The sequence below is a fragment of the Vigna umbellata genome, chromosome 9, assembly GCF_029865625.1.
Source record: "Vigna umbellata cultivar VRB3 chromosome 9, Vumbellata_1.0, whole genome shotgun sequence".
NCBI classification, from domain to species: Eukaryota; Viridiplantae; Streptophyta; class Magnoliopsida; order Fabales; family Fabaceae; genus Vigna; species Vigna umbellata.
Genome location: NC_142173.1, coordinates 27,950,586 through 28,021,369, shown reverse-complemented (window position 1 = coordinate 28,021,369; position 70,784 = coordinate 27,950,586). Strand labels below are relative to the sequence as shown.

At 33.9% G+C, this 70,784-nt stretch overlaps 7 protein-coding genes across 8 annotated transcripts in view; 4 read left to right on the top strand and 3 right to left on the bottom strand.

Moving 5' to 3' along the window:
* Positions 1-10,955: 10,955 nt before the first annotated feature.
* LOC148193135 (uncharacterized) lies at positions 10,956-12,293 on the top strand. The gene is made up of 3 exons (XM_088099363.1): positions 10,956-11,273; positions 11,398-11,539; positions 11,602-12,293. Exons 1-3 carry the CDS (start codon positions 10,956-10,958, stop codon positions 12,291-12,293), a joined length of 1,152 nt encoding a protein of 383 aa, XP_087955489.1.
* A 9,077-nt stretch (positions 12,294-21,370) lies between these two features.
* On the top strand, positions 21,371-24,681 carry LOC124842127 (heat stress transcription factor B-3-like). Its single transcript, XM_047318548.2, has 2 exons — positions 21,371-21,765; positions 24,286-24,681. Exons 1-2 carry the CDS (start codon positions 21,541-21,543, stop codon positions 24,679-24,681), a joined length of 621 nt encoding a protein of 206 aa, XP_047174504.1. The 5' UTR covers positions 21,371-21,540.
* A 3,393-nt stretch (positions 24,682-28,074) lies between these two features.
* On the top strand, positions 28,075-29,576 carry LOC148193134 (coniferyl alcohol acyltransferase-like). The gene has a single exon (XM_088099644.1). It carries the CDS (start codon positions 28,200-28,202, stop codon positions 29,547-29,549), a length of 1,350 nt encoding a protein of 449 aa, XP_087955770.1. The 5' UTR covers positions 28,075-28,199; the 3' UTR covers positions 29,550-29,576.
* A 540-nt stretch (positions 29,577-30,116) lies between these two features.
* Positions 30,117-44,388, bottom strand: LOC148193133 (uncharacterized). The gene is made up of 18 exons (XM_088098966.1): positions 43,781-44,388; positions 42,522-43,062; positions 41,671-41,922; positions 37,880-37,971; positions 37,316-37,526; positions 36,640-36,821; positions 36,311-36,532; positions 35,810-35,979; positions 34,829-34,922; positions 34,659-34,715; positions 33,794-33,928; positions 32,892-32,963; positions 32,690-32,803; positions 32,280-32,441; positions 32,069-32,197; positions 31,824-31,925; positions 30,970-31,043; positions 30,117-30,881 (listed from the first exon to the last, which is right to left on the bottom strand). Exons 1-18 carry the CDS (start codon positions 44,264-44,266, stop codon positions 30,572-30,574), a joined length of 3,405 nt encoding a protein of 1,134 aa, XP_087955092.1. The 5' UTR covers positions 44,267-44,388; the 3' UTR covers positions 30,117-30,571.
* Positions 44,389-55,342: 10,954 nt separating this feature from the next.
* Positions 55,343-57,044, top strand: LOC148193132 (uncharacterized). Its single transcript, XM_088099161.1, has one exon. The coding sequence runs from the start codon at positions 55,483-55,485 to the stop codon at positions 56,836-56,838; it is 1,356 nt and encodes a 451-aa protein (XP_087955287.1). The 5' UTR covers positions 55,343-55,482; the 3' UTR covers positions 56,839-57,044.
* Positions 57,045-61,221: 4,177 nt separating this feature from the next.
* Positions 61,222-70,784, bottom strand: part of LOC148193131 (villin-2-like) — an 11,037-nt gene continuing 1,474 nt past the window's right edge. The window contains exons 4-20 of one of the 2 annotated variants that reach the window (XM_088098470.1): positions 70,251-70,410; positions 70,016-70,166; positions 69,828-69,928; positions 69,587-69,745; positions 66,495-66,563; positions 66,353-66,421; positions 66,123-66,260; positions 65,892-66,020; positions 64,769-64,916; positions 64,654-64,664; positions 64,394-64,534; positions 64,182-64,307; positions 63,815-63,877; positions 63,375-63,479; positions 62,794-63,055; positions 61,997-62,208; positions 61,222-61,791 (exon numbers count right to left, since the gene is read on the bottom strand). In XM_088098470.1, the coding sequence (XP_087954596.1) occupies positions 61,678-61,791; positions 61,997-62,208; positions 62,794-63,055; positions 63,375-63,479; positions 63,815-63,877; positions 64,182-64,307; positions 64,394-64,534; positions 64,654-64,664; positions 64,769-64,916; positions 65,892-66,020; positions 66,123-66,260; positions 66,353-66,421; positions 66,495-66,563; positions 69,587-69,745; positions 69,828-69,908 (1,827 nt within the window). In that variant the 5' untranslated portion in view covers positions 69,909-69,928; positions 70,016-70,166; positions 70,251-70,410 and the 3' untranslated portion in view covers positions 61,222-61,677. Of the gene's footprint in view, positions 61,792-61,996; positions 62,221-62,793; positions 63,056-63,374; positions 63,480-63,814; positions 63,878-64,181; positions 64,308-64,393; positions 64,535-64,653; positions 64,665-64,768; positions 64,917-65,891; positions 66,021-66,122; positions 66,261-66,352; positions 66,422-66,494; positions 66,564-69,586; positions 69,746-69,827; positions 69,929-70,015; positions 70,167-70,250; positions 70,411-70,784 lie in introns of both variants that reach the window. The other variant, XM_088098469.1, reaches the window with a different exon arrangement.
* LOC148193130 (villin-3-like) overlaps positions 69,940-70,784 on the bottom strand; it is a 3,723-nt gene continuing 2,878 nt past the window's right edge. Inside the window, exons 8-10 of the mRNA XM_088099362.1 lie at positions 70,251-70,410; positions 70,016-70,166; positions 69,940-69,968 (exon numbers count right to left, since the gene is read on the bottom strand). Coding sequence (XP_087955488.1) covers positions 69,940-69,968; positions 70,016-70,166; positions 70,251-70,410 — 340 coding nt within the window. The remainder of the gene's footprint in view (positions 69,969-70,015; positions 70,167-70,250; positions 70,411-70,784) is intronic.

The following is a 70,784-nucleotide window of genomic DNA, read 5'->3' as shown; positions in this document are numbered from 1 at the left end:
ACTATAAAGATGTTCATATATTTCACTAATATTAACCACAAATTAGAAAATGGTATTATAAAGGTATTCAGTTAAAAAATCAAAATGTTAATTTATATAATTAAAGAAACAAATAAATTAATTTCAGTTATAATTGAACATCATTATAGTCTTGAAAAAAATAAAAAAATGTCAACTTTCATATTTAAAATTACAGTAAACAGTTACAATGAAAAAATTACTAAAATATATTGTTTGTGCATTACGAGTTGGTCCATCTCCAACACAATGTTTACCTAGTTAACCCACTGATAAGTGAATTAAACTAATTTAACTTAGATTTATAAAAACTATTTTTTTTTTCAGTCTAATCATAAACACACAGTGAATTAAGTTAGATGATTAGTTTATACTTATTTTGACACCTAGTTTAGATGAAGAAAATAAATTTTCCAAGCTCCATATATTTTATTATTATTTCTTTTAGTTTTAAAACTGTAATCATTTTTTCTAACACAAAATAGAAGATGAGAGAGTAATATCAATTTCTCTAATAAACGACAATAAGTAAAAGACATAGAAAAGACAGCCAATAATTCAATCCTAAGTCACCTTATCCAAAGACTAGGATCAATCCTCAGCAACCTATACAAATTTACGCTCTAACGAAATTATTATAAACATTATTACATGTATTTAACTCAATATACTTAGAGTTATCTAAGTATTCGTTTTGAATCTTCAAATAAATAATTAAGTAAAACCTTGTTTAGCCAAACCTCTTTAAACTCTAAATAGATCAGAATAAGAAATACGTACAACAGTAATCACAAGGCTATAACGTGTTAAAAGAATATAAATGAATACATTGAGTATGTTGTAATGAGTCATTATCGATACATAAATTAACTAGTGAAAAAATGTGAAGAAATTTTTGTTTTGAATAAATATATTTTTAGTTTAATTATTTAAATTTTGGATCACATTTAAAAATTTATGTTCATTACATTAAAATTAATTAATGATTGCTATCTTGATGACAGATACATATGCATATATTACGCTATATATCATAAATTATACAAATTAGACTGAGCACCTTCTATATTAGAAAACATTTTTTTCTACCAGTATTTTTATTATTATAAATGTCAATATTTTAGAAGTTTTCTATCTTGTATATGTAGTGTTTATGAGAAAAAGGTTACTCTAAAATAAACTTACAAGATTGAATAAAAATCATTAGAAGAAACATATCATTTCCTCATGATATATATATATATATATATATATATATATATTATATATATATATATATATATATATTATATATATATATATATATATATATATATATATATATAATATATAATTTGTTACACATCATTTATTAGATTGTGTTACCAATGAGGAGCATTGGTATCTTGAAAGCTACGGTAAAGTTTTGATGATGATAAAAGCTGAAGAATTGAAGACTCTAAATGCATCTTTGTTAAACGCATTTTGTAGAAACAAATGTATAGGATAAAATGTAATGATGTAAAAACTCTTAGAAGTTTTTGTATATAGTGAGTCATTGCACAAATAATCGATTATCAAGAGGTATAATCGATTATCACAAGCCAGTTTAGAAGAGAGTTGCTTGCGCAAATAATCGATTATTACACAGAATAATCGATTATCACTGTTTCATTTAATTCTGTCCAAGTCTCTGGAATAATCGATTATTGCTCAGGATAATCGATTATCACCATTTTGAAAACCCCATAACGGACACAAATAATCGATTATCACTTATGATAATCGATTATCAGTGGCAGTTGGGAGATGTCTTTTCAGTTTTTGACCTGCACGAAACTAGGCTTATAAATAGAGGTCTTAACAGCTCTTAGAAAACTTTTCAATTGAGAGTATTAGAGCTTTGTGCCTAAGGGAAGCTCTCTGTGAGTGAAAAGGATCTATGCCATTTTGAGAATACAGTTTGTCTGAGGAAGTTCTCAAAGTGATAGAGTGCTCTTGCCTGGTCTTGTGAATAGGAGAAGCTCGCGCTTTGTGTGTCAAAGGTCGGAGCGGTTCTCTTCAAGTTGGCTGAGCAGGTTCTTCCGTTCGTTTGTCGAAGGAAGGTGTTTTCTATTCTTTTCTTATTTTGATTATCTTGTAATCTGCAACTATATTTTTAGTGAAAAAGGTTAATCATTATTTATAGTGATTAACGACTGGACGTAGAATCTTTTGATTCGAACCAGGATAAAAATTCTGTGTTGATTTTCTTAATCCCTATTTTAACTTGTGTTGTGATCAACACGCTTTCCGATATTTTATTCCGCTGCGCGACTCTATAACGGTACCGATTGTTCCTACAATTGGTATCAGAGCTTGCTTTGATAGTTTTTCAAATTTTTCGAAAATGGGCGGTCATAACCAAGTTTATGCTGAGGGTGCCTCTATTGATAGACCTCCTTTGTTTACGGGGAAAATTATGCGTTTTGGAAAATAAGAATGCAAATATTTTTGGAGTCTATTGACAGGGGTATTTGGGAAGTTGTTATGAATGGACCAATTGTTCCCACTATTTTAATAAATGATATGCAGGTAGAAAAACCATTTTTACAGTGGACTATGGATGAAATAGAATGGCACAATATGATGTTAGGGCTAGGAACATAATTTTATCTGCACTAACCCTTGATGATTTTTTCAAAGTTTCTGTTTATGAAAGTGCTCAGGAAATGTGGGAATTTTTAAGAGTTACTCATGATAAAGTCACAAATGTTGTTAAGTTGACGTTGTCTGATTCAAGCTCCTCAAGCTCAACAATTCAAATGAGCAAGAAAATCTATGCTTGATGGCCAACGATAAATCATCTGAAAGCAAAATCTTGAAGGAAAAGAAGGACTATCAAGGTTCCTCTTCAAGCTTCAAATGTTATGGATGTGGTGAAAGAGGCCATGTGAAAGCCTATTGTTCAAGCAACAAAAGAAGTAAAGAAAGAAAAGAAAAGAAAATTCACAAGAAGAAGAAGGTTCACATTGCTTGGGAGGATAATGCATCAACCACCTCTAGTTCAAGTAATTCTGTTGAAGAAACAAACTTATGTTTGACAACTAATGTTGATGACACTGCAAGCCAAGTAAGTTGTTCTAATTCTGAATCTAGTGAATTTGATTTGCAAAAAGCTTTTCTTGAATTGCTTGATGAATCTGAAAAATTGAATGCTGCTCATAAAAATTTGAAAAAGGAATTTAAAGAATTGCGAATTAAATATGAGAAGGCATTAGATGAGGAAGTAAGTTTGAGAAATAAAATTTGCAACTTGGAAATGAAAGAGTCTTCAAATGTTGAACATCCTGTTGAATGTCTTTCGTGTAAGAGTCATATGCTTGATATTGATATTCTTGAAAATCTTCTTGAAGTTGCAACTAGAAATAATAATGTTGAAATGCCTATAACTGTTAGAAAGGTTTATAAAAACAAAAGTGTTTTTAAAAGTAAGAACAAAATTAAAAGAACCCGTAGGGTATGAGTTGAAAAAGGAAGTATGTCTTATAGAAATCCAAATGTTGTCACATTCTTTTATTGTATGAAAAAGGGGCACACTTCTAACAAATGTAGAATTAAACATTTTGATGTTCCAAATGGAAAATATGCTTGGATTCCTGTTATAAAGTAAATTGTCTCTAACCTCAAATGACCCAAATGAGATTATGGGGACCAAAACTCTATTGTTTGGTTTTGCAGGTTAATTTTTCAAAAGGAAAAGAAGACTCTATGATATCCTGGTATTTTTTAAAGAGCTTTGAAATAATTTATGAATGTTAGACGTGTCTTAAGTTGAAAATTTGGCCCAAATTTGTGTTTTTCAGAAATTAACGTAAATAATCGATTACCAAGGGTAACAATCGATTATCTCGTCCTCAAAAAATTTGGATTTTGACAATTTGGCTCGCACATAATCGATTATTTAAAGTAATAATCGATTATCTTAAGTCACCGCGTAAAAAAAAAACTTTTTTTAAATATTTTTTAGAGCCTGTTTTTAAAAGGGGATTATTACATTCAGGGGAAGATATATGAGTTTGTTAGATATCTTGTTTTTATCTCTATTATGGATTAATTAATACTGTTTGTACTTCTTAATTAGAGTTGAATTTCTGTTTCTCTTATATTCCATGAGGTATTTTGTTCTTTCATGTTATGAAATTTCAATTTTATTTTTGTTTTGAAATGCATCAATTCTTTTGTTGAGGGGGAGTTTTCCACTTTTTTACTTTTTGCTTATGATCAAAAAGGGGGAGAAAACTTCTAATTTAAGTAGTGCAGTTATTACTAACATGTTTGTAAGTATGAAATCTGTGCAGGAAATTAGAAATGCTTTTAACAAGAAGATATTTTTGATCATCATCAAAAAGGGGGAGATTGTTACCAATGAGGAGCATTGGTATCTTGAAAGCTACTGTAAAGTTTTGATGATGATAAAAGCTGAAGAATTGAAGACTCTAAATGCATCTTTGTTAAACGCATTTTGTAGAAACAAATGTATAGGATAAAATGTAATGATGTAAAAACTCTTAGAAGTTTTGTATGTAGTGAGTCATTGCACAAATAATCGATTATCAAGAGGTATAATCGATTATCACGAGCCAGTTTAGAAGAGAGTTGCTTGCGCAAATAATCGATTATTACACAGAATAATCGATTATCACTGTTTCATTTAATTCTGTCCAAGTCTCTGGAATAATCGATTATTGCTCAGGATAATCGATTATCACCATTTTGAAAACCCCATAACGGACACAAATAATCGATTATCACTTATGATAATCGATTATCAGTGGCAGTTGGGAGATGTCTTTTCAGTTTTTGACCATGCACGAACCTAGGCTTATAAATATAGGTCTTAACAGCTCTTAGAAAAAACTTTTCAAATTGAGAGTATTAGTGCTTTGTGCCTAAGGGAAGCTCTCTGTGAGTGAAAAGGATCTATGCCATTTTGAGAATACAGTTTGTCTGAGGAAGTTCTCAAAGTGATAGAGTGCTCTTGCCTGGTCTTGTGAATAGGAGAAGCTCGCGCTTTGTGTGTCAAAGGTCGGAGCGGTTCTCTTCAAGTTGGCTAAGCAGGTTCTTCCGTTCGTTTGTCGAAGGAAGGTGTTTTCTATTCTTTGCTCATTTCATTATCTTGTAATCTGTACAACTGTATTTTTAGTGAAAAAGGTTAATCACTATTTATAGTGATTAACGACTGGACGTAGAATCTTTTGATTCGAACCAGGATAAAAATTCTGTGTTGATTTTCTTGATCCCTATTTTAACTTGAGTTGTAACCGCAACACGCTTTCCGAGTATTTTATTCCGCTACGCGACTCTATAACGGTACCGAATCTTTCGACAGGTTGCAGCTATTACTAAGCTAGAGAACATAAAAAAACAAAAATAACATAGGAAATTATAATTGATTATATCTAACTTAAAATAAAAGAGTTCAACTACTTATATAATATTGTAATATAATTTCAGCAATATTTACACCTAGATTTACAATAAGAGTATTTCTTAGTTTCATATATTTCCATTTTATATATTTTCATTCTAGTACTATTATATTATTTCCGTTTAATGTCTAAAATAGACATTTATTTATAGAAATTTTCATTGGTGTTAAGTCACATAGGTTCTTTTTTATGGATGATTTTTTTCTTTTGTCATCTTAAGTGTTGAACGTCATTTTCTTGTTTGTGGTTCAGTCATCATTGTCTTTGATTAACTACCTTAAGTGCTCATGATCATTTTTGTGTGGCTCAAAGTCATTTTCTTGTAGCTTAGTTGCAAAAGTCACGTTATAGATCTTTCCTTGATTGTCTTACTACCACTAAATAGCGAATTTTGGAGCTCAATTGCATCATCTTTTAATTCTTTAAGAAAGTGCTACAAATCATAAAACAAAAATCATCAATTTTCTATTATTCTGCTTCTTAGTACTTCATTTTGTAATTATAAGCTAACATGGTTCATTTTCCTATAAATAAATCATTTAATACATGATAAGTGTCAAATTTGATATGAATTTCAAGGTATCATATACATTTCTTAATTACACAAGAAATCGAATAAGGAAATAAAAATAAAGTCATCATATGAGTGAAAATCGAAGAATTATTGAAAACTTACAAAATGAATCGACAATGGTGTTCGCTAGACAAAATCGAAGATCAAAATGGAAGTTGAGACATATGATCACTATTGCAAAGCATGAGCTTAGTAGATATAATTAACATAGTGTGAACAATTTTTAAACAATTATTTTAAATTATGTAATTTTTATTTTATTTTATTTTCACTTAATTGCTAAAAACTTGTGAAAAAATATAAATAAGTTGTTTGTGTTAAAAAAAGTGGTGACAAATTGTATTGATAACACATACATTTTGAGAAACACATACATTTTGAGAACTGTGTGAATAGGAAGAATAACTAACCCAAGATGATGTTTATCGTAATTTAGGTCACCACTCTTATAGATTTCTTTTACAAGTTCTTATTATATTCTTGATAATTTAAATTTCCTGCATTTTCATTTCTTACACTTTAGGTTTTTAATTTCTAAAACACTTTCACTTCAATCTATCTTCATCTTCTTCATTTTTGTTCACAACCTATCATCTATATTCTCACCATTCATTTTCCAAATAAAAATACAAAAACACTATAATCGAAAAGAAATGCAATGAATTTCTAATTGATATTCACATAAAATGACAATTTAGTGAATTAAATATATTTATTAAATTGATTCACTATAAATGATTTGCACATCAATTTTGTGTTAATGGTGAATCTTAAATTAAAATACTCTAAGTTAGATTGAAAAACATTTTTTACTAATCTTATTTACAAAAAAAAATCCACTGATTTGATTCACTAAAAAATAAAGTGAGCAAGTATGAACCAAAATTCTTGACAAACACACTTAAATATATATTTTAAGAATTTAACGGTGAGTTTTTGTTGTTGAACAAAACGGAAAAATAAAAAATCTACGTACCATTATTGTAAGGTTGTGGAAAAATATAATATTGCAATCTCTTATATAAATTTTTCTTTATGACTCATTATTACTTTTATTAAATATTTATATATTTTCCTTTAAAAGTACCAACAATTTCCTCTCATCATTCATTAAAGAATGTTTAGAATAAATGTTGATTTGAATGTGTTGGACAAATCCATAATAATAGAATGTACAAAGCCTTTATTGTGAATGAAAATGTCATATTAGGAAATTAATAGGTTTCCAAACGAATGATAAAGCAATATTAAAATTGTTGTAATTGTTTAAAATTGAAAGATGAAAAGTGAGAATATAAATAGGAAAAGAAAAGAAAAGAATGAAACTAAAAAAAAGTGGGTTAGAGAAGTAGGAGTATTAACAAATAGTAGAAAAGATTTTTCATATCGATTAAAAAAATTGTTTATACCAATTCGAAAATTGATATAGAAGTAGGAGTATTTTCTATACCGATTTTAGAACTGATGTAAAAGTTCTACTTTTTATACCGATTAAATGCACAATCACTATAAAAAAGTATTTCAAACTGTGAAACCTTTTTTTCCTAATCTTTCAAACAACATTTAAAATTTGTTACATTAATCCAATCATAAAATCAAACTAAATAATATTTTAAAACTTCAAGATTCAAAGCTTCATCCAGTCATCTAGCAAAAATATCAACACTTCGCCAAACTTCATCAAAATCGCTTCTACCAAGTAAATCAAATATCCTCATATTCTCTAATGCCCATAGCAGTAAATACCAACCACTAAACCATAAACTCCAAAATAGGTGAAGAATAGAAACAAAATATGTTCTGGCAAATGTGTTAACATGCTAACAAAAATGAAAAATGAAACAGAGAAAGGAAAGGAGTAGATGAACCTATTTCCTGTCGAAGAGCGATGATGTTGACGTGTGAGAAAAGAAGTCCCAAGGTGTGCTTTTGAAGGAAAGTGCGGAGGAGGAATGACAGGTGGTTGACTCACAATGGTTCTCATTGACAAAACCTTATTCCGACAAGGGTTGGTAGTGGATGTCGAAGGACATGGTGACTAGTGTAGAGACGAATGAATAGGGGCTAGGGTCTTGATGTTAGAGATAAGTAATGATGGTAGATGAATGGTGTGTTGTCAAATGTCAAGGCGAGAAAGAGAAACGACAAAGACATAAGGAAATAGGCGGAGAAGACAGTTTAGGGGATTTAGCGTTGCTAGAGTGTTTTGAGGAAGTGGAAAGTGAACATTTTCTTCTTGAGAGGTTATGAAAACTTGGGTATTTTGGATTTGGAATTGTTCTTAGTGGCAAACATGTGAGGGTCAAAGGTGGATGGTGGCTTGGATGGTGAATGAGAGAGACAAAGGGAAAGAGACGAGAGAAGAAACCTTAAAGTTTGAGATAAACATAAGGAAAGACGAAAAGATGATAAAAAATTCAAACACGACAAAAAAATAGGCATTACCGATAGTCAAAATGTGTCGAAAAAGTAAAAAATCTGTCAATAACAACTTTTTTAGACAAATTTTCAATGGGTTAAAATTCGTCGATAAAAATGCAGTTAGTTCATCTTATTCTTCCTCCCTCCTTGTTCTTCTTTTTTTTAGGGTTTCATTTTTTTATTTGTGCATGGTCACTCTTGTAGTGTCAACGCATCCACTTTCTATAGTTGTTATAACTACAAACAATATAAATAATATTATCATTCTTATAGTTGTATATTATCATACCATTTTTTATACATGATGAATTATAACTAGTATAAATAGTTGCTATATAAAAAAGTTTTTTTTTCTTAGTCATAATTGATTATATTCAATTACAACACTTTGGGTTTGGAAGGAAGAATACTTTCCTATAAAAGTCACTTCCTCCGTGGAAAATGTGAAAGCTTTGTAGACCATAATGCTTCAAAAAAAAATCAACTACATTGGATGAAGTTGTTGGTAAGATATTGAAATAAAGATATACAGAAAACTTCATCCCACCTATAACCACTTAAACTAGCATTATTTTCATTCAAATATCTATCTGTTTTATTAACTAACACCTTTTTTGTGTGATAATTTTTTTATTAGGCTTAATTAATTAGTTTTTTTCTTCTCCAGATTAACCCATTTTTGATATTTTAAGTTTTCAAAATTAAAATCCTCAAATAACAAAATATATGTTTTAAATTTTTAAATACTAGATAAAAAATATTTATTTTCACAAACCCTTTTAGTTTTTAAATGGTAAATAAAATGATATTTTTTAAGTTGGAGATTGAATTCATCCCAATTTTTTTAGATTAAAATTATAATTATATTTTTTTAGTTTAAGGCAGCTATAATTAGGTCTTTTTACTATTTCAACAAGTATAATGCATTGTTATCATAAGAAATCAAATACCAATAAAGAACTATAGAGAATAAATTTGAGGATAGGAACCCCACCAACCCCTCTCAGCATCTCTTCTAATTTCCAATTCACTATAATGTTCAAACAATTTGATATCTTACATAATTAGGTTTTCTTTATTTTGATTATGATGTTGCAATCAAATTAGTCAAGTTAACTTCACCACCTTATGGACTTTAAATTAATTATTGACTTATGCAACATATTGGCTAACAACAAAGGATTGTGAAACGATTATGACTATTATTCTGTGCTACTTTATGTGCATCTAATTAAACTGTATATTTGGACGAGGAAATATTTTATCATTTAATTGGTATTATTTTATAAATTTCATTATTGATTTTTTTTCACATATTTTGTAATTAAAACCTTTTATTTTTAATCAAGAAGAAACCGATAAAACATGTGAAATTTTAAAAAAAAAACTGATAAAACACGCACGAATTGAGTGATAAAATTAATAAATGAATGATAACTAAATGATAAAATGTACAATTTAATCAAAATATTTTATCTATTGATTGATAATAGTAAATATTTTTATGATTATCCGTACTATTGTAAAAAAATAATTTTACATCATTTAACTCTTTATCGTGAAAAGAATTAAATGATTTACTAATGTTTATTTATGTTAAGAATTATAATAAAGCTAAATTATAATATGTGATCCTCATCTTACAAACAGATGTTATGAAATTGAGTTAACATAAGCTTATTTACTAAGATTACATTAGAACTATTAAGAGTCTATTCTAATCAAGTCTTTTTGTTATTATACTATCATTATTAAACTCCTAATAGATCATTCACAAATACCTAATGTGACTCATGATATATTCATGCCTTAAAGCAACGGGATTTATTAGAGATCTCATAACTAGAAATAAAGTCAATCAAATTATAACATAACTCACTTTTAGAAATTAAACTAGATATAAACTCACTTACTAATGTTAGATTGTTAGCTGACACAGTTAGTTTGTTAGCCTAGACAATTGTTGCTTAACTGTCTTTGAGAGTTGTATTTTTTTCTAGTATAAAAGAACCCAACTCTTGTACATTTTGAACAGTTAGAGAGTAAGTGAAATTAGTGAATAATACACAGTTTTCAGTGCATTGTGAGTTTTGTTCTTTTCTTTCTCTGGTCACTTCATTGACCGTGCGGTGCAACGATACTTGGCTATTCGGTGTTGTTCGTGCTTTGTTGGTTTGTTCCCAAACGTCTGGTGCAAACGTTCATTAGCGTTTGGTGTTGTAGCGCTCTGCTTCACTAGTGTTCGGTGAAGGCATTCTCTGGCATTTGGTGGGACATTCACAGGCATCTGGTGCAGGCTTCACAAATCGTTCGGTTAGGCGCACTAGGTTCAAAGTCTCGTTCTTTTCCTTTTCTAACAGTGGTATCCAAAGCTCGGTTTGAGACTTGGGAGTTTCAGAAATCATCATGGCTTGGCAGAGGCTTGGGGGAAGGGTGGTTGAAGCGTGAAGAAGATCAAGACTATTTCTTGGTGAAAGATCGAGGGTGAAAGAATGGCCAACAGTGATATGTCATCTGCTAATCTACCAATTCTCACAGAGAAAAATTGGAGTACATGGAGTACACAGATGCGGGTCTTATTCAGATATCAAGATGTCCTTGAAGTGGTTGAAGGCGATCATCAAGAATTTCCTGCGGGTGCAACAGATGATCAAAGGGCCGAGGAGAGAAAGAAAGACAATAAAGCTTTGTTCATTATTCACCAATGTGTAGACGATGCTCACTTTGAGAAGATCCAGCATGCGAAGACTGCAAGGGAAGCTTGGAGTATCTTGATCAGGTGTCATATTGAAGGTGAAAAGATCAAGAAGGTCAAGTTGTAGACGCTAAGGAGGCAGTATGAGTTGATGGAGATGATTGAAGGTGATAGAGTTAGAGAGTACTTTAACAAAGTGATGAGAGTACTTTAACAAAGTGATTGCCATCACCAATCAGATGAAGGGATGCAAAGAAGTCATCTCAGACTTAATGATCATTGAAAAGATCATGAGGTCTTTGCCTCAGAAATTCGACTACATAGTTGTGGCTATAGAAGAGTCAAAAGAGCTGGATAAGATGAAGATAGAAGAATCGCAAAGTTCCCTAGAAGCACACGAGATGAGTTATTTGACAGAAACCCTGCTCGGAATGATGATTAAGCGTTGAAGGCAGATCATTCAAGAAGTGATGGTCAGAAGAAATTCAAGAAATGGAAGAGGAAATCTGCAAAAGGGAAGTGGAGAAATGATAAGAGCAATGAAGATCTATATGAGTCTTCAATAGAGGAGGAAGGCAAACCAGATAAGAACTTCCGCAAGAAGGACATGAGGAATGTTGAATGTTTCAATTGTCATAAGTACGGGCATTACTCTTATGAGAGTCATACTGAAAAGGAAGAGCAGAAGAAGGGTCAAGGAAAGGAGGCCTACGTAGCTCAAGAAGAGTCTGATTCAGAACCCCTCAAATTGATGGCAACTACATCTACAGTAAGCTCATACTCTCAAGATCAATTGTGGTATTTAGATTCGGGATGTTCGAATCATATGATGTGCCACAGAGAATGGTTGGTGAATTTTGATGAAACCAAGAAGAGTAGGGTGAAATTTTCTTATGACAGTACTTCAAAGGTAGAGGGAATTGGTGATGTTGTTATCAGAAGGAAGAATGGCTCGCGTGCGACTATAACTAATGTGTTGTTTGTGCCTGCAATGAGGTACAATCTTCTGAGTATTGACCAGTTAATTCAAAAGGGTTTTACAGTAGTAATGGGAGGCTGTAATAAGGTTGAGTTGTTTGATAAAAACAAAAACATGATCTTAAGAAGCAAGATCTCGAAGAATAGAAGATTTTAGATCAGCCTAGTGAAGTCTACAATAATGTGTGGAGACTCTGGCAATACAGCAGAGCCAAAATTAAACTCTGGAAGCAGTAAAGATGTGCAATTTGGAAGAAGTGGAAGGAGACACAAGCTGCCACAGAGATTCGTGAATGTGAGGTGAATACTGATACACATACTGGTGATGAGGAAGATCTGGTGCACATAGCTATGTTTGTAGGTGCAGAACCGATCGGTCAAACATAAGCCTTGAAGAAATCCATGTGGAGGGAGACAATGAAAGAATAAGTTGATTCTATTGGGAAAAAATGGAACCTGGAAGTTAGTTGATCTTCCAGCTGGAAAGAAAAGCGTTGAAGGGAGTGCTGCCAAAGAGGTAGGGTGTCGCACAGGAGCGCCAAACTGTCATTCTCGCACATAGTTCATGCATTCACGTCATTCGGTCACGTCGCTCTTTCGCACCGATCGGTCTCGGTCGCACAACTAGCTTAAATGGCATCCGCCTTCACCACGTGATTTGTAGGGACAATTGCTCAGTGGACTGCCAAGTGCAGTTCTACGTGTTAGCGAACACACCTTCGGTCACACACCGTTCGGTCTAGACGCTGCACAAGATAGATTGGCATTTCTCGAAGATAAGGATGGGTGCTACCTTCTAGGTGCTTGGCTTAGAGGGGAGTGTTAGATTGTAAGCCGAGACAGTTAGTTTGTTAGCCTAGACAAATGTTGCTTAACTGTCTTTGGCAATTGTATTTTTTCTAGTATAAAAGAACCCAACTCCTGTACATTTGAACAGTTAGAGAGTAAGTGAGATTGTGAATAATACACCGTTTTCAGTGCATTGTGAGTTTTGTTCTTTTCTTTCTCTAGTCACTTCATTGACTGTGTGGTGCAACGATACTTGGTTGTTCGGTGCTTCATGCCTATGGTGTGTTCCAAAGCGTCTGTGTAGACGTTCATTAGCATTCGGTGTTGTAGCGCTATGCTTCACTGGTGTTCAGTGAAGGCATTCTCTGACATTTGGTAGGACATTCACAGGCATCCGGTGCAAGCTTCACAAACCGTTCGGTTAGGCGCACTAGGTTCAAACTCTCGTCCTCTTCCTTTTCTAACAACTAATACTAAATTTAGTTCATTTATAGATCTTATATATCTTAAAAGTCGAGATAAAAAAATTATATATTTTTTTTCTTATGATATGATCTTGAGAGTCTTTTAAGCTTTCTTTGTAATTTTTATTTTTTAATTAAATATAAAAAATAAATATTCATATAATAAGAATTGAATGAAATATTAGTGAGTATTAAAGATTATTTATTAAGAATAAATGTGGAATTAAGAGGGTCTTGCATAATTCATCTAAAGGATGAATATAATAATATATAGCTTTAATCAATAGGTCCCTATTTTCGTCCAGAATCTCAAATAGGACACTTTTTTAGCGTCTCAGTTGGGTCCTTATTTTTGTAAAATTGAATCAAATAGGGTCTTTCCGTCAAATTGATCAGGCGGTGTTAAGGAAGGTGATACGTGGCGTGCTGACGGTATAGTTTTAATTGACGTGGCATTAAAAAGGTGTGTGAAATGTATTTTTCTAATTTTTGAATTAAAAAATAGAGTGCACATTGGGAAAATAAAATTTAAGTAAGGGTAAACTTGAGAAATCAAATTAAATTAATAGATGAGTTTTAGGGTTCTGGGAAACTTCATTCCCTTTATCTTTTCTTTTCTTGAACCAAAAACTCCAGCAATGGGAGTCTGGCGGCGCACGTAGGAAAATTCTTCCTCTTCCTCTTCTTGATTCCTTGTACCATTGCGACCTTGTGGGGAGAAGATCTGATTATCGTTTTCGGTAGTGGCGCGTTTCGCTTTAGAGCTTGTTCCTCCTTTCGACCTTGTTCGAACTCGCGGAGTAGGAAGAGTAGACGTCTTTCTTCCTTCTCTTCTTCTTGGTTCTGCTAGGGGTTTTGTAGGTAGGGAATAAGCTTACCGATGGCTAGGACGCGAACACTTCCACGTGGCACGGTGAGGGTGCGGCAGCGATGGCGTCCCGACGGTGCTCTGAGGGGGTCACAAAAGCTTTCCTCCTTCGAATCAACCTGCAATGGTGGACGCGGGTTCATTTTTGACCGAGCCTATGTGCGAACGGCGTCGCGGTGTGAGAGAAGACGACGACAATGCGTCAGGAGTGATCTCCGACGACAACAGCGAGGGCGAGTGATTGCCTTATTCGGCGACGACAACGTCAACGATGAGTTGTGATTGGGAAATTCTTGACTCTACGATTTAGGGTTCCTTTTGTTATCTGATTTTGGAGATTAGGTTTTGTTGAAATTGGGAAATTAGGGATTCTCTTATGTAATTGAAATTGCAATGTTTGAATTTGGATCTTGATTTCTGTTTTCATTTCTGAGCTTCAAATTGATTTCTCAGTTACTGGGTTACACTTAATTTCTTTTCTTTTGCCCATTTTGCCCCTTAAGTAAATCTGATTTTCCCTGTTTGCAATCTTTTTTAATACAAAATACAATTCAAACATGTTTATAATGTCACGTCTAATTAAACAATATATTGTCTATGCCACATAATTCAATATTAAAAGGTCGTTTTCCCTATTTAATGGTAAGCTTGTAATTGATTCAATTTTACAAAAATAAGGACCCAATTGAGACGCCAAAAAAGAAAGGGTCCTATTTGAGATTCTGGAAGAAAATAGGGATCTATTGAGACATTAAACCTAATATACAAATATGAATTTGACATAAAATGAGATTTTTCTTTATTAGAACTTTTTGGAGTTCTAAGTATAAGAACTTAATTTTGATCTTATTAGTTAACATATAATGATCAAACTCATGACCTATCACTTACATTTGAGTGTGACATCAATATCCTTCACCAAATTCAATATCATAATAGTCTTTTTGGTTTCACACCAATTGGTATCAAAGTTTCGACTCTTGATATTCAATGATTTTTGAGTTCAATATGTTTTTGTTTTCTTAACTTTAAGTGAAAATTGAAATTAGTCTACTTTCACCTAATTTAGTCTTCTTTCTTTAGAAATGTGTGGATTCAGTCCTTTTAACATTTCAAATGTGTTTCTCAACTAACATTGAAGAAAAAAAATATGTTAGATGATGTAAACAACTCAAATGTTATCATGAAATGTATTTGAAACGTTAAATAAACTTCACCAAATTTGATTAAAAGGATGAAATTCATGCGTTTCTAAAGTTGAGGGACTAAATTGAGCTCAAGTTTCGAAGAGAGACTAATTCTAATTTTCATAATTTTCTCTACAAGTTAAGGAACAAAAAAATATATTTAACCCATGGTTTTTTTATATACTTGAATATTTTATTTGTATTTTCAAACTATATTGGTGCTAAAATTACCCAAAAACTTAATGTCCATCACAAATTGTTTGTTGATGAGTTTGTTTTACAAATTGAGAGAAAATTGAAAGATAATTTTGAGGAGAGAAAAGAAAATAAAAGAAAGAACAAAGTTATAGAGATAAAGAGAAAATGTTTGATAAATATTGAAAAAACATGCTTAAATTGTGATGAAAGAGAGATGGAGAAAAAGGAAAATATAGAAAAGAATATTAGTGAAGTCAAAGAAATTTAAAAAAAAAAGAGTTGAGAGAGAAAGAAATTAAAGAATGGAATTTGAGAAAGAAAGAAATTAAAGAAAAAAACATAGAAGTAACGAGAAAAAGTTGAGAGAGAAAACATTGAAGAGAAGGAGTTGAGATAAAAAAAGAAATGGAAGAAAATGTGTTCAGAGAAAAATAAGTTAAATATAAGTAGTTAAGAGAAAAAGAAATTAAAAATCGAGGTTTTCTTTGGACAGAACTTCCGGCGTTGGCAAGAATGCGTGTCCACCCTTTTAGACATGTATGAAGTTGTTGCTGCTCCCAAAAGGTACGTACACAAACCTGATCTCAAAAAGAAAAATAATTTTCTTAAATCCTGTCCCAATGAATCTAAACTCACTTGGCGTAGAGTAAAAAAAAACAATCCTCCTAGGGCAAATATACTCGAAGGAGATGACATTATTGTTGTGGTCATTTCTCAAGTAAATCTGATGGCCAATGTGAGCAAATGGATGGTAGACTCTGGTGCTACCAGGCATATCTGTGCAAACATAAGTGTCTTTACCTCTTACACTAGTGTAGGGGATGAAGAAGAACACGCCTACCTCGGAGATTCCAAGACCACTCCTGTTCTGAAAAAGGGAAAGTTCTTCTTAAGCTCGCATTTGGAAAGACTCTGGCCTTGAGTGATGTGTTACATGTGCCATCAATCAAAGTTAATTCAATCTCTGTAACACTATGGGAAAGGTGGGGGTTAAAGTGTCTTTTGAGTCTGACAAGATCATTATGACAAAAAATAATGTTTTCGTGGGGAAGGGATATTGTGATCAAGGACTCTTCGTTCTAAATATTTTTGAAAATATTAAGGAATCAAATTCTTCTGCTTATATTGTTGACTCGTATGATATATGACATTCTAGATTAGGTCATGTGAATTCCTCGTATGTTTTGAAATTACAATGACTAGGATTAATTAATATGCATGATAAACAAAGTAGTAAATGTGATATATGTGTATAATCTAAATTAACAAAGAAAACATGTTTTTCTGTAGAACGTCAAACTGAACTATTAGGGTTAATTCATACTAATTTAGCTTATATGAAATAAACCATGTCTAGAGGAGGTAAAAATTATTTTGTGACCTTTATAGATGATTATTCTAGATACACCAAAGTTTACTTAATCAAACATAAAGATGAAGCCTTTAATGTGTTTCTAACCTATAAAGCAGAAGTAGAAAATCAATTGAATAAGAAGATTAAGAGAATTAGATCAGATAGAGGTGGTGAGTATGTACTGTTTAATGAATTTTGTGTTAAAGAAGGTATTATTCATGAAGTAACCCCACCATATTAACCTAAGTCTAATGGAGTAGTTGAGAGAAAAAATAGAACCCTTAAGGAAATGATGAATGTTATGCTTGTTAGTTCTGGTGCACTTGATAACCTTTAGGGAGAAGCCTTACTTACTGCATGTTTTTTACAAAATAGAATACCCCATAAGAAAACTGGTAAAACTCCTTATGAGTTGTGGAAAGGTTACCAACCTAACCTTAAATATCTAAGAGTGTGGGGGTGCTTAGCTAAGGTGATGTTACCTGATCCTAAGAAAAGGAAAATAGGCTCTAAAACCTTTGATTGTATGTTCTTAGGTTATGCTAAACATAGTGCTGCCTATAGGTTTCTAGTTGTTAAAAGTAACATACTTGAGAGAAATTTTATAATGGAGACGAAAAGTGCTGAGTTTTTTGAACATGTGTTTCCCTTAAAGGTTAGTGAGATGTCTCAACCTGTTGATGATAATGATAATAGTAATACCATGAATGAGGATTTGAAGAAGTAAAAGACAGAGAAAGGAAACTTCCTTTGGAGATGACTTTTATACTTATCTTGTTGATAATGATCCAACAAGCTTTGTAGAAGCTACTAGTGCTCTTGATGCAAAACAATGGGATAAGGCCATTAGAATTGAAATTGAATCAATTCAGAAAAACAATACTTGGACTTTAGTAGATTTGTCTAAAGGAGCAAAACTCATTGGTTGTAAGTGGATCTTAAAGAAAAAATATCACCCTAATGGATCCATAGAGAAGTATAAGGCAAGTTTAGTAGCAAAAAGTTTTACTCAAAAACCTAACATAGATTACTTTGATACTTTTGCTCCCGTGACTAGGATTTCCTCTATTCGAGTGTTGTTAGCCCTAGCAGCTATCCATAAACTAGTGATACATCAGATGGATGTTAAAACAACCTTCTTGAATGGTGATTTAGAGGAAGAAATTTATATGACTCAACCTAAAGGGTGTGTTGTACTTGTTCAAGAGGATAAAGTATGCAAACTCTTAAAATCCTTGTATGGGTTAAAACAAGCACCAAAACAATGGCATGAAAAACTTGATAATATGTTGCTTTATAATGGTTTTTCACCTAATGATGCTGATAAATGTGTGTACTCAAAATTTGAAAATGGTGATTGTGTCATTATATGCTTATATGTGGATGACATGTTAATATTTGGTACATGCAATGAGATTGTGGGTAGAACTAAATTATTTCTAGGATCAAAATTTGAAATGAAAGACATGGGTGAAGCTAATGTGATTTTAGGTATTAGAGTCATAAGGAAGGGAGATAGAATATTACTATCCCAAGAACAATAAGTTGAAAAACTTCAAAAGAAGTTTGGGTTTTATGAACTAAAATTCGTGAGTAACTCTTATGATGCTAACTCCAAATTAATAAAAATAGAGGACAATCATTATCTCAGCCTCAGTATGCCCAGATAATTGGGAGCTTACTGCACTTGATGAGCTTTTCTAGACCTGATAGGTATACTTAATGTCCAAATCAGGAACATTGGGATGCACTTGCTAGGCTTATGAGATAATTAAGAGGTTCAATAGATTATGTCATTGAATACAGTGGATTTCCCATTGTACTAGAAGGTTACAATGATGCTAACTGGATCTTTGATTCAGATGAGACAAAATCCACTAGTGGTTATGTATTCACACTTGGGGGTGGTGCGATTACATGGAGATCAGCCAGGCAAACAATTATTGCAAGATCAACAATGAAATCTGAGTTTGTTGCTCTTGAGATGGCTGGTAATGAGGCTGAGTGGTTGAAAAACTTCTTAGCGAACATTTCACTAGGAATGAAACCAACTCCATCGGTATGAATACACTGTGATTGCTAATCGGAAATAGCTATAGCTAAAAATAAGAATTACAATGGAAAAAATAGACATATACAATTGAGACATTATTTGGTGAAGCAGCTGCTAAAGAGTGGAACTATTTCCATTGACTATGTGAAGTCAGAACGGAATCTAGCAGATCCTCTGACAAAACCCCTGGAAAGACAAATGATATTAGAAACATCGAGGGGAATGAAACTTAAGCCACTTGCAAACAAACAAGTGATGGTAACCCAACCTTGTGATTTGAGATCCCATGAATAAGGTTCATATGGGTAAAAACAAGTCACTTGTTAGTTCTGATAGCACTAAATTGATTTTAATCAATTATATCCCTTCTTATGGTGTGTGAAAGTGTTAGAAACTACATCATTGAGAGGCTAAACTTTGCTATTAAAATTCTATGTGGTGAAAGAATTTTAGTTTAAACAAATTCTTTAATGATTTTCATATCCCTTATGGGTGGTGTATGATTTGCAGCATACACTTGATGAAATCACCTATATGAGTGTTAAGTAGGGCCGCTTGCATGAGATCTTGGCATGATCTCTAGAGCACTCATGAATATCGGGCACGCGCATGGCCTAATAAGCGCAACACAGCAATAACAGCAAGATTGTGGGAGTGTATTGTGATTGATAAACCTCTAACACACGTTAAGTGTCTTTGGTTCATATAGCTTGTTATACCAACTACATTATGTGTTAAGTATCTCAATATAAGACTGGTTCATATAGCTTGCTCTACCAGTTTGGATGCATTACATCCTATGAGACCCAGGATAAAAGTTTCTTATCTTTCTTTTAGTGTTTGAACTATTTGAGTCAAAGACTTTTTCTTTCAACTTTTTTTGCAATATGTGGGGGATTGTTATAATATTTTAACAACATTGCAAAAGTTAAAACGTTTTTGAACGTTTGTTTTAGAATGTTGGCAACGAGAAAAAGAAACAATTATTATGCAACGTTAAAATTTTTAATTAAATCATTTATGATTTTTAATTTCTTTTATTTTCTTGATTCTTCCCTAGCTCTATAAATAGAGAGCTCTTCCTCCATTCCAAAACACACCAAAAATCTATCTTCTCTCATCTTCTTCTCTTCTTAGTTTCATCATTTTTCTCTTTTCCTCTTCTAAAATTATTCTGAGTTATTTTTTATACTCTTTTTAGATATACTTGCTAGTTCTGAGACCCTCAGAAATGTTCTGGGAAGTTTCGATTGTATCTTGAAGGACTTGCACAATACATCGCAGATAAGTCCTTAAGGTACACGCCTTAGGAAATACTCTTCTGTCAGCTTTTTACCACACTTTTTATATAGATATTACTCTTTTCTCCATAACCATTTGAAGAAGTGCTTTTAGTGAGAAGTTCCAACAACCTATTATTTGGTGAGTTAATTAACGGTATATGCACGAATTCTCAATTGGAAAACTAATAAAAAATTATTTTTAAATATGGTATTATCTTTCCTTAGAAGAAATATATTCTGGACATTTAAGAACGAATATAGGTGAATAAAAAGATAATAACATGATCATAAAGAGTCTTTTGAATTTTCTTCATCATTTTTATCACAATTTTGATGAATATTTTGAGTTTTTTTTCATAAGTTTTAATTAACTATAGTAAATATTCATGTAATAGGAATTAAATAATATTAGTGGGTCTTACCTAATTCATCCTATAAAAAAGTAGTTATTTAAAAATGGAATTAAGAGAGACTTACCTAATTCATCATATAAAATGATGTTGTTTATAATATAAATGATGTATATATGAATTTAATGAGAAAATGAAATTTCTTTTTGTGAGAATCTTTTGGAGTTTTAAGTTATAAAAACTCAATTTTAGTTGTATCAGGATAACATGTCCTCCTGACTTATTACTTAAATTCTTATTTTTCAAACTGAATATTAGAACAGTCTTCTTATTTTTTTTTTATCACTTTAAGTGATCAATAAAATTGATAGAAAACTTAATTTTTTTATGTTAATAATATCTTAAATGTCTATGATAATTAATATATTTTTTTTTTCTTTTTTACTTTTATGATGTCAATTATTACGATATTTCTGCTAAGCTAATTAACGAATTTTTATAAATAAAATTATTTTCTACGGAATAGGTCATCTTCCCAATGACGAATGTCCAACTACTATCTCAACCTATCATACTTAAATAAAATTATAATATTAATAAGAAATTTTGTTGAGAAAGAGTTGTATATAGTAGTAATACATGTAGCGGAGGGATTATTTAAGAGAGAGAGAGAGAGAGAGAGAGAGAGAGAGAGAGAGAGAGAGAGAGAAGAAGGAAGAAGGTCTTGCATTTCTCATGAACTGTGGAGTCGTGTTGGGTTTCTACTGCTGGGATTGGGAGTTCATAACTGCCCTTCTTCTCTTCTGATCACAAACTCTCATCAACCTTCTTCAATCTCTTCTCAAATCATTCTCAAAAATGGAGAAAGGGTCGTTGGAGTGTGTCAGAAAATTCTCCACAGCACCCTTTTTGTTGAAGACATATATGTTGGTTGAGGATCCTACGACCAATGATGTTGTGTCGTGGAATGATGACGGAACAACGTTTGTGGTGTTGCAACCTGCAGAGTTTGCTCGTGATCTTCTTCCAACTCTCTTCAACCATTGCAACTTCTCTAGCTTTGTTCGCCAGCTCAATACTTATGTACGTATCTTAATATCCGTATCACAAATATTAGCAACAACATGCACACACACTTCCGCTGTTAATAGTCAATTATTCTAGTTTAACATTCTTTCACACATGTTTATGACAACAATATTAAATAATATACATCACTTTCTCAATGAAAAAAAAATACTGTATTTTAAGAAGACCATGAATCAATTTGAAACATTAAACTCTAAATATTACTCAATTATTGTATTTTTTTTCAATGGCTGAAATTACAGATGTTATAGAGGGAGAGTATATATATACAGTTTACTATTTTGGTTGAATTTTATAAATTTTACTAACTCTTACTAATCACTAACTAAGTCTTAGTAGCTTAATATCTTTGAATCAATCATAAAATGTGTATTAGTGAGAATGTCTTAGAAAATGTGTTACTAATAATGTATTTTGAGTTTTTTTTTTTTTGTATAATTAAAACTGTTATTTTGGAACAAGTGAAGTATTATTATATTAACAAAATTTTAAGTAAATTTATAGCATTATTTAGTTATTACAACAGTTTAAAACAACACGAAGAACATCAAATTTAGAAATAAGAGAAGAATGAGTTGAATAAAAGCGAAAGGAACGTAGCTATCGATGGTTGGTGAATAAGTTGACCACTGTAGAAGCTTTTAGCGAATAAAGAAATAAAGATAATTTTATTTGTTTCCATGAGTTCTTGATGATAGAAACATATTAACTGCATTTGTTTGACCTAATTAGTATTAAGTTTAGTGTCTTAATTAAAATATTGTTGGATCAAAAGGACCACTGAAAAAATTCTTTATATAATACTATAGTCAAAGTAGTCCTTTTGGCTAAACTAAATATTATTTTAACTAGGGTTTTATGAATTTTAAATATTATTAGTATTATTATTTTAATTGTATTATTCTATTACATATATTCAATTTTAAGTATTTTACTTTAATTTAATTAAAACGACTTTAAGTTGTTTCACACTCTCGTTCAAGTATGTATTTATGTACGATAATATTGTTAAATAAAAGTTATATTTATAATTACTTTTAAGAAATCAACAAACTCTTTATATTTAAAATGTATCAAAATTAAATTCTTTTATTTTAAACCAACATTAATTTAGAAATAGAATATATTAATGTAATGTAACTATTAAAAAATGAAACATTAACACAATTAATGTTGATGTGTCATATCCATACAAAAACATTCAAAGTTAATTATATTCATTAAGTATGTCTTATCAATCTTCACGTGTAACCGTTAAAAGTGAACTTTAAACTTAATTCAATCTCGGAGGTAAAGTTTGCATCCATTTATAAACTATAAAGTGACCTTGTCTCTAGTCGAATGAAACTTCCAAGACTAACTAGTGTCTAACTACCTAATATTCATCTATAATTTATTTTTATTTTTTTTAAAATGGTGAGATCAAAACCATTTAAAACTATAATCTAGTGACCTTATAGATTTGTTCTTTACAATTGTACTTGACAAATAAAATATAATTTCAAGTTGTAGGGACGATTGTTTTGGTGTATTTTCAAAGAAATTAGGCAGCTAGAATTGATGACCTTTATTAATGAACACCTTACTCAGTTACTTATACCAACCACCTGAGTTATGGTAGGTGGCCTCTAGATTTATATTACCAAAAATGACATAATCAAAAGATTTGACATTATATTTTATCTCCTCGCATTATATCTCCACCTTCTTAGATAACAAATATTAAATATTTTGTCATAAAAATATTATATCTCTTTCTTTAGATAATATTTACTCAAACTAAATAGTTAGGTATTGTATGTATTAGGTATTAACAATATGATCCATTGTACCAATAGATAATTCATTTTACAGCTAGTGATAGCTAACCTTCATAGTATAAATTGATATACTTACTATATTATACACACGAGGAATGTATTAATATATTGTACTTCAGAGTGTTAGTGTCCTAAGAAAAAGGAGTGTTAGTTTATATCAATATATATATATTATAAATTTTAACCTAATCAATTATATACTTAAACTAAAATATGAAAGTGGTAAAAAAATATTATATACCAATTTATTGAAGTTTATTTTTAGATGACTGTTGTTGAGTTTCTTGGATCATTGGTCCATGATGAAACCACTTACAAATGTATAATGTAATATATTTGATGTTTGAGATAACTAATTTGTTTACGTAAGATGTATGAGGTTAAAACTTTGAAAATACTTAATGATATAATCAAGATAAAATACATAAGTAAAACATGTCTTTCCTTTCATAGTCAATTTTGTACGATGAAATTAACATTAAATAAAAAATGATCTCTCATTATATATCTCTTCTTATCACATTTTATTATTTTTTACTTAATAGATCTTTTAGTTTAATATTTATAAAAATTGTTGAATGTTTTTTCTTAATTTAAAAAAGTAAATGTAGTTTCGTTAATTAGATTTGTTAGAGATAATAACTTTACATGTTAACTCCAAAAACACATGCACCAATTGATGATCCATATTTAGGGTTTTCGTAAAGTTAGAACAAGCAGATGGGAATTTTGCAACGAGCGATTCAGAAAGGGTGAGAAAGAACTGTTATGCGAGATTAGACGTAAAAAATCATGGGTGAGCAAGAAGCAACATGGACCACAAGACTCAGATGAAGATCAAAGGTCCTTAGCATCAACCTTTTCTTCAAATTATGCAGTTCTGATGCATGAAAACAAGCGACTCAAGAAGGAGAATGAGGTATTGCACTCAGACCTTACAACCATCAATACCAAGTGCAGGGACTTGCTCGATTTGGTCACCAAATATTCATGTGCAAAGGCAGAAGGACTTGATCATAAACCAATGTTGTTTCGGATAACATTGGAACAAGTTCAAGGACAAACAGAGGTTAAAAACAACAACAAATAGCTGATCTAAGTGATGGCAAAATCATTTTTACATTTCCTATCATTATAGATTTATGATGATATTTTATGGTTTGTTAAAACGTGGATTTTAAGTTTAAGTAAATTCCATAAAATCAATTTGTAAAATAAAATTTATATTTTTAAATATATTCTACATTTGTTTTATTTCTAATAGATATGAGACTGCTAATACATTTTTTTTCTATCGAAATATATATGTTAAAAAATAAACTTTTAGTCTAACTCAATCTTACAAAATAAATGTGTAAACTAAAGTTTGCATTATATATTTTAAATTGGTTTTGTTTATAGTTGATGTGAAACTTTAACTATAGTTAATCATAAGATATCAGATAAGTCAATTATAAAAAAAACTCGATTTTACTCATTTTAGTAATTGTTTTTGCTCTTTCAACATTTTGGTAATATAACACCTCTGACTCGATTGGAGCATGGTAAATATAAACCATGCCCAGTTTGGAATGAATGGAGTGCAAAACTAGAGGAGGTAAAGCTATTGTGAAAAATCGGCTAGATACTCTTTGAACGAAATTGGTAGTAAACGTTTGATGTGATCTTCAAACTTGGTTAGAATAAAATAACAATTAATTTCTATATGTTTTGTTGATTTATACAAAAAGCAGCGGCTATGTGTAGATGATCACTTTGATTATGACAATAAAATAAACAATGTTTAGATCACATAAAAGAAATAACAGCCACTAGTAACTCACAAGTAGCAGTGGAAAGTGCCATGTACTCAGTTTTAGAAGAAGATTTTGAAACTCTTTGTTGCTTCTTTGCTTTCTAAGAAATTAATGATGAACTAAAAAAGAAGCGATATCATGAAATGAATTTTCTAGAGTGAAGATAGCCAGTCAATCATCTATATGTTGCTACATCTTCATATTACTTACTTGCATCTTAATATAAACTGAATAGTGGAGTTTTGGCAGGCTTTGATCCAAGTAGACCAGATTCAATTAGAAGATCTAAATAATATTTCCTCTAGATTGATATTCCCAGTTTGGAATGTTCCACCTCTATAATACAAGGACCTAAATCCTTGATTTTCAAATTGGACTCAAGAATAGACTTTATTATGGTGAATTAATCAAAATAGCTTGCAAGAACCACATCATTTACATAGACGAAAAGAGATGTGAAAATCTTCCCCATTTTTGAAAGTGAATAGTAAAAGGGTCAGACCATTTTCCGTTTGTATAATTTTGTAACCTTATGTTATTCATGTAAAGTAAATGTTTACAAATTTATGATCGAATTTACAAGAAAATTTACTAGACTCTTACACGTTTACGTAAATTTTTGAGTTTGACAATGGAGTTTTTCATACCATTTCTTGCCTGCTTTATTGAAACCATATAAATTGATGTAAATGCCAATTGTAGGCATATGTCAAAGCCAACAAAATCACCATTCTAGTAAGCTTAGCTACTGGTGGTGGAAAAGTGTCCAAAAAAATCAAGACACATTTACCTTTATTAACTAATTTTATTACACCATTCAATTATACTAATCCTATCAGAATTTATTACACTTATAGTCTTAATATATGACGAACTATATGATGGAGGTTGGAATGAAGTAAACCTAAAAAGGCGGAACCCTAGATAGTGGTGAAAAGGAAAAGAGAAAGTTATATCTAAGAAATTGGAAAGGTTGGGGAAAAGTGGTGGAAAGCATAAGATGAGAATGTGAATGTTTGTGGTCCATGATTTGAAGTTGTGAACTGACAAGCACTATAGTTTGTTGTGCAATATGGAGTAGTTTGAATGAGGGTTCCCTTAACACATGAAAAAACTAACGGTGTCTAAAATCAAGAACGTGCCCACACAAACCTTCAATTTCCCTATTTCACGCCAATTTCAGCCTTTCATAAGATAAGAAACATCACCTTCCACTATCACTTCATGTATACACAACTAAGGGCATAGTAAGAAAGGTGTTTTTCATTATTGGTTACTACTTTTATTAAATAATCACTACAACTAAATATGATATGATTTGGTTCTTTTGTAATCTACATATAAAATCTGAATCAAACTATTTGATTGGCTTATTGTTAATAAAAGATTGTTAATTTTTTTTTAAAAATTGTAAAAGACTTTCAAAAAGTAGCATGCAATGTTAACCTAAGTGCACAATAAATCTAGTAGTCGTTCAAACGAGAGGATAATTGAAGCTCCTAGGATTTAATATGTCAGAACTTGTCCAACAACTACGGACAACGTCCAATAACAGCCAAGTCAGTGAATTCTTTAACTTTAGAGTTGTCCAACAATAATATTATCTTTCAACAACCATTGAGTCAATAAACTCTTTGACTTCAACGTCGTCTAACGACTCAATCCTCTTAGTGAGTCGTCTGCATAATGTAGAAGACCAAAACCTACTAATTTCATACCATTCCAACCATATCAAAAAAATCTAATGCTTCTTATAGATCACAAAACATATCAACCAGCTCAATTCATTATATTTATAGTATCATTCACAAAATATTACCAATTTCATCACACAACTTACATATACAAATAAAGATTTCTACTTCTAAATAATTAATAATATTATTACAATATCATAGCCACATTCAGTTAATTAAATAATTTTAAAACATAAAATAACTAAAATTATCTTCCTTCACTTATGTGACCCAGCTCAAACAATTCTAAAAACATCAAAACGTCTTTATTTATACTAATAAAAATACACGTATTTACTTTTGATAATAAAAGATTATTTTTTTTATTAAATTTATAAAAAATATAAAAATATAAAGTAAGTATAGAATAAATAATGCTTATGATGCTATCATAAGTATGTAGAATTTTTAGGAGTAGTTATTGAATTTAAAAAAAAATCAAAATCAAAAGAATAAATAAATTAACCTATATTAATAAGGATAAAATTGGTATTGAAATGTACACACTAAAATAGCTATTACAAATATTTATAAGAAAATATCACCTTTATAGATAGTTATAAATGATTGTGTGTTTTCTCTCAGGAAGGTTTTTGTAACAGATAAAAAATAGACATTTGTGTTTGTATACAACGTATAAAAAAACATGAGTATTTTACTCTTGTAGTTAAGCAATGTTTTCACATGTTACAATTCAAAAGAGAATTATAGATGGTTGAAACTGGTGTCCAACAACAGAGAAAAGAAAAACTGTCAGAAGACGATTAACTGAAGAATGCATTCAAATGTACCACTTTCCACAATTATGTTGCCTACCAAACTTGACCAAAGATTGAAATAAGCACGAAACTCATGATATCAGCTCTTAATCATGAGACATGGTAATGGTATCATGGCCAACTTATCACTTCCATTCAATAATGTGTGATGAGAAAGCACTGAAGCATTGATGTCAACATCCACCAACTTTCACTGTAAAAATATACTATATAACTGCTATATACCAAGTTTCATTATTTCAAATGCATTTCCAACCTTAGTGCATATCAGAGAGAAACACTATCCTCCTCTGAAAAATGTCAGACATTCTCAAAAACCCAGAAAATTTTGTAGTTAAGGTGAGTAGGAAAAGTGTTGTGAAAGCACTGAATCCTCCACAAGAACCATTTTCAATCACTCTCTCAAATCTTGACCTGCTTTCAGGTCGTTTTCCTGTTACATACTTGTATTTCTACCGCAAACCAGAATCAGATAACTTGAAGGCTTTTGTTGATGCTCTTAAAAGCTCTCTGGCACAAATACTTGATCACTATTATCCCTTTGCTGGCCAAATTGTTCAAAATCCCAAAACCAGTGAGCCTGAGATCATATGTGACAACAATGGTGCTCTAATCATTGAAGCACACACAGACACCCCATTAAAGAGTGTAGATTTTTATGATCTCAATGAAACTCTTCAAGATAAGGTAGTCTCAGTTGAACCAGATTTCCCCACGCAAATTCAGGTGACTGAATATTCATGTGGAGGTATGTCTATAGCCTTTACTTTTGATCATGCATTAGGTGATGCCAGTTCCTTTGGTAAGTTCATTGCTTCCTGGTGTGAAATGGCTCAAAAGAAACCACTCTCCTGCATACCAGACCATACTAGACACCTTCGTGCACGTTCTTCTCCCAATTATCAACCATCGTTGGATCAAAATTTTGTGAGGTGCACCATGGAAGAGATACAGAGCATGCCAATGAACCATATCTCACTGAAACGCCTTTATCATATCAAAGCATCAAGCATCAACATGCTGCAGAAACTTGCTTCTGGGAATGGAGTCAAGAAAACAAAGATTGAGGCTTTCTCCGCGTATGTATGGAAGATAATGATTGGTAGCATTGATCAAAGGCATGAAAAGTGCAAGATGGGTTGGTTGGTGGATGGAAGAGAAAGGATGGGAAGAGGTGAGAACTTGATGTCAAATTACATTGGTAATGTGCTGTCTGTGGCATTTGGGGAGGCAAGTATTGAAGAATTGAAAAAAGGGTCTATATCAGACATTGCTAACACAGTGCATGAGTCAATTTCAAAGGTAAACAATGAGGATCATTTTTTGGAGTTGATTGATTGGATTGAGTGTCATAGGCCTGGTTTGATGCTAGCAAAGGCAGTGTTGGGTGAACAAGTACCAACCCTAGTGGTGTCCTCAGGACAAAGGTTTCCTGTTACTGAGGTTGACTTTGGATTTGGGAGACCCTTGCTAGGGACAGTTTACACTAGCATTCCAAGGGTAGGAGTTGGATACATGAACCAAAGGTTAAGTGCCAAGGGTGATGGTTCATGGACTGTGTCTGCCATTTTGTGGCCAGAACTGCAAGATGCATTGCTGAATGACCCAATTTTCCACCCCATGTCTGTTTCTCATCTTCAACTTTAGTGCACTACATTGCTTTCATCTTCTTTATGGTTCGGTATCAGCGTTTGTCTGTCAGTTTTATTTATGTTAGAAAGTATTCCAATAAATAATGCCTATCTTTATCAAATATATATATATATATATAAATGAGACAAAAATCAATTTTTAACCATTTTTAATAATTTATAAAAAAAATTGTATAAACAACTAAAACCATGTTATCCCTACACAACTTCAATGAAAATTAAAAAAGAAAGTGCCAAAAATTGTGTCAAACGAGTAAGATATCTTGACGGTAAAATCGTATCAAACTAACATAACTAGTACATTTTTATAATTTTCTTCAAACGGAGATAAACACAATAGAATTAGACATAACTAGTTCAATATTATGATAATAGAGACACAAGCACGAAGCCTTTGTTGAAGTTTGTTCTTTATATCACTTAATTTTCTTTTTTGCCGAACCCGTTTATAGCTTCTACAAACTACGAAATTTGTCCTTTGATGGACATTTTTTTTTATCTTACTTTTTTCCCCACTAAAAAACGTGTGACTGTGTGTGCCACGTTCAGTACGACACTTGCATTATGTTTGACAACTTTGCAAATATATGGAAAATAGGTCAATGTATCCTTCGTTAAGACATACAATATCTAGTGAGAACTAGCACCTTGGGAAAAATCCTGCCGAGGGCAAAAGATGGCAGCAACACGTAGCCATTTACATAATCAACCACGACAATACATCCATTACTGCAGCTTCGCTCACCAAAAACATAACTACTCCAGCAACAAAAATGCATGCAGTAAGCAGAACTTCATTTTCTCAATCAGTAGATTCCAGCATGTCATCCCAATAAAGTGACAACTTCCTCTCTATAGTGGTTGTTCAACAGGAAAGAAGAAATCCTGTATCCTTCACTTTTCATCTCCCAAGCTATATATGCAGTTACATATATAAAATGGCACTGTCAACCCTACACAATCAGGGAGTATGACATCTAAGAAGTGTTTCACCAGCTTCAGTATTCGACTCATCTATTAATTTCTTTGGAATTTCCTTTTTAGCTTGTGTGACTTCGAAGGTGCTTTAAAATTTTGAGTGCTGGACATCTTCACGTTTCTCTTCCCACCACCACCAATGAAACTTTTGTTCCCACTTTTCTTGCCTTTTCTACTTTCTTCTGGCCTACTTCTCTTGGGTAAACTTAATCCATCATTACTGGTAGATTTAAATGGTTCCTTTTGGCCAGGCTTGACTGTCTCAAATTTGTTGTCTCTCTTTCTTTTGTTGCTCTTTATTGAATCTTTATCTGGGGTAGCTGCTCTTCCAGGCTTCCTCCACTCTGGCCTAAAAAGGGTGAGAAAAAAGAGGACTCACAATCAGCTTCGAAGAAACAAAAACTCAATTCATTTTTTTCAGAAGCAACTAAATATACCTCTTGGTAAAAGAATCTTGAGGGATATTTTCTGAATCTTTAGTGACTGCTTCACTTGATTTGCCATGCCGATTCTGCAAGTCAATAGACACCATAATATAAACTTTTATCAAATCTGTACAATCAGTAAGCAGTACACCATCTACATATATTACAAGTTTAAAATGAGCTAGAAAGTAGTGCAAAATCCAAAGCAAGAAAAAGGAGAAAAGAATTTCCCACCAACCAACAAATGATCAATCAAAGTTTTATTGTGAATATTCTTTTAGCCACGGAGTTTCCTAATTGATGATCTTGACTTTAAAAAATCCGATGGAATCACAATACAAATATTAATAAAAAAAATCTAAGGCATAAAATATCCCAGATGAAAATGAGAATAGATGAAAATAAAACTAACGGAAATAAGGAACCTTAAACGTGCTGTTAGCTTTCATAATGAGAAGAAATTTAATCTCTTTGTTTCTATTCTTCGTACATATTTTAATTTAACAATTTCTCCAACCAATTTAATTTTAAAAAAGAAATTTAACAATTAATCTACCAATTTGACAAAAATCACTCTAATAAGAGTTGATGTATCCCAGAAAACAGTAGGGAAAAATAGGAACCAAAAGGAGAGCAGGTATAACCTTTGCTAAAGAAGAACTGAAATTTGCTTGAATTTTTATCCTTTAAAGCACAAGCCTAATCATTCAAAAGCCCAATCTTGATATGAATTTTTAAGCTACTATTTGCTGACCTTCATGGATTTGCATACAATTCTGTATGTAACATAGCTAGGCCGACACCAAACTTAAACTATAGAAGAACCATTACAATCATAATCTTTTAATCAATACTAAAAACAGTACCTCTAGAACAGTCTTGAGAAAAAACTTGTATTTCTCCGGGGTAACCAGTTTGACAGCAGCAGAACCACACTTCCGTAATAATATTTCAAATATAACAGTGACCTGCAGAAAATAAAAACACATTATTCCGATAGATCTGTAAAGTATGCAGATCAATGTGTTCATGTTGTGCAGGTGCATGTGCATCTAATTTAGCACACACCAGCATGTTTAAGACCGAGCTAAACATTAGATATTGTTCATACCTTTGATCTAAAATGATGTCTTGAGACAGACGACCAGGGGAGGATTTCAGCAATAACATCTGACAGAATATTCTGCAGCTCCCTTGCTTGTAAGCTAGATACCATCACTTTAACAAAGCCCAAGACAGCCTATTACAGATGTAAAATTAAACAACGATAACAGCAAGATGTTCAAACTCAAAATATGATCGTAAAAAAGTATAACACTCACTTTTATGATTTCCACATCTTTGGTTTGCAGCAGAGATAAAAGAGAGGGGACAAGGCCTGAAACAGATATTAAAAGACTTGTATCCTGGTATACCAATACAGACAGCGCAGACACTGCTCCACTTTTTATATGAGGAGATGATCCAGAAAGGTATCCCATTATCTGTATATTGAGAGTATATGAGAGTATAAGTTACTGACACGTTTCCACCTCACAGAATGGACACAGCATTGATTGCGTGATTGTTAGCTTATATAAAAAAAAAAACATAAATAGAGCATGATAAACGTGGGAAGTTCGATACTTAATAGAGCGATATCCCACAAGCATATTTAGGAGCAGCCTAGTTAGTAGCTCAAATCTTAGTGATCCTCTGAATAAAACAAAATTGAAATCATGCATGGACTTACCATGCTAACTAGTTTGTGATATGGTTCAATAGAACCAACACATAATGAGTCTCTCAGGGTAGAACTTAAATTTAAGAGCAAATCATATGCTTCTTTCCTAGTTTCATCCTTGCCCTAAACAGAACCATTGGACATAAATCAGTACTAAATCTAAGCCAAAGATCTTTCAAGAATATGAATGGCAAGTATTTCATATACTTACATCCTTTAATATGAGAATAATTTCATTGAGAATAAGAAAAACCTTTGAGTTCTCCTCTTCTTCTAAATTAGCCTGCAGAATACACACACGTATATATATAAAAAAAGAAATGACCACTCAATAATGTACAATATTACGACTGGATATAAATTATATGCACCCCTCCCATCCTCCTTCAAAGACCAAAGAGCAAGAAATACAAAGATAGTCAAAATAACTGGACTAACAAGCAAAACCCAGTAAGAAAACATGTCTAATATGCTATAACTTTTGAAAGGCTCTTCACAGAATACTAAAAGGAAAAAACCATGCATATATCTAACAAAAGTGGCATGTACATTTGCTAAACCAGCCTCACTGTAATTTCAACAATCAAAGGAAAAGAAATTGCAACAGAAGTTTCTTTAGAGACATAATCATATAAACTTATATAAGAATGTTTGTAACAACTCTGAAAACCTACTGCGTACAAGTGTTTTTGGAAACAAACACAGCAATTTCAATGCTGCAAGTTGGTTGCCGGTTAATTTTATTTAAAAAGTTTATGGCACTCAATAAAAAATTTAATTGGCATTTAAAATTATTTTAATAAAAAAATAAAAAATGTAGATGTACATTAGTCAAAGATAAAGACATCAAGTTAAATCTTGAATGTGAAGCTATAAATGAACTAGAACCAAAATAGACAAAGCAGTCAGGCTAGTTATCCAGTTTTGGTGAGTTTAAATACAGCGTCAATTGAAAATGACACATGGACTAAACAATATAAGGAGTTGGATGCTAAAATAGATTTCTGCAACATAGTCGCCAAAAAATTTATAGAACCATGTCATACATATCTAAGATGATAAATTTTAAATAAGAATGAAACATTATCATAATTCATAACTGAGAATTCTGACCTTCATTGCATGTACCATCAGCAGGCGAAAACAAGAATATCGACTTCTAAGAGATGTAATTGCAGTTGGAGGTTTTAATCCATGTAATAAATCAATTAGCTCAACGTATCGAGAAGAAGAGAAGCATGGATTCTCCTGCATCATTCAGCAACAATACTGAGATAGACAGACAGAGTTGAAAGAGAGAAAAACATGGAAGATATGATGAACCCAGAACTGCAAAAACAGGTTGAATCCCAGCCCACCATGGGTTTTCGTCATGATGTGTTGGAAGGCCCATCAATGCGACACCTTGTGGCAACCCATTAAGGAAACCAATCAAGATAAAAAAATGGGCCAGTAGCCCATTAACAAAAAATTAGAAGGATCAATTGCTGTGTAAAGTAAGGAAGAAAACCTCGCCTCTCCAAAATGAAAAGAAACCATCTGTCATTATGTGCAACCATCACCAAATCCCCACAAGTTGGTCCGGTTAGCACAGGTTCAGCCTAATGAGTCAAGTTCTAAGTGAACCAAGTGACTTTTTTTATATACCTAAAATGTTCCTAATTTTTCCAATCCATCCTGACCCAAACTAGTGATGGGCCATGTTGGCCTATGGATTTCAGCCCGTTTTCAAATCTATACTCATTTAATATATTAAAGCAATAAATACAACATTCACTAGGAACATAACTAAATAACAAAACAAATCATATAATAGAAAAAATAAAACCTAACAGCACCTAGGGTACACACTACAACAGCATAGATATATAAAAAAGATATCAAATATTTCTTAGATTTTCTAAGAGATACATAGATAGTCAGATAACAAGACTAAGAGGGAGAAAATGAAACAAAAAAATCTCAAACAAATCCAGACCTCCAAAATTTTTCTCAATGTGTTGTATGCTTCGAGATGAACACTCTCATCACTTTCCTGTAAAACCAAAAGCATACATGAAATTATTTTACAAAATTATATAGTTAGTCAAAAGAATTAAAGAAAAAAGTAAGATCAATTAAAAGTATTCTCCAAACTTTGAAAAATACCTGAAATGAATGTATGGTTAAATTATAAATTTTCTCAAGCAGATCATCCTTTGCTCCCTCAACTAGGCAAGATACCATTTCCAATATCAGACACCTGAAGAACAAAATGACTTAGTTTTGGTATTCATTATATAATAACAAAAAATTGAAAGGTAGTAACAGGTTATCAGGGCATATGGTTTGGATATTATTAATTTCAGATTTGGAAACATCATTTTATAGTTCAAGAAGATGTAATTGTGTCAAAGCTCAGCCATTCCACTAATATGTATGAAGGCTTGCTTCTGAACAAGATTCATAACTGAATATACAGTTTCAATTAATTTTGTCCAACTACCAAAAATAAACAAATGTTATTACTATCAGGCACCAACACTTTAAAACTTGAACCAGTTGGCAGTAGGCACGCAAATGATTCATTAAATCTCTTAACATGTTTCACCCACAAAAGTCTTTCAGAATGAAACACAGACAATCTCCCAACCTTTTATTTATCATAAATGTAAGTTTTAGAAGAATGCAGAAGTTAAGGATTAAACTCTTGACCAAGTTGGCAATATACCATTAAATTGTTGGGTGTAAGCGCATGAATGATTTTATTTTACTACATAATTTTGCAATATACAGCCAAAATTAGATGAAAAATAGAGTCTTTAGATTGATAACTCCCAAGAATCACTCAATTATTTTGCTGTACGTGTTGGTAAATGGCATACTTCTATGATTAAACTTAGAGGAACTATGCATAATCTTCTGTCACAAATCAGGTACTGCAGTGTAGCCATCAAAGGAAATAATAAACCTATGTGAGCACATAATCAACAAGATGCTGACTCCGTAGATCGGATCAAAAAACAGCAAAAAAAAAAATAGCACCATCTCAGTTAAGAAACAAAAAAGAAATGCAAAACCAATATAATTTGAGAAATGCTAACAGACACCAATACTGAAAATTACTCTTGTATAAATTAATCATTGTACCTCTGAGAGCATCCCTTCAAGTCACTTTGATCACTGTCTACCTCTCCAGGACTTGACAATACTTTAGCTTCACCTTCACAATCTACAAGTTGAGACCTCTTAAGCAGAGACAGAAGAAGCTCTTTGATTACAGAAGAATCAGTGACAGACGCTAGGCACCCAATTGCTCCCTGAAAAAGAAAGGAAACAAATGTTCCAAATTACTTAAACATTATCAAAACGTCAATATAACGTAAATAATGACCAAGATCAGAAAGCAGTTGACAACTACGTGTAAACAAGATATCAACCAGCATTCTAAGGGCAAGAAAAGCAAGAGGCAACATTAAAAGCCAATAATGTTCAGCCTAGAAATTCTTCAAATTATATAACTGGCCCAAGTAGAATAAGACCATTCCACCATAATAGCTAATTCATGCATTTTCTACAACAAAATAGAACATAAGAGAAAGGTATCATTCTATATGGGAGAATGAGTAACACAAGTGATAAATGCAGAACCTTTAAAGATAAGCGTGCTTCAGGAAGTGAACTGATAAATAAATCTGATAAAACATACAACAACTGATTTGAACAAGATGCCAATGACTTTATGTTTTTGGTAGCAGCTTTCTTTGAATAAGTAGGTTGCATGCTGAACTCCGATAGAAAATCATATTCACCAAGGCAATCTTCCATACTCTTTTTAGGGCTAAGTGCAGCTTTGTTCTCATTTACAAGAATCTGCACAAAATTCATAACCATTTTAGAAGGAAAAAGAACTGAAAAAATAAAAAGGATATAACAACAAAATTTACAAGGGTCTCCCCACTAGTTTGTGGAAGTGTTACCTGCAATGCCTTGGAAACATTTTGATGCATGGAAGGATCCTCCTTAAGAAAAGTAATAAGGACATCAGAGAGACGAGTACAATTTTGGTAAGTATCAGTTGCATGACGACAAAAGGCAGGCAGCAGTCCCCGAAGGTCATGAGCACAGGCCATCATTTCCTGACTAATCTCTGACTTTCTGACTGAAAGAAACAGGAAAAAATTTGCTCCCCAATTTAAACAAAAAAGTGATTGTCGTAAGACTGGAACTGTACGGACAGCGGCAAAGGGGAAAAATATTTGAGAACAAGAAAACATACAATGTTTTTCTCTAGTTGTTTTTCTAAATCATCAGAATATCCCAAATTATCTAATTGCTACAAATTAGTTTCCTTTTCCTATTATTGTTTATATAAACAAAATGGATAAGTAATTATCTTTCACTATTTACAGACACAATTATTTTGAGAAGCTTCTCTGCTTTGAAAGTAATAGAAAATCAGACAAGCTTTGTCGATCTCTAAGTCAAAAATGTAAAGAAAAAGGGGGATGGGAACCAGGCTCAAAGCAATGCAAGTGGTAATGACAGAGAGGGGATAAGCATAAGAAAAAAAACTCAAGCTTCCTCCACCTTAAAAGAAAAGAAAAAAAAAATGAAGAAAGAAAACAGCCTCAAAGCACATAACATAAAATATACCTTTTCGACTAGCCTTCTTAAAGGACTTGGCAAGAGGCATGATATGGTCCATGTAGTATGCAAGTGATGCACCACTGACATAGCGCTTCAAGATTGGTAGTAGCCAAATATTTGAATAAGTATAGCTGTGTTCATCAAGGGATATAGGTACAAGTGAAAGAAATTTCTCTATACCCATAGCATAAACAGCACACCCAATGCATTTCTGAAGCTGCATAAAAATGAAAAGCAGATGAGTCAGCAATCAGTTTAAATTGTACCAAACCAGAAATAACTGTAATAAAAAAGTACTAGTAGTAAGTAGTAATTAATGTTTTCGAGAAAAAAGATTATCACTAAATAAGCAAATAGACAGGAACTACCCCAGAAATTTTGTGCGAACAAACAAAAATATTTAATACATCAATATACACATCGTTACACTGAAAATTTAAAAAAAAATAACTATCCTCAGAAAGTGTTCCAGTAAGGCTCCACAATGCTGATCTAAAAGCAAATAGACAGTGAACTACCCCAGAAATTTTGAAATGAGTGAAAAACAACAGAATCTTTGTGGGTACTTACATGCTCATTATGAACTTTGCCTCCGGAAATTTGAACCATCAAGTCAGCAAGCTTAAGCACAATGTTCCTCATCAACATAAATGAGAATTCTCCTTTAACCAAAAAGGAATACAAGAAAGTAAGAAGATATGGACATCATGTAGTTTTACAACTATTAGTCTTTTAAAGAAGAAATGTTACTATTGATAAAGAAACAAGTGTGATAACAGATAATAAGACATCATCTCCCCACGAAATAAATTTAAAAACAAACAAGCAGCCTTGTAAACGGGATATATCCATGTTAGGACTTAAGCACATGAGGAGAGTTCAACCCAAAAAACAAATCCATTATGTTGGAGAACTTTAAGACTTAAGTACAACATCAAGTACATTATCCTACTTGTGGGATTCCTATAGTTTGACATGATTTCTAAAGCCTTTTTCAAAACCATATTAGTAGGTCAACTCACTGTTTTGGTAATCTCTGGTGAGGTTTCTGAAAACCTGTTTGCTCTAAGACCATAGGGTTAGGATTACACCAAGCCCATCCACCCAACTGTACAAACTCTGACTCAAACCACCCATCAATGTAAGGATGTGCATGTGCATCATCTCCCCTGCGGTTCACAACTCTGGTCAGCACATGGCAGAACTTGAAATAATGTCTCATGGCTGACCAACCTGCGCCCAGGTTACCACCTTCGTATGACCCTACCCCTGTGGTGGTAGCTCCATTGGAGATCATTCAGTGATTCAACTTACTTTTCTCACAGATTATTTTATTATTTTTTCCGTATTTCTATACAAAAGATGTCTTCCAACAACCAATAAACATCCATAACAGATTCACCCTTCTTTACCAAGCATATTGTTAGTATTACATAGGATTTCAAAATTAAGTAATGATTAAGTGGGTTGGGCTACAAAGCTCGTCTCACCACAATTGTTGAATCTATTCCTACAAAACATGAACAATGGATGAAGACTAATGTTTAACAATGTAATGTTATTAAATCCACAATACACCTCACCCAAACCTATTTTTTGTCGGCATGAAACATTTCGATAACTTTGAAGTGAGGCCCATATATACCAATGGCAGACAACAAACCTACAGTGTGCTGAGATCTCTTGACACTTCTTTCAACACAGTTATGAGGGCCCTGCTTAGCTTGGGTGGCTTCATGTTACATATGTTAAGACTTTGGGCTTGTATAGCTTGCCACAAAGAGGTTTGTTTGCTTATAGGTTACAACCACATTGGGATGCAAACCATATGCACTTTAGAATCTGTCCACTTGCATCCCGTATGCACCTTATATGTGACATCCATGCAGCACTACACATTGCCTCCAATATTATATTTCATGAGAGAAGCAAACATATAACAAACTAACTAAAAGATATAATATATCTAACACTCCCCCTCAAGCTGGAGCATACAAATTGTATGAACTAAGCTTGGAATAGATGAACTCAGTGTTGAACTAGATGATTTGTCTTCAAGAGTGTGAGGCAAACATTGGACTAACAGCTTCATCAAAAGTGGATGAAGGAGAGCAGTCGTGGACAATGACAAACTGCAAGGACTGATTCCCAATCAATGATGGATGAGTGACGGGATCAACAGTGGTAGCTGAAAGCTAAGAGCTACAAAACTGCAGGGACTACACTAAATCCTCATCAATGATGGTTGGGTGACGGGATCAACAGTAGTAGCTGAAATCTACAAAACTGCAGGGACTACACCCATATTTATGTGACTTGTAGTGTTGCCTTGGAACCATACTCCCCCTCACTGTAGGGACTAAATTGCCATCACTGACTGATGGGACCTGTAGTGGCTGGAAGCGACAAAACTACAGGGACTGCCATCACTAACTGACGAGGTGATGGGGACCTACAGTGGTTGGAAGCATACGGCGCCTGGGCAGTAGCAAACGGCGCGGACAGCGGCAAACGGTCGGACAGCGGCAAACGGCCGGACAGCGGCAAACGGCCGGACAGGCATCAGCAGCTGAGACGAAGCACACAACGCAGAATCGGCATCAGCAGCTGAGACGAAGCACACAACGCAGAAAGGAAGGTCTGACGATGCGGAACGTGCGGCGAGATGAAGATGCTTTGAAAACAGACGAAGATGGCAGCAATGGCTGCTCTGGAAGGTCTGAACAGAGAGAGGGGAGGTCCGGCGAGACAACTGGCAGCGTCGCGGTTTGATACCGATGCTGGGAAGGCGGCGCGTGACAAACACGCACCCGAGATCTGACGGAGAAGAAGCGGCGCGTGGCGGAGCGTGGGAAAGAGTCAGACGCCGACACCGGTGGGGTTGATCGTCGCATGAAGAGGCGAACCAGATCCAGTGGTCGCCAGACGGAACTGTGACGGTGGCCGGCGACAAGGCGGCGGCGGACTGGCCGGAAAGAAGCGCTGCGTGGCGGCGCGTGACTGAGAGGTGGCTCTCGAAACTGGCGTGGTTGGTCGTCGCTCGAAGAGACGGTCCAGATCCGCAGGTCACCCGTCGAAACTGTGACGGTGGCCGGCGGTGACGGCGGCAACGGCAGCGGCGGCGACGGTGGCCGGAGTTAGCAGCGACGGCAGAGGAAAGTGGCGGCGACAGCAGTGGCACACTGGGTCTGGACTGGTGCTGACTGTGGCAGAGATTTAAGAAGAAAAATAGACTGCCCACTGAGATTTTAGGGGCTGTCGGCGGCCATGGCGGCCGGCCGCCGGCAGACAGCAGAAACCCTGGAAGAAGATCAGAGAACCTGCTCTGATACCATATGAGAAATAGAGAAGATTGGGAGAGAATGTCCCCTTGTGTTAAATACACACATAGGATTATCTATTTATAATAGAAGAAATATGGGCTAAGCCCAAAATACAAATGAGAAATAATAACTAACTAACTAAAAGATATAATATATCTAACAGCCTCCAATTATTATATTTCATGAGAGAAGCAAACATACTGACATAGATTATCATTCACAAGAGGCAACTTGGAGCCTGGAGACATCGGCACTAGATTTATCAACTTTGGTGAATAGTTGGCTGACAATATTCACCAAGTCTCCAAGGATTGATCATATTTGCAGCAAGCTGAGCACATATGATTTATATGCTCTAACTAAAAAGTGCAATGTTATAACTATAGAGATAAGATACAGATCCTTTATAATCAGGAACGTCTAGATTATACATGTATAATTAAGAATATTTTTATTTATTCTCGTACCATACATTTATTATTAAAGGATCAAATATCCTCTATTTAATTTTTTTATTTTGTTTTCTCAATATAAATAAAGCAACTGAGTTGTCTCAAAAATACACGGTTTCAACTCAATGTCTCTCTTTTATATTGTTTAACATATCCTTATTCAGTTTGCACCTTAATTCAACCTATAGTTAACCCTCTTCATAGCTAAACTCTCGTGAAAACACCACTTGTTAGGACGTAAGCACAAGAGAAGAGCTCAACTCTTCTAATTCAGAACACAAAAAAGAGACCACAAACATGACCCTATACCATGAAATCTATGAAGGGAAAGTAATGCAACCAACATTAAATCAACTAAAACACAGCTCCCTTGTTCCATCCATACACAAAAAACTACACAAAGATACAACACCTCACTTTTTTATAAACATTAATCATTAATGGTGGCAATATAAAAGAAAAATGAGGGGGTCTATCTCAGTTGGTAGAGCAATGAGTGCAAGCTGTTATAGACCACCTTAAATGAAATTCAAAAGAACAATTCCTCTATACGTTACACTAATATAATAACAAGAGTATCACGTACCAAGCTCGAGAAATAAAACAGATATGACTGACAAAACATGCTCATTTGGAATTCCATCACTTGAAGAAAGTGCATCCTCAAAAACAGCACATGTTGATTTTATTGCATCTGCTTTGACACGTTCCAGACTACCATCAATAAATGTTTGATCTGTACCCATCAACACGCTTAAGTGACTAATATGATGCTTTAGCACATCCTTCAAAATATTTGAAGCTTGTGATGCAGTGTTTCCCTCAAAATTTAGAAGACCTGAATTCAACATTGGTAGCTTGACTCAGGAAAAAAAATACCATAGAAAAGGGAAAATACAAGGGGTTAACAGCAGTATCAATAAAATTAATTACGTATTTAGCAACACCAATTCCCCAAACCATTAATTCAATAAAACCAATAATGAAATAACAAATAACGTTCAAATGCTGCATGGAAGATATCAAAAAGAGAAGTTAAGGTGTTAAAGAAAATACAGCTTTCAAAACAACACTCCCACAGTGACATAATTAATCTATCATTTTATCATCACAGTAATAAAAGTTTTAGGAATTGAATAATTTTAAATTTGAAGAAACAATTTGCTATAAAAATTCGTTGGAGAAATTCATGGTGAAAAACAGCAAAATATTGCTTTGTGGCTGCATTGAAAATGTTTTACATGGGAATTATTGATAGATTTTGATTTCTAATTCACAAATTAATTATGTAATGATATGATCCACCGAAACTTAATACAGCATACTTTTCAAAAAAAAAAACAGAAGCTATTGCTCAGCAGATAACCAGATGAAATAAAATAATCAGGGATATAACAAATATTCTACTATTGATGAACATGGATGAACCATACTTACCAATCACAGATCTGCAAACTGGAGGGAGATTCTTGATCCACAAGCTTGATTTTCCATTATAAAGTAAGTCCATTGCAACTCCTAATAGTTTTGATGCCAAAATCACAGTATCCAAAGAGTTCTTATCCCTCAAATATACAAATGAAGTAAGAGAAACCACAATGTCCTCTTTCTCTAGCACTATATTTTTTATTCTAAAAGCTTCAAAAATAGCTTCAATAGTTTTAAGTGCATGCCTTGCAAGTTCCGAAGACATAAAACTAAATAATTTATGCACTTCTGAAAGAACTTTCAGAATCATTTTCGTAGATAGATATGGAGCAATGAGATTAATTAAATTCATAAGATGTAGGACCTCCAGATGATTCAAAACCTTATCTTCTTTACATCCATCAAAAGTCCTCGAAGCACTTAACTTCAGTGCCAAAGAACTACAACTTTTCAGCTCTGACAAAACCAACTTGCTAGCTTCGTTGATAACCGTGGAGGCTTTGATAGACTTGAAAACCTTCTCCATAGCTTCTTGAGCACATCTGCGTACCTAAAACAAGCAAACAAACCACAACACAATTTAAACCGAGAAAAATTCCATAACTTCAGAGTGGTGAAATGATTAATAGCCATCAACCAATGTCCCGAAATCAAAGGCCATAACCAATGCTGATTGCACTGCAAAGTAAAAGCATCACCAAATCTATTCATGATTGGATATATATATATATAGACACACACACACGCACACAGAGACAGAGAGAGTTTAAAACTAGAGGTGTGTTGCAGTCACAGTTGCAGCACTGAAATTGCAGAATATTGCAAGCATGTACTGTCAACTGATTCCTTTTGAAAGTGATTGAAGGGGCCTCCAAGACAACCACATTGGCGCCACGTTGGACATAAACGAAAGAAAACAAAACATAGACAGTGGCAGGGACAGATGTCAGCAACATTGAATTTGAAGGCCATAACCAAACGCAGGATGCTGATTACATTGCAAGGTAGAAACTATCATCGAATGAATCTACTGAAACTTAAAACATTGAATATAGATTATACTTTAAAAAAAATATTGTAATCACAAAATTGGGAATGATACGATTGCATGGACCAATGTCTGCAAAGTTGGAAGGTCATAAATTAGTAAATGCACACTGCAAGCTCAAAATGCTATCATCAAAATCCACCCATAATTTTGTGTGTGTGTGTGTGTGTGTATAATATATAAATTAAGCATGAAAACAAATAGCTCAATCAACTCTAACCTTGGGGCGCTTGCAAATGGAGAACTTGAGCAATGCTTCAAAGCCGAATTTGATTCCGTCCCAATCCTCTAAATCACAAAAGCCAATCAAAACCCCCAAGCACTTCACCATGGCCCTCATGCACGCAGCGCCCAACTCCTCACCCTCCCTGGCCAGAACTGCAACGAGGATCTCCGAAGCTTTGTGCGACTTCGACGCCGCGATGCCGCCGGGCGGCACGAGGGGGAGGGCGATGGCCATGAATGACACCAGGGCGGAGAGGGCAACGGGGTCCAGCGCCTCCGCGGCGTCGAGGGTGGAGATGGCGGCGGCGAAGTATGCGGGCGGCGTAAGTGGGAGAGACTCGGTAGCGATATTGGAGCGCAGGGCAGCGGCAGTGGCGAGGAGGTGGCGATGCTGAGGTGCAGCAGAGTTGGCGTAGCGGTCCATGAGCTGCTGGCAGAGGTCCGAACCATCCTTGAATGACTCCGTGTGATCTTCTTCCATTGAATTTGAAGGCTCGGACTTCGGCTCAGACCTTGGTTCGGAGAATTTTGTTCCGCCGTGGGTGGAGAAGGAAACAACAAGGGCGCAGAAGTGAAGGGTTTAAATGTTTTAAAGGTTTGAAGGGTTTATGTTTTCCAAACACAAAAAGAAAAACCAAATTAATAACGTTTAAACCTGTTTTTATTGCTTTATGAAATAACCATGTTTTTTTTTTTCATAAAAAAATATTTTTCATTCCTATAAAATTCAAAATTTTATTTTTAGTTTTTATAAGATGAACCTTTTGCCTTTTATTTTCATCTTCATACTTCAAATCTTGGAATCACGCGTTTGAACTTTTAATACTCATTTTAAAATAGATATTTTGAAAGTGTCATAATGTTGACACTAGTAATGTCTTGCCCATTTTAGAAGTGTATCGCCATTTGAGATATATATATTATAAAAGTAATCTTTTTATTGTTAAAGTATAAAAGATTACGAGAAAAATTACATTAACAAAATCAAAAATCACTTTTTTCATTTAATAAAAATCACTTATTCCATTTAATAAAATGGTTTGTAACCCGTGGGCCAACCGGTTCACCACGGGTTCAAACCGGATTGAGTTTGAAAAAAATGTTCTTTTTTTATGCAGACTAATTGTTAACCTGGCTCACAGCTCACTTAGAACCGGGTTCATATGGGTTGAACCCGTAGTGAGTTCATCAACCCACCTAATTTAATTTAATTATTTATTATTTTGTTTTTCATTATTATTAGTTAGCATTTTTTTTATTATATTGTACATAGGGATAAAGAAAAAGATGTTTCAAGAGGGAAAAATATTATAGATTTATGTATTCAAAACTCTAATATTATAAATGGATACAAATATTATCAATGTTAAAATCGCCTTTTGTATTTGTTTTTGGATTACGCTTGAATTGTATGATACTTTTTTTTAATTGTCTTTGAAGTTTAACATCATTTTAGAATGAAATTTATTTAGATTTGAATTAAAAAAATTATATTTTTTTTATTTTTAAAAAACTTTATAATTAAGTGAGTCAGTGAGTCAACCTGTTTAACTATAATTGTCAAAATGGGTAACCCGGCCCGGCTCACTACGGGTTGGTCACTTAGTGACCCAACCCAACTCGCTCATTTATTAACGAGCTAAAAAAATTCGAACTCGGCCCGACCCACCACGGGTTGGTGGGTTAAATGGGTTGGCTCACTGACTCATTTAATTATAAGTTTTTTTTACAATAAAAAATTACAACTTTTTTAATTCAAATATAAATAAACGTCACACTAAAATGATCTTAAACTCCAAAGACAATTCAAAATAAATAAAAAAAGTATCATACAATGTAATCCAAAAACACATACAAGGCGAACAAATAAGCTTTTAATATTGATAATTTTTGTATCAGTTGTCCATTTATAATATTAGAGTCATAAATCTATAATATTTTTCTCTCTTGAAACATCTTCTTCTTTATCACCATCTACAATATAATAAAAAATGCTAACTAATAATATTGAAACACAAAATAATAAATAATTGGGTTGGTGAGCGAATTCGGTGAGCCGGGTTCTAAGTGAGTCGAGTCGAAAACTAGCTCACATAAAAAAATTACATTTTTTTTCAAACTCAACTCGGCTCAAACCCGCGGTGAGCCGGGTTGGCTCGCGGGTTACAACCCATTTTGACAACAATAGGTTTAACCCACCAACCCGTGGTGGGTCGAGTCGGGTTCAAATTTTTTCGGCTCACTAATAAATAAGTCAGGTTGGGTTGACTCACTAAGTGACCAACTCGTGGTGGGCCAGACCGGGTCGAGCCGAGTTACCCGTTTTGACAGCTCTTAGTTCACTATAAAATAAGTTATATTTTTTTTCAATTTATATTCTTTGAAATAATTTGATTAGATTTTTATTTTTTAAATTTGGTTGAGTTTAATTCTTCCTTGGAAGTAATATAATTAGATGTGGAAAAATTAGACTTAATTCTTCTTTTAGTTTTAACATAGATATTAACTTTTCTTAAGTTTTCAATAAAATAATAACAATACTTTCTATCATATTTTTAGTCAAATGATAAAAAAAATTTATGCTTTTAATAAAATAGCAATTACATACTTCTAATCTTTTAAAAAGACACACGTATGCTTTTATGTTTTTCATAAAATAATACTCATATCTTTCATATGTTTAATAGAGTGTCACTTTCTTTCTATTGTTTTATTTAAAATAAAAATATTAAATAAAATTTGATTAAAAATTAAAGTTTTAAAGTATAAAAATTAAAAATGGTTAATAAATAAAAATGGAATAATTTGACTATGAAAAAATCCCATCCCTTCTAAGAGTTTTATCAATAATTTATATATTTTTATTTTAAAATAAACATTTGGATACTCTATATAATTAATAAAATAATACTGATATTCTTTATTTTATTTATATTTATAGTTATATATATAACTATAAATATAAATAAAATCATATATAAATATAAATAAATTTAATTATTTGTTTGATACGTGCAAAAATATAATCATTTATATTATAAGACGGTTTATCATTAACTGAAATGTAACTTTTCGTATAGTTAATATAAAATATAAAAAAAAGTAGGTTTAATCCTTTTTGACGTCCCTATTTGTGTAGGAATGTCTCAGATAGGTCCTCGTTTTCTAAAGTGTATCAAAATGGTCCTTAATTTTGAAAATTGATATCAATTGAGTCCTTTCCGTTAAGTTGGCTGGACGGCGTTAAAAAAATTGATGAGTGGGATGTTGAGATGACGAACGAACGCTCGTCCACCACCGAACGAACGCTCGTCCACCAGCGAACGAACGGTCGTCCAGTGTGGAACGAACGGTCGTCCAGCAGTAAGAGGTGGACGAGCGTTCGTTCGCTGGTGGACGAGCGTTCGTTCGCTGGTGGACGAGCGTTCGTTCGTCATCTCAGCATCTCACTCATCAATTTTTTTAACGCCGTCCAGCCAACTTAACGAAAAGGACTCAATTGATATCAATTTTCAAAATTAAGGACCATTTTGATACACTTTAGAAAACGAGGACCTATCTGAGACATTCCTACACAAATAGGGACGTCAAAAAGGATTAAACCAAAAAAGTATTATCTTGTTTGAAAAAAAGTATACTTTAGTTTATATGTTATTTTTAAATAGAATAATTATTATAAATGTTATTCATTAAAAACATAGAAAGATTAATACTATTTCATTGGATCTCTTTTAAAATTAGAAGATGTGCTTATTATTTTATAAAAATATTAAAAAAAGATAAAACATGTGATTATTAGTTTAACGGGTCAACACTACAAGAATAATTGATATTACCGACGGTCGTAGTTCATCGGTAATGTATCAAATCCGTCGGTAATCGTCGTTTACCGACAGCTTACCGACAGTCAAAATACCGTCGGTAAAAACATTGTCGGTAACCTTTATCGACGGATATTTCAGCCGTCGGTAATTACCGAAGGCTTTTGTCCTTCGGTAAAGCCGTCGGTAATTACCGAAGGTTTATGGCCTTCGGTAATTACCGCGATCTGGTTCATCTTCTTCTTCTTCCTTCCTCCCTCTGTGTCATATTTTTTTCGTTTTCATGAACTCCGCCACCAAAAAAGCATCACGCCAGTAACAAACTAATTTCCAAAGAATCAAACAACCAATTTATTTTCAATAGTTAAAATCATAGGGAATCATGGAGAGTTTCTCTGCAATTCTCATATTTGTAAGAGAAATGTTCCTAATCGCAAAAATGTGGTGGAGAGCAATGGTGGTGGAGAGCAGCGGTGGTGGAGGGCAGCGGCGGTGGAGGGCAGCGACGGTGGAGAGCAGTGACGGTAGAGAGCAGCGACAGTAGGGAGCAGCAGCGGTGGAGAGCAGCGGCGGTGGAGAGCAGCGGTGGTGGAGAGCGGCGGTGGAGAACAGCAGCGGTGGAGAGCAGTGGCGGTGGAGAGCAGCGATAAGAATAAGTATTACACTGAGATGGAGAGAAATAAGAGGAGAAATGAGTGTTTGCCACATATATTGGCACTGGATGTGAAGCTGGTGCTAAAAAATTTCCGCTTTTTTATCGACGGTCAGAAGCCTTCGGTAAATCTGTCGGTAATGTCGTCAAGCAAAATAATGGGCAGGAAAATTCCCACTCTTTTTACTGACGGCCAAAAGCCTTCGATAAATCCGTCGGTAATGTGCATGTCACTTACCGACGGCCTTACCGAAGGCTTTTGACCGTTGGTAAAAAAGATTAAAAAAATTGTCGGTAATTCCGTCAGAAATTAAAATATATCGACGAATATTGATCCGTCGGTAATATTAATATTTTTTGTAGTGCAAGGCATTCTTCTTCGAGGCTATCAGGTCCTCAACCAGTTTCTCTTTATAGCAACTTTTCTACCCTCTCGTTGATAATAAGAGATTGACTTTGAAATTCGATCATAGCTTGGACAAGAGTAATCGAATCGACCTCTTCCATCAGCTTCAACTTATTGTCTTTCAGGTCGATATTCCCTCCTTTTCTCATCACGACAGAAGGACTTTCCAAACCATCCAAGTCAGATTATTTACTGAAGTTGCACCTTCACCACGGCCAAGCAACTAAGCCCTTGATTTATTTCTATCTTTTTCCAACACTTCTTTACTTGGAAAATGTTCAAGTTTCAGTCTATTATACAGTAACCATGCAACTCAATAACTAGTCTAATAGACTAGTAAACTCTAACAATGTTCTTCCTCGAAAAGTACTTTGGGAGTTGTTCCAATATTCGCATCATCCTCTAATTCTTCTCAAATGGGATGTCCTTAAACCATTCCTTGTACCTAAGAGGGTTATCGATCCAATAAAAAATATTTTCTTATTATCATTTTCATCAAAGAAGTCTGAGGGATCGACAGGGTTAATTATTATCCTGAAGAACCCATTCTTAAATTTCTTAAACGATTGGGAGTAGACACCTAAGATGCAGGTATCAAGCTTACTCACCAAGGACAACCAAGTAATGAGATCCCTTAGTTGTATAAGATAAAAATACAAAAAACACTCAAGAAAAGGAGAGAGGTACAATGTTTTACACACTAAAGCAATCTCAATTGTTCGAATGTAATTACGCTTGAGCTATGCTCAAAAGCCTAAGTACACCTATTGTGAACTCGTTGAACGGTAGACAAACATTTAACTGAACCAAAAACATCATATATACAAAGAGAAAGTCCTTTTCATACCCCTTTTGGTCATGACAAACATTATCAATGACGCTTACCCTCCTAAGAGATACAATGTCCTCAAACACTCCCTTATAAAAAAAACATAGGTGTTGTTTAACGAGGAGTTTAAAATCATAGACCACCTAAACTTGGAGAAATGACTTCTAACTAAGTGGTCCACCTACTCATACCCTTCCCATTTGGGTAACCTGAACTTGACATGTTCCTCAGGAGGGTCCTCCTTATTTTCTATGACAACTTCCATCTCCATCCCATACCACGCGATGAGGTCACATCCGACAATACCGACACCTGACTATAACACTATGGTTATTATTTGACTCTCCCTTAAACTATAACTCTTGTTTGAACCAATACACATATCTTGAGAATTAGAAGTACTCGACTTCTCAAAGTAATCGACTTCTAAAAGGATGCACTTTTCCCACACAGATGGCAGTCTCAGAGCAATCTTTTGAAACTTGGTGGTGAATTAGGTCGAATGAGACCCATATTTATAACAATTTTGGTAATGGTTCGCTTCCCACCTAAATGGACCAAGGGAATTAGGTTAAATAGCCTAAGAGTCTTAACTCTTCCCCCTTTGAAGTAGCACAATGTTTCATGCACCACGCGTCAATCATGCCATACATCTCTTTCACCACGTCAGTCCTAACACTAAACCATCACAAACTATTTGTCGTTGTGCTCCTCGAGGCTCAAGGGCTACTATACTTGTAAAGTTACTGTCAAATATTCAAATTTTCCTCGCAAAACTTTACAGGACAACTACGAATACGAAGATTAAGGTTAACCAATCTGTTAAGGATTGACTACTATTGTTTCATTAAAGCTCTTTTCATGCAATTGTTTCATTAAAGCTCTTTTCATGCTTTTAACATTGCATGAAAAAACTGGATGACTAATGTATTGTACATGGCCAAGTATCCCTTAGCCACATTAGCATTGGTCTTGTAGGACGATATAACATATAACCAAATACTAGTGTTGTCAAAATGATTATAACCCGTGAGCCAACCTGGCCCATCAAAGGTTTGAGTCGGGTTGGGTTTGAAAAAAATGTAGGGTTAGTTTTCAACTCGGCTCATCGGGTTGAACCCGTGATGAGTCGGGTTGGCTCACTAACCCACATAATTTAATTTAATTATTTATTATTTTGTGTTTCAATATTATTGGTTAGCATTTTTTTATTATATTGTAGATGAGGATAAAAAAAAAGATTTTACAAGAGAGAAAAATATTATAGATTTATTTATTCAAGACTTTAATATTATAAATAGACAAGTGATACAAAAATTATCAATATTAAAAACTTATTTGTTCGCCTTTTGTGCTTGTGTTTTAGATTACGCTTGAATTGTATGATATTCTTTTTAATTCGAACTGTCTTCGGAGTTTAACATCATTTTAGAGTGAAATTTATTTAGATTTGAATTAAAAAAATTATGATTTTTTTTTTATTTTAAAAAAAAACTTATAATTAGGTGAGTCAATGAATCAACTCGTTTAACCCACCAACCCGTGGTGGGTCGGGTTGGGTTCGATTTTTTTCAGCTCGCTAATAAGTGAACTGGATTGGGTTGGCTCACTAAGTGACCAACCCGTGGTGGGTTGGGCCGGGTCGAGGCGGGTTACCCGTTTTGACAGCTTTACCAAATACGTATTAAGTGTCTGTACCTAAATATATCCAGTCCGCATGGTGTGTGACTACCACTAGGCGGCTTAGCCGACTACCTATCGGCTTACCAAAACTAATGGCATACTGATTACTCTGTAACTTAGTAGAATATGATAAAATGCTAATTTAGATATGGTAAATAGACCACTAGGCCCAGGCCCATCCAGGTAAAGATCCACAAATGTAATAAATTATAAATAGCACAATCATTGAGGTATCTTTTTTACATTCTCATTAATTACACTTAATATACTCTGTTGACGTTTGAAGATAACTTGAACGTCGAAGTGTCTTTTGCAGGCACAACTCTCATTTACCTTACAAAGGATGATTACTAAAGGAGAAGGACGACGAACACTTTGAAAAGTAAAGGTTAAAGAAATTTGTGGAATTAATGTCTTGAAAAAAATTTGTGGAATTAATGTCTTGAGAAGGACGACGAACACCTTGAAAAGTAAATGCACTCTTGAGCTCTCTAAGAAAAAAAAATTGATTATAGTGACAAAATTTTTTATTTTTATAAAATTTTCTATTTTTAATTTTTAATTTTTTATATTCTGTGTAACTTTAATGTGATAACACTCAAATTCCTATATTATATTGAGACGGTGGTTTTGCTACATTGTTTCGATAGATATGAAATGAACGTTGGAAGTGTCTCTGTTAAGGATAGTGTCCCTCAAAGCTTGGGGTTTTAGAAGATGAATGGTTTATAAGAGTGTAAGGTTGGATAAATATGAGAAGTGGTCCTATACACTGTTGTTCAATACATTACGCACTGTTCAAGGACCACACAGTGACCCTGTTAACTCTATCAATTCTTTTATTTTATTATAGAGTGCATTTTGGATCATTGCTATTTTTTCTCCAATTCTTAATAAAGAAAATGTTTTCATTGATAATTTCAATCCTAAAGTTTTGAGGTAAATTTTGTTAGGCCCTTAGATTAAAAAAATTAATTTCATCACCCAAATTTAATAAAATATAGTTTTAGTTTCTAAACACTAAGTTTGGGAAACACGTGTTTTGAATCTCGTTCTCACTTCTTAAATTTAGTGTATAAGGACTACAATAACATTTTCTTTTCATTTTAAAAGATTAAAATTATTATTTTACTTAACTTTAAAGAAATCACTTTAATTTTTGTAATTCGTAATTACTAAATTTGAGGGGTTAAAGTATTTTTAAATGAATTAGTTTCTCATATATTAGCGTTCAGGAGTAAATATATTTTTTATGTTAAAAAATTTAAATTTAAAATAATCTTAAATTTCAAACATAATTAAGAATAATGATTTATTTAGATTGAATAACAGAAATTGAAGAAGTGAAAGACAAGAAAAAGAAAAAAAAATAGAATTAAAAGAAACATTATTTAAAATAAGGTAAAAATAATATAAATAAATGAAAACTGAAATATATTTTGTTTATTATTACTATTTTTTATTTTAATTATTCTGTTACTATTATTATTTTAGTTATTTATCTATTGTAATAGAAAAACTATTTATCTATTATAATAGAAAAACAAAATATTAATAACATAATCCATTGTTATTATGTCAATACTAAAATTATGTAAATAAATATTAATAAAATATTTAACTACATACTAAGAAACATAATCATTATATAAGTTTTTCTTGTAACTTTTTATTTTTATATATATATAACGTGAAATTCGCTGTTATTTTCTGGTTTATTGATTTTTTCTTTGGTTTATTTTTTAAGTTTTATCTGTGTGATGTTATGACAGTTCAGAAGTGTGTTGTTGAATTTATGATTGAATATGGGTTGTCGAACTTGTTAGAGTTCGAAAACACTATGCTGCCGAGCTTATCAAGTTTAGGAGCATTTATTAGTCTATTTTGAATTAAATAAGAAGAGCTATTATTTAGGAATAATTGTCTCTAATTTTTAGTCATGATTTACATACAATTTAGCTTTCGGTTTTCTTCCTGTATGGACTGTTTAATGTTATTCATTTCATTGAAATAATAAGCTTAAACCTACACTCATATATATACACAACATTAAATATTAACATTGGTATCCGAGCCCACTAATAGACATGATATTCAAAAGGATAATAATATCTTAACTTCAAAATTTGATAAACATTTAATTCTAACATTTGTTAGCTTCTAATTGGTCTGTTTGAAAAAGATTTAGAAAAATGAAAATGATGTGTAAATACTTAGCATTAGGTTTCCAGAGGTTATCATCTTTACGGGATTAAAAGAGATAATGATACTTTGACAATAATTTTTAACAATATTTTAACATTATTTAGTATCATTTTATGATTGGTCCATGTCAGTATTTATGATTATTATTATTGATTGTAGAATAATTTTGGACCAATCACAGAATGACACATAAATGATGTTAAAATGTTGTCAAAAAAATGTTGTCAAAGTATCGTTATCCATTAAAAAATTGGAAACCTTGTTTGCACGAGAGAATCCTCGTACACCACTCACAAACCTTTCTTGATAAGAATCAGTTGTTCACCGACAAACTTCCGTTCATCAAACTGTTATCGTTCACTGGATTTGTTCCCGTCATCGTTCGGACCGAATGTACCATTGTTTCGAAGCAGAATGTGGAAACTATCACTAACATGAGTTTTGAAGTTTTCCGTCATTTGTTTGAGTTATTCTTTGTTCTTGTTTAGTGTGTTTGACTTGTTTTTAATTTTTTTTACCATTTTGGGGTTGTTTCGTTTTTGGGTGTTATTTTGATTTTTTTGAACCTTATTTGGTGTACTGTATTATTGCAATGGAGGCGTTGGTAAATAGTGTGAACTTTGTCACTAAGAAATCAATTTTTGTACTCTTGCTGCAAAAATGGGTGGTGACCAAAGGTTAAATAAGTAAGGGCTAATGTTTTGCACAACCAGATTAATACCATACATGACATGAATTTTGAAGTAGTCATCTTAAGACAATGATGACCACATTTATATCTATATCCATCATCAAGAAACCAACTCCACATCTTAAGGCTAAATATGCATATTGTTTGCATGATGATCTAAAGTTATATCTAAAACCTTTGTATAATAATTATAATGAGTTTTTATCTTTCGTTCACTTAATAATAATTCAATCATACCTTATTGTACAATAGAATTTTAATGAGTTATTATTATTAATAATTTAGTGAGTTATAAAGACGATAAGGTAGACTGAACATAATTGGAAAGTGAAGGAGTGAATGTTGTTTAAATGAATAATTTTTGCCATAAATGAAGGAAGTGACCAATTCACTTAAAGTGAATGAAGTGGTTATTTGTTAAGTGGACGCATAATCATTTCAACCAATATCTAAAGACATTTCGTTTTGTTGTTTTCAGAAGAAAAATTCCTTTGCTCTTTTCGCCTTTTTCTTATTATCCCTTTCCCACTTTTATATACACATGCATCTTTCTTTTTCCTTCCTTCTTTTCAGAACAAACCCAGTAGCTTCATATTCATATTTCTTAACATATTCCGATAAGATCACCATTCTTTGTTTATATACTTTGAACATCGCTTCATAATATTTTTTTCTAACTTTAATAAGTTTTTATAAAAATTAGTGTGATCAATTTAAGATTTATTAAGTATAAATTGAACAAAAGAATATACTAATTTATTGTTTTAAAATGTTTGTCTAAAATTTTTATATTAGTGTTAAATATAAGAGCCATTTATAGTATTTAAATAGATATAAATTTTATTTTATAAATTAATTTTATAATGTTATATTAAATTTAAAACTTATTACTTAAAATAGTATCACTGTTATAAGTTAAAATCATTTCTAATAAAAAAATAGTTGATTGTGGATACATATTCTTTAAGCAAATTATATTTATATTATCATTACAAATAAATAAATTTAGTATTCTGTAAACCAAATCACAGTATAAAAGAAAGTGTGAAACATGTTTTAAAAAAGAAAAAATAGTACTTCACACCATTTGACAACTTCAACTTACGTACAATTGTTTTAACAAAAAATAACTTTAATATTTTTGGAGAAAAAAGAGAGTAAATAGATAGAGCGAAAGAGTAGTAAAAGAAAATCACGTGTAAAAAAGAAAAAGAGAATGTGATGGCGAATGAATTAATGGAGGAATTTACCGGTGTTGGTAATGGAATAATCGGCGAACACTGAGTGAGTTTTGGGTGCATGCGTGGGAAGTTAAATGAGAAAAGATAGTATGTGGTTAACAAAAGTAGTAAAGAAAAAAGTAGTACTGAAGTAAAAAGCCTCAGAATCATTGGTTGAAAGCGAAATGGGATGAAAACCAAAACCCTACACAAACACCGACACCAACATCATCGGCCACACTCAGAGAGACAGACAGTCATGGGTTTCCTCCTCGTTTTCTTCCCAGAACACACCATTGCTGCAAAAACCAAAACCAAAACCAAAACCAACCTTTTCTGTTCTTCTTCTTCTTCTTCTCTCAGGAGAAGAAGCACCATCAACACCCTTCTCTCCAAAGCCCAATCTACACTCTCCATATGCCTCTTTCTCCTCTTCACCACCCTCCTACTCTTCACCTTCTCCACATTCCAACCCTCCACCCCCCACAAACCTTACACTCCCCACAACTCCTCAAACGACGCCGTTTCCCCAGCACTTCAACGCTTGGGCACCCTCTACCGCCGAGGCACCCGTGCCATGAACCACCTCCTCCTCTGCCACGTCTCCCATGACACCCCCCTCCCCCATCTCCGCCTCTTCCTACGACTCCTCCACCGCTCCGGCCTCACCTCCAAATCCGACGTCGTTTTCATCCTCCCCTCTTCCTCACCCTCCTTCGCTTCCCTTCTTCACGACGAGAACAACTCCTTCCTTTCCCTTGTCACTCTCCATGCCCGCCTCAACTCCACCCGCCCCTCCGACTCCACCTTCGACGTCTCTCCCTTCCTGAATTCCCCCGGAAGAGGAGAGCCCCTCTGGGGGATTAAAAGTCGAAGCTTTTCTAATAGCTCCGAGAGTAAGTTCACTCGGGCGAGTTACGGCTCGGTGCTGAGTTTCAACGCCGACGAACTCGACCCGGAGAATTCTCTCGCTGGCTTCCTAGACCGAGTTCCCCTCAGCTTACGACGCTGGGCGTGTTACCCCATGCTGCTCGGGCGAGTCAGGAGGAATTTCAAGCATGTCATGCTCGTGGACGTTAACAGCGTGTTGATTTTCAACGACCCACTCGGGCGATTCAGGAATCGGAGTCCCGACTCGGTTTTCGTTTTCCCTAAACGCGGTAGGAACTCGCAGAGAACTCAGTCTCGTCGCCCTGTCAACTCGGCGGTGTTGATGGGCGGTGCCCGCGGGATCCGGCGCGTTTCCCAGGCGACTCTGGTGGAAATTGTGCGAGCCGCGGTGCGCAAAAACTCGGTTTCAGACTCGGCCATTCTGAGTCAACTCGCTAGCAACGAGTTCGTGTTAAAGAACGTGGATTTGATCGTGGCGAGCGAGCCGTTACCGGAACCGAGTTCGTTCACATTTGGCACGACGTCGTTTTCAGATCATTTGATAATTCATCGGGGTGTGGGTAACTCTGATCTAAATTACATTGTCAATAACCAAATATGTTCTTCTGTGATTGATTCTTTTGTTTATAGTGATTGTCAACAATCGAAAAACTAGAAAAATAAAGACAAAATAGAAAAAAAAAATTAGAAATTCTTACATTTATTGTACTTGTTTTCAGAAAAGTACAGTAGTTTTACAAAATAATTTGCCCACCATCTCTCCTATGTTATAACAGTTTTATTGTTCGAAATATAACTGTATATTTATTTGTGTGTAGCAGTGTAGAATTTGACCTTACAATAATTAACCTTGTAACTTTACTTACGTCAATGTCACATCTTGTTTTTTAATTTTTTATCAGTTTACTAATTAATTAAAACATAAAGATAAAAAAATAGTTGTGTATATAACATTGAGAATGGAATCGAAATTGTAAATTACTAAAACTGGAAATTACTAAGTTTATTTTCATGAATTTGACGCTATGATAAAAGTTTGTAATTTTTGTGTGAATTAAATTAAAATTGAAGAATAGACGCATTAATAACTTTTTTTGTTTCATAAATCTTTAACTACTTTCTGGAACATAATTATTAATGGTGTTATTGATAACTTAGCACCAGAAAAAGGTTCCTAAAAGCAGTTATTTATTTATGAAAAATGTGAATGGGGGCGTGTGAGGCGTGCTCCTTTTGGGGGTTAAAGTCCAAAAGAAAGAGAAAAAATGGAGTGAATGTGAGCGAGTGAAGGAGTAGTAGCTGTAAAGCGCGTTCATTAATAATTAATATCTATTGTTTCGTTCTGAAATTTTGGAATTCCAGCTTTATGAAGCACAGAAGCCGCCCAAACGCGCTTTTAGGCGCATTCTCCTCCCAAACTGCTTCGTCTAGATTTTCTGACCAAACAAGGCCCATTGCTTCCAGCGGTGTAAAAACGATACTTTAGAGAAAAATCATATTTGATACATATAAGTATTTTATATTTATTTAATATTATTTTACTCTGTTAAATAAATGTAAATATGTATCGTAATATAATTATTTATATTTTAGGTTTAGTTTATTGAGAAAACGTGAGCGATTAAGGAGGGGTGTTGTTGTTTTGTTCTGTTTCTATATTGTTCACTCTTTTATACACGAACGTAACATGTGTCGTTTGTTTTTCTTATAACAAAATGATTTAGATTCAATGAAAGAAAAAAAGAGGTTGAAGTTTAACCTTTTTTTTTTTTTTCGACAACGACTTTAAGATTTGCATGTGAGTTTCCATTGTTTCATTCGGAAGAAACCATGCAACTCTATTCTCGTCTTAACTTCAAGTGATGTGGAATCATCATCATGCATCCTCTTATGCAACTGTTTTTTTCTGGCTTACGTCCTTTTTCAACTACCAAGGACCACACCAGAGCCATCACCATTAAACGTTATCTTAAGAAATAAAATAAGTTTTTATATTTTTGGATTATAATTTATTTTAGGGAAATATTTATTTGATAATCGAATACTTCCCTGGTAATCGAATATCGAATATCAGGAATAGGTAATCGATTACAACGCCCCTCATCTGTGTCCATGCCCAGGGACACCAACACTCATGACCCAAGGCACCCTTAGGGGGTCTTCCACACACAAAAGGGATGTCCAAACTTGGGATATCTTGATGCGGACACACTCAACCATGACACACACCCTGCATCCAGTGACCAAAAGTGTAGAACAGGGCAGGGAGGACCCCTGAACATGAATGGGGAGCCCAATGACCACAGTTGGGGAGCCCAATGACCACAGTTGGGGAGCAGGGCTTCACTTTCAGTACAAAGGAATAATAATAATAATAATAATAATAATAATAATAATAATAATAATAATAATAATAATAAGGTTTAATGTTTCGGTAGGTTTCTATTTTCATCCAGAATCTCAAATAGGTCCCCTTCTTTTTCAGCATCTCAATTGAGTCCTTATTTTTGTAAAATTGAATCAAATAGAGGTTTACCATCAAATTGAATCAAATAGAGGTTTGTCGTCAAATTGAAAAGGCGTCGTTAAGGAGAGTGTTACGTGGCATGCTGACAATATATATGTGTAAGGGAAGTTGACATGCTGACGTGGCATGCTGACACCTTGGTGGTCGGTCACTCGGTCTGGTGGTCGGCCATTCAGTCTGGTGATCGGCCTGATGGTCGGTCTTTATTCGGCCACTCAGTTTGGTAGTTGATCGGCTTAGTGGTTGGCCACTCGATTTGGTTGTCGGTCGGCCTGGTGGTGGTCGACCACGAGGCCGAGTGGTCGACCACCAGACCGAGTGGTCGACCATCAGACTGACCAGCAAGGTGTCAGCATGCCACGTCAGCATACCAACTTCTCTTGCACATGTATACTGTCAGCATACCACGTAACATCCTCTTAATGACGTTTTTTTAATTTGACGGCAAACCTCTATTTGATTTAATTTTACAAAAATAAAAACTCAATTGAGACGTCTAAAAAGAAGGAAATCTATTTGAAATTATAAATGAAAATAAGGCCCACCGAAATATTAAACCTAATAATAATAAAGTCAATAGAAAAGGCAGGGAAAGTTCTTTAGGGGAAACATTGAATATGTTTTTGGGAATTAATTTGAGAGAACTAAAAAGCATCTTTACTCCATATGACACTATTGTTGAACAGTGGAAACACTTAACGTAAGCTTTTGTTAAGAATTTTTTCTCTATTATCCTACCACACTTTCTCTTGCTTCAAAAAGATTATTGTTCAACTTCTACAATTTTAGGTTGAGAACTTTGCTAGGATCGTTTATTATTATAAAGTGGGTATATATAATAGTCTCACTACTTTTAACATAAGCTATGGAGCTGCATGTAGAAACTGGGGTATACCAAATGTAAACCGAACAAACATGAAACGAAAAATATACGATTAAGTTACGTCATTTATTTACCTTATTAAGAAAATGTTACTTTCTAATATTATTCTTTTAACGATGTTGACACTTTTGTGCCTTATACTGTACAACAAGTACTATTTAACAATATTGACTCTTTCTAAAACATATAAATATAAATAGTCGATCTTATTACAAGAGATCATCATAAAATTTTATTTAATATTAATTACAAATACAGTAACAAAAGTTATATAGTATGTCCGTCCAGATTTACTACTCCATTATTTCTTACCAACTTCATTCGGTCACTTAGGCCTGTTCTCTTGAGTAGATTTGAGGGAATGGATTTGAGGAGATTTGAAGGATTTGAAAATAATTTTTTTTATCGTTTTTTTGAGCGAATTTGGAGGTAAATAATAATGAATTTGAAAATAAAATTTGTGAGAATTAGTATAGAATTGTATTGACATGACATATTAAAAAAAATTATTTTTAAATTCACTCTCATTTACCTCCAAATTTGCTCAAAAAAACGATAAAAAAAATTATCTTCAAATCCCCTCAAATTCCCTCAAATCCACTCAAGAGAACAGGACCTTAGTCTTAGTCTAGATCGACCTTTCTGAACTAATTATTTTAGGTTAATCTTTCTTGACTACTACTCTAGATTGATTGTCTTTGACAGTTTATCTTTTGGCCAATTTTTTACATACATTATCTGTTATTCACCATATGATTGTATAACGTGACCGATTAATTACAAAATAATCAAATTAATGATAATCACAAATACTTATTAAAATATAATTAAATCATAATTAGGCCAACAAAAAATAAAAATCCATAACAATTCCCAAAAAACTCTTAAAGTCAACCCTCTAAATAGAATACATTATAAATCACAAAGTATTATTATTAAATTTTTTTATACAGTCAGAAAGCAAAATAATATTGAAAAAACACAATCACACACTGCTGTCTTCTAGTCGCCCAAACCCGCCAAAAGGAATAATGTAATTTGTTTGATTTCTATGAATAATTAAGCCAAACCATAATATAAGATATATGACTTTCTTCTAAAATTTAGTTAATCAATTTTGAAAATTTTAAACCAGTTTGGTCACCATTTATTTGGTATTCGCAGATAAATAAAGATTGTCAGGATCGAGTGTGAGATGTTGTCTGACATTGACGATTCTCCTATGAATAAGTGTAGTTATATAATATTCAACACCTTAGTATATAATGATAATCCAATTAATATTAAAACCAAATGCTAATCCTAGACACTTGTCGAATGTTTAATTTATTTAGTAATGAACTGTTTTAATTTAAGTAATTTTTAATATACCTCCTTTAAAGGAGCTCTAGTAACATTTAAAAGAATGCCATTTTAAATAAACTTCAAAATCAATTACGCATATTTAAATAAGTTTTTTAAAGTAATATATTTCAAACTTATACCATACAATTTTATTTAAATTAAACAACCCTAGTAAATAAATTCCATTTTAACAAAACGAATATACAATGTTGTCCAAAATTCAAAAGCTCCAGCAATTAAATGATAATAATAAAGATAACAGCATTTAGATAGTACAAATTAACTAAAAATAACAAACTTTTTTATGTTTCATTATGTTGTGTTATAAATGTAAAAGCTAAAGAAAAAAAAACAATACATATACACCCGCCTTTCTAACCAATAACAAATTATAAAGCAAATAGCACAAGATATATAAAATACAAACTTGACAAAATAAAAGAATTGGACTTCACCACTGTCTAGTGTCTTCATTGCTACAATATGCAAACATTGCAAGAGGCAGCAGCGGCAATCTAAAAGGAGAAAACTCAAAATCACTCTCCATGCAGCGTCACATTCAAACTTGGACACTAACCACAGCTACGTCCATCATATAGGCCGAAAGCAAAACGCTATCATATGAACCCAAACTATGGTATATACCCAATAAAACCCTATCCAACAGATAAGAGCATTTTTAGATGACTGAGGAAAGCTATAGTAACAAAAGAAGCAGATTGCACTCTTTGATTGCAACTCTAGAACAATTCGAATTTCTTTTTCAGCATGTCTTGCTTCCATCTTGGCAACTTATAAAATGCGTCTTTTTCCATTCCAAATATAGTGTTGAAGTCCTCCTCCGATAGATAGGCCTGACCAGTAAAAATTAACAAAGAAAAATGTTATCTCAATCTACGAATAAAATTAACAGAATAATATATCTTCGCCAAAGTGGAATGCAATTAAAGATTCCCTTTCGGGAGTTTTGATATTTTATACCAATACAAATTTCAGGTAGAGAGCTTATACTTCAAAAAATTTTAATCTAATATAAAAAACCAATACAAAGCGACTAACCTCCCTCCGTTTAAGATCAATTCCAGCCACATCAATACCAGATCTAGTCTTTAATTGTTCATAAGTAAACGTCCTTTGACTACCATTCGACTCCTCCTCGGTTTCTTGTTTTGGTTCCATATCCTCATTGCTAGCAGTTTCAGGGGCAAGTTCCTCTGTTGTTTCCTTGGCCTCTGCAACTTCTTCAACTTCAGAGGATTCACTTTTAGCTTCTGCAGCAAGAACTTGAACAAATATTGTGCAAACGATAGTCAATTTGTTTTTTCATCCAAAGCAGGCATTTAATTGTCTGGTTCCAAATACGGGAAAGAAAAAACTTAAAAAATTATTAAATTGGCATGTGCTGTTTCTACTCATAAGTCTGAAAAAAGTTTAAGGTATTTCAAGAATGTAGTACAATGGGTATGTATGACGAACTTTCCAATACACACTTTTAGTAGAAGAAAATTAGATCATGCATAACTCAATTTTAAGTTACAGAGAAATTCAGTTCATTTTTACTTATTATTTCCCCCCCTAAAAGTGCTTGTAGAAAAGTTCATCCAAACATGTCTGTACAACAACGTTTCCACTACTTGTAGTTTACTTGCACGTGATAAAGACAATTGCAGAATATACTAGTATGATTAAATAATTAAACAAGAACATTATTAGAATTGAACAAAAGGATTTGCATTAATTATTCAAAAGAAAAAAAACACAAAAAATCATAGTAGGGTGTTGTGAAATGTTCAACTTGGCAAACCCATTGAATTCAACATCACAATTAGATAAAAAAAAAAAGCTACTTTTCTTACCAGTGGGGCTATTTTCATTGAGAGGACTACTACTAGCCACAGGAGAACCATCGGGTGATACTTTCTTCTTTTCAGCAGTCAGAACTTGTGAAAGAGCAGCCACTGCTGCTGCTCTTTGTGATCCTTGACCTTTTCCAGATGCCTTAGGAGGAGTTACAGGTTTTGTCCCAGATGATGAATTAAATGCAGAGTTCAAAGCAGCTAAAGCTTCTGCCCTTTGTCTTGGTCCTCCTTGGCTTAACCCATTTAATCTATCTTGTGTCTGAAAGAACACACAAGATTAATTAGTTAGCTGATGATAACTGCCCAGAAACCAATTACAATACAACAGAAACCGCAAAGAGCACAGGTGATCCCCACTCGGGGTGATTTTTATTGAAGTAAACCCACTAATTAATTTATTCTCACTTATCCATTCAGAGCAAAAGGATTTCTAAAACTTCATCTGTTTAACTTCCATTAACAAAATAAAGAGAACGCTATTTAATATTCTCTACTTGTTATACTGAATTATCATATAATCTACTTTTGGTTTAAAGATCATTGACTATAAACTCGATCAGCTATAGAAGTAACCATACCATACTGGATGATTTCTCAGATGATGAACTAAATGCATTGTTCAAAGCAGCCAATGCTTCAGCTCTTTGTCTTGGTCCCCCCAGACTTGACCCATTTGACTTATCCTATCACCAGAATCAGCAAAGTCTCATTAGACAGTAGAGGAACATACATCATATTAATTAATGCCAACATCAAAATCAGGCATGATATTTATTGCACTGGAAAAATTGCATCTGCACAACCCTATACAACCCCTTGGAAACAGAAATATTTATTTATACAAAAGAAGCCCGGGCCGGGTTACATATCAGTAGTTGGATCTTTGCAAGTAAAAACATTGCTTATTACTCAAGTTCGTTTTAAGTTGGTTTCGGTAAATATGACACAATAGTCTCTAAATTGGATTAATTTGCATGGTTCAAATTATACCACACAAAAATGAGAAGTTGAGCCATACCTCGACAGCATGGCCAATCCCAAAGAGTAACGCCACCTTTTTCTGAAATGAGTTCCCCTGAACCTGCACGGTAAATTTATTTGGTTAGTCTCTCAACCATCACACACATAGACAACAGTAACTAAACTTCTTCATACATGGGAGCTGCACTATGTTATATTCAGAACTTTGAGAACCCTATCAACAATAATAATAATTTCACGGAATATCACTAACTTCCTAGTCAACCAATAAAACTGTCCTCTTCTCAACCAACAAAGACATACAAAATGAAGCTAAATTAAACCAGCGAAAATGATTAATTTTTCAAAGAAAATACATGACACCTCAAACTGGAAAAGTGTTAATTTTATGTATAAGTACATACCACAGCTTTTGCATGATCCCAAGAAAAGTATGTTGTGAAAAAGCAAGGTTCATTCCCCTCTGTTACTTTATATACTGGTACGTGTGGAGATAGTCCCTCCAGAGATGCAGCCATATCTAAGTATTTCTGAAGGAAATGTTCGAGTATGCATCAACAATTTCAAGCAGAAGAAAATATACAAAATAAAAGCCATATGCTTTTCGGCATGTTACCTGGCCAATTTCAAAAGCATTTTGCTTTTCTTTTGGGTCCACAGAATGACCGACCCAAATAAACACTTCTGCGTGTGTGTCAAGTACAAGGATATCCTCTGTTAGCAGGTCATCTTGAGAGAAGTTGTAAACCTCCTCTACCTGCAGGGTAAAATATAATAAAACTAATTAGAATACTTTCAGACTCTCCTGTGTCTTACTGTATACAAATTTCATATAAATATGGAAAAAATTAATGAAGTTGCAGGAACAAAGCTCACCTTGAACTTTCCTGTGGACCCACATTGGAAAAAGAGAAATAGTCAGTGTATCAGTCAATAATATGCAACTGCATAATAATATTATGTAATAAGTAACATGACAAAAAAACGTTACCTTTATAAAATGATATGGTGAACAAATGTGGATCTCTGACAACTTCGTTAACAACTTTCTTGCTTGTGTAAGCTTGTTTTCCTCCTAGTGCAGACCAGAAAGCTGAGCTTTCTGTTCCTTCTTTAGCATGCTTTAGAGTAACTCCAGGCTGAATACAGACAGTTTTGTCGTAAGAAAATAATGTATATAGCAAACCTACTATTTACTCTATCGTCGTGTTAAGCAAACAACTTTGTATGGATGGAGGCAAGAAATAATAGAAAAGCGTGTCGGCTTAGCCTGCCTATATTCAAATTCAAAATAGGTACCAAAGGAGCCAACAGGCCATTCTGACTTCCGGACTAAACTTTTTTTCTCCCGCATACATTTATATGATTTTCTTAGTCTTTCTAATATTTTTACTTTTTTTTTCATTTTAATTTCTACAAATATGCCACTTTTAACTTTCGTCCCTTACAAATATATCATTTATTGTCTTTAATCCTTAAATATGTTATTTTTTTGGTATGGTCCTTGATGACATCATACACTGATGTGGCACTTTTGGTGATATCATCGTTACTGACGCGGCAAATTTGCTTATATGGGATGTTATGACATCATCAATGTTAATATTTGCTGACGCTGAAGTAAAATAAAAGAAAAAACAAAAACAAAAAGACCACAATTTATAAAGGACGGGAAAGATATAATTAGGGCTAGACTTACACCCAACGTCATTTTTATCCTTTAAAAGATTTTATTGTACAGCTACTTTAAAAAAGAAAAAGAAAACAAGCACGTATCCAGCCTCAATTCTATGCCACGCAGCCATAATTTTGATATATCAATCAAAATAGTGATCTGAACTTCAAAATGAAGCTCTCTCAACTCATGATTCATCCCTAGGGGCATATTGTGTGTGTCCACACCACTCTATATAAAGGAATGAGCATGGGGACTGAGTCTTCCGGTTCCAACATGTTCAACTAAAGGTAATGAGGAAAGACGGATCTTTAGCAATTACCATAGAGTCAAACGAGTTTAAATTGTACAAAATTGAGAATTGTTTAAGCTGTAAAATTTTGTGGAAGTGCTTCAATAATTTAAATTAAGACCAAAAACCTAGATCCCAAGAACTTACCCTTAAAAATTCAGCAACCTTTGCTGCTAGCTGTTGCTGCTCAAAAGAACACTGATTCCCATGCCAGATAAAAACTGTAGAGCCAGACTGCAGGACAAAACTCTCAGCAGAATTCAACGATGCTGGCACCTGTATAAGAATGATATAATTATGAAGGACTAGGAAAAAATACATGTCCTAAAAATATACATGATGGAGAGGAAAAAAATAAATATTCTCATGGGTACATACCGCATCAACTTGTAAAGATTTATTGTTATGAACAGAAGTTCCACAGATTCGAATAAGTGCAATACACTCTGCTGTGTATGTCTCATCTGATGCACCGTTGTCTGCTAATAATTTCTTGTACCCGGAGCTCAATCCTCCCTAAAATACGTGTATGTCATAAAATAATTAGGTTTTTTTTCTAAGATATACTATATACTACTTAAAGCAACATATAGTTCTGGTCATGATACCTTAAGTACCACCATTGGTTGGAAAATAGCAACAAATTGTGGTGGCTCTTTGCCTTCAAATATGCGACCCTGAAAGAAACTAATGTGAATTATACACGTTTTCCAAGCAATATCCTCAAATTGGCACTAGTATTTACGATACCTGTACAGGTCTACCCTTTAATGAGGTACACATTGTATTGGCCAACCGAGTAGCAGTTGTTTGGTCCTCCTGAATAGTAAATTTAACCAAAGGTCAAAGCATTCAAATTGAATTAAGTAGGGATAAATAATTATGAAACAAATATTAGGAACTGAAAAGCAATAAATATTTTAATTGTAGATAATGATTTATGACAAGTTATATCTTGAAGACGAAATAAGTCTGAAGTAGTTGACTAATAAGTGATTACTCATTAACCACTTTTGGAACAATGTTAATCAGTAAAGTGCTCAGTTACCCAGTGTTCCAGCACTATTCCTTTACTAAACAAGGAGAGTTAAATATTAGCTACCATACTTTTAATGGGTAGCAAAAACAACATTTCTGTTAGGACATGGAGGGTTTATGAAAGAAGATAGTAGAGAAATAAAGACGAGTACTTAACTGTTGAGCAGTTAAGGGGGCAGGAAAAGGTCTATAAAAAGGACCTCTTTCGTAGTTACGGGGGGACAGTTTTTACCTTTGAGTTTGTAGACCGGTTCAAACATGGTGAAGGAGGTTAAGCTCCTAGTTTTCCCACTTGTATTCTTGATTCTTTGATGTGAATACAGTTCAATTCATTACCATTTCTTGTTGAGTTTTACTGGAGTGTGCGAGTGAGGTAGAAAGTTAGGATTCTTACCCAGATTCCTAACAAAGTGGTCCGACCGGCCGGATCCCAAATCGGGGGAGAACAAGATGGAAGGGAAGTTACATGCTCTGGAGAACCGAATTGAAGGAAGAATGAACGTAGTTGAAGGACGAATGGAACATCTGGAGATGGCAGTAGACGGATTGAAGGCGGAGTCAGCGGCAAACCGACAAGACTCAATCGCGATGCGTAAAGACATTCAAGAACTGTTACGGTTGATGGGTGTGCGAACCAAACAAAACGGGGAGAGCTCTGACGTGAGCCATGGTTTAGTCAATGATAATGGGGTGGCCGGCGCGACGACGCAGAAGGAGAAAGAGATGGGGAGCGTTCAGAGAACCAACCCAATTGGAGGCGAAGGGTGGAGTTACCCACTTTTGAAGGACCCGATCCTTTGAACTGGATTAACAGGGCCGAAAAATTCTTTGAGATACAGAAGGTGGCGGAGGCGGAGAAGATCGAACTGGCCCATATTAGCAGGGAGGGAAGCGTCGGTTATTGGTTTAAGTTTTGGAAGGAAAAGGCGAGCGACCGATCGTGGGTGGGGCTCAAGGAAGCGTTATTGATCAGGTTCGAGAGTCACTACCGTGGCAGCATTTTTGAGAGATGGCGGCGATCAAGCAAACAGCCACCGTGGAAGAATACGTGAAAGAATTTGCAGCACTGGCCGGACAGACGAAGGCGTTTTCGAACGACCAATTGTTGGGATACTTTCTGGCGGGCCTACGTGAGAAATTGCGATGCCAGGTTAGACCGCACGACCCACGAAATTTGATGACGGCGATGAAACTGGCACGAGACGCCGAATAGGCTCTACGCGGGCTAGGTTTGATGGGTTGGACGACATCCAAGAACTCCCCATCATGGGGACGAACGACAGGAGGAGGAGCGGTAGAGGTAAGAACCGATCCGCCGAGGAGCAATCCGATAAGAACGACCCCGACCGAGAGCGTCGGGTCAGTAAGACATGACAGCGCGACGGGAGGCGGCCCGATGAGAGGCGGAATGCACGGAGGAAGTGATAACCGAGGACGGAGTTCAAGAAACCTACCCTACCCTACCCTGAGTTTCTGAAACGCAGAGAAGAAGGACGGTGTTTCTGATGTGAGGGGCCATTTAGCCCAGGGCACCAGTGCCCTGAGAAAAGTTTACGGGTGGTGTTACTGGCGGAAGATGAAGAAGGGGATGTTGAAGGGGAAGAGGTAGAGTTGGAGCCACCCCGCTTGGAGCTATCGGCTTTTTCGGCCAGCGGATTTGCAGATGGAGGGGCCATCTTGCTGGCCAACCAAGGTATTGGATAGAAGGATCCAACAACAAGGGAAGGACAGGCGGGATCAGGTTCTAGTTGAATGGCAAGCAGGAGAGGCGGATAGTGCAACTTGGGAAGACAAGATAACAATGCAAGAGCATTTTCCAGAGTTCAACCTTGGGAACAAGGTTGATCCTCAAGGGGGGAGTAATGTTAGGACATGGAGGGTTTATGAAAGGACAAAGATAGTAGAGAAATAAAGATGAGTACTTAACTGTTGAGAAGTTAAGGGGGCGGGAAAAGGTCTATAAAAAGGACCTCTTTTGTAGTTAGGGGGGACAGTTTTTACCTTTGAGTTTGTAGACCGGTTCAGACCTGGTGAAGGAGGTTAAGCTCCTGGTTTTCCTAGTTGTATTCTTGATTCTTTGATGTGAATACAGTTCAGTTCATTACCATTTCTTGTTGTGAGTTTTACTGGAATGTGCGAGTGAGGTAGAAAGTTAGGATTCTTACCCAGATTCCTAACAAATTTCCATAAAAGATCCTACTACTAATTATAGCAACTTTCATAAGTTTCTACTTTTTTGCTTTGATTTAATTCCTGGGAGAAAAGTAGTTTAACCCAATAAACATTCACCAGTCCCCCTATTTTCATTGCAATTTTATTTCCAAGAGTCAAGATACCACACACACACACACACACACACACACACACACACACACATATATATATATGTATGTATCTATGCATGTATGTATGTAAAGGTGTGTGTGAGCCTGGCATGCACTACTGCACACGCATGTATGTATATGTAAAGATATATAGATGGATATAATTTATCCAGGTATAGATTGTTTGATATGAAATGACATTACAGATATAGATCATGATAACTAACAGTATAGTTTGATCACATGTATCCAAAGATATCTTGCTAAGACACCAATAAATAAAGCTAAGGCTTTGATATTCACAACGTCAATCACAGCCAAAAATTTTCAACCAAGTTAAATTACAAAAACATATTTGCCTATACATACAAATTCTAGTTCAGTCCTAATAGTGTTTGGCACTGAAATAGTATCAAATTGAAAATTACAATCCTCACAATCATAATGAATCCAGACCTCAAACTGAAGGACATAAATTACCTCGATGCTGTCTTTACCAAACCAACAGCACAAGAAGAAGTCTTCTTTCCTCTCACCGGTATGGTATGTGTACAGTACAATATAACAATCTCCACTATAGAATTTACCAATCTCCTCCTTTGGCAATGCGGTCTTGGCATCTCCACTAATTCGCCATACCTAAAAATTGAAAAAATATTACATGTTCAGAGGTGTAATTAATAAAGCCAAGGAAAGTTTATAAAGGAAATTATAACCTCACCTCTATCTTCCCACCTCCTTCAAGCAAAGGTGGAATTTCCTCATTTACTGGGGTACTTTTGGCCATTCCTTTGACACCCATACCTTGTTGCTTAAGCAGTGCTAACAGTGCATCAAATAGCACACTTGTCAGTGTGGCTATCTACACAATGGCAATTAAAAATACATGAGGGAAGAAATGACATTCACCTGCAACTTTCCCTCTTCCTTCCTCTGCATTGGTATTAGCAGACCCAGATGGCCAAGAATCAAAGTTGGACTTAAATGAATGCGTCTCGTAACCTTGAATAATCCTGGTTATCCTTGTAGATTTTGGCCTATTTTGGCTTGCAACAAACTCCTGCAGATATTCATAAATTAATGATCCTCTTTTAACTAACAAAGGGATGGATTATGTAAGAAATAGATTCTAGAATGGCATTACCTCAGCAGCTTGGCAGCATGCTTTTCGTTCTTCTACTTGAGTTACCCGACCAACCCAGACAAATATCTCAGCACCACAGTCCAATAGATAGCATTTGTTGTTTTCCAACAATGACTTAGACAGTTCACCTTCCACGGGGGTAACCTCACCATTAGCAATACTGGAAGGAGAGTGCATATGGAGTTATTCCTCATTTTAGTTATCACAATGAACCATTGTCCACGATCATAATGCTAATCAATGCATGATAATGTCAACTTTTCTTCCAGATCAAAAAACTAAAACTAATGCACACATATAGAGCAAATGAAGCATAAACTTCATACGAATTTATATTGAAAAAATTACTATCTCATACTGCTCAATACTCAACCAAATATCTCAATCTACTCAATGTAGCAATCGGGCTCTCTGTAATACTAAATCCAATCATTACACCAGTTCCTAAAAGCCAACCTATCACTGGATAACTCTACAGTACTTCATTATGTAACACTTCATTCAACTTCCTTGTGCGTGAGAACCCTTCAAAAT

Coding starts and splice junctions, on each gene's coding strand:
- LOC148193134 (XM_088099644.1), top strand. CDS start 28,200: ATGTCAGACATTCTCAAAAACCCAGAAAATTTTGTAGTTAAGGTGAGT.
- LOC148193133 (XM_088098966.1), bottom strand. CDS start 44,266: ATGGAAGAAGATCACACGGAGTCATTCAAGGATGGTTCGGACCTCTGC. Junction 37,527..37,879: donor GCAAAGTTCATAATGAGCAT/GTAAGTACCCAC, acceptor ATTTTTATGCAG/CTTCAGAAATGCATTGGGTG. Junction 34,716..34,828: donor TAACCATACATTCATTTCAG/GTATTTTTCAAA, acceptor TTGGTTTTACAG/GAAAGTGATGAGAGTGTTCA.
- LOC148193132 (XM_088099161.1), top strand. CDS start 55,483: ATGAAAACCAAAACCCTACACAAACACCGACACCAACATCATCGGCCA.
- LOC148193135 (XM_088099363.1), top strand. CDS start 10,956: ATGGCCAACAGTGATATGTCATCTGCTAATCTACCAATTCTCACAGAG. Junction 11,274..11,397: donor AAGGTGAAAAGATCAAGAAG/GTCAAGTTGTAG, acceptor ATCACCAATCAG/ATGAAGGGATGCAAAGAAGT. Junction 11,540..11,601: donor GAAGATAGAAGAATCGCAAA/GTTCCCTAGAAG, acceptor ATGATGATTAAG/CGTTGAAGGCAGATCATTCA.
- LOC124842127 (XM_047318548.2), top strand. CDS start 21,541: ATGGAGAAAGGGTCGTTGGAGTGTGTCAGAAAATTCTCCACAGCACCC. Junction 21,766..24,285: donor TTCGCCAGCTCAATACTTAT/GTACGTATCTTA, acceptor ATCCATATTTAG/GGTTTTCGTAAAGTTAGAAC.